The sequence below is a fragment of the Tamandua tetradactyla genome, chromosome 5, assembly GCF_023851605.1.
Source record: "Tamandua tetradactyla isolate mTamTet1 chromosome 5, mTamTet1.pri, whole genome shotgun sequence".
NCBI lineage: Eukaryota > Metazoa > Chordata > Mammalia > Pilosa > Myrmecophagidae > Tamandua > Tamandua tetradactyla.
In genome coordinates this window covers 60,343,481-60,415,569 of record NC_135331.1, presented here as the reverse complement: position 1 = coordinate 60,415,569, position 72,089 = coordinate 60,343,481, and positions in this window count along the sequence as shown.

Here is a 72,089-nt window from a genome sequence, read left to right as displayed (position 1 = left end):
CTGAATATTACTATAAATGAGCTAGACTTAACAGACATTTATAGGACATTACATACCACAACAGCAGGATACACCTTTTTTTCAAGTGTTCATGGATCATTCTCAAAGATAGACCATATGCTGGGTCACAAAGCAAGTCTCAAAAAAATTAAAAAGATTGAAATCATACACAACACTTTCTCGGAACATAAAGGAATGAAGTTGGAAATCAATAATAGGCGGAGTGCCAGAAAATTCATAAATAAATGGAGGCTCAACAACACACTCTTAAACAACAAGTGGGTCAAAGGAGACATTAGTAAATACCTAGAGGCAAATGAAAATGAAGACACAACATATCAAAACTTATGGGACGCAGCAAAGGCAGTGCTAAGAGGGAAATTTATTCCCCTAAATGCCTTTATCAGAAAAGAAGAAAAGGCAAAAATGCAGGAATTAACTGTCCACTTGGAAGAACTGGAGAAAGAACAGCAAACTAATCCCAAAGCAAGCAAAAGGAAAGAAATAACAAAGATTAGAGCAGAAATAAATGAAATTGAAAACATGAAAACAATAGAGAAAATCAATAAGACCAGAAGTTGGTTCTATGAGAAAATCAACAAGATTGATGGGCCCTTAGCAAGATTGACAAAAAGAAGAAGAGAGAGGATGCAAATAAATAAGATTAGAAATGGAAGAGGAGACATAACTACTGACCTCACAGAAATAAAGGAGGTAATAACAGGATACTATGAACAACTTTACGCTAATAAATACAACAATTTAGATGAAATGGACAGGTTCCTGGAAAGGCATGAACAACCAACTTTGACTCAAGAAGAAATAGATGACCTCAACAAACCAATCTCAAGTAAAGAGATTGAATCAGTCATTCAAAAGCTCCCTAAAAAGAAAAGTCCAGGACCAGACGGCTTCACATGTGAATTCTATCAAACATTCCAGAAAGAATTAGTACCTACTCTCCTCAAACTCTTCAACATAATCGAAGTGGAGGGAAAACTACCTAATTCATTCTATGAAGCCAACATCACCCTCATACCAAAACCAGGCAAAGATATTACAAAAAAAGAAAACTAAAGACCAATCTCTCTAATGAATATAGATGCAAAAATCCTCAATAAAATTCTAGCAAATCGTATCCAACAACACATTAAAAGAATTATACATCATGACCAAGTAGGATTCATCCCAGGTATGCAAGGATGGTTCAACATAAGAAAATCAATTAATGTAATACACCATATCAACAAATCAAAGCAGAAAAATCACATGATCATCTCAATTGATGCAGAGAATGCATTTGACAAGATTCAACATCCTTTCCTGCTGAAAACACTTCAAAAGATAGGAATACAAGGGAATTTCCTTACAATGATAGAGGGAATATATGAAAAACCCACAGCTAATATCATCCTCAATGGGGAAAAATTGAAAACTTTCCCCCTAAGATCAGGAACAAGACAAGGATGTCCACTATCACCACTATTATTCAACATTGTGTTGGAAGTTCTAGCCAGAGCAATTAGACAAGAAAAAGAAATACAAGGCATCAAAATTGGAAAGGAAGAAGTAAAACTATCACTGTTTGCAGACGATATGATACTACACATAGAAAACCCAGAAAAATCCACAACAAAATTACTAGAGCTAATAAATGAGTACAGCAAAGTAGCAGGCTACAAGATCAACATTCAAAAATCTGTAGCTTTTCTATACACTAGTAATGAACAAGCTGAGGTGGAAATCAAGAAACAAATCCCATTTACAATCGCAACTAAAAGAATAAAATACCTAGGAATAAATTTAACCAAAGAGACAAAAAACCTATATAAAGAAAACTACAAAAAACTGCTAAAAGAAATCACAGAAGACCTAAATAGATGGAAGGGCATACCGTGTTCATGGATTGGAAGACTAAATATAATTAAGATGTCAATCCTACCTAAACTCATCTACAGATTCAATGCAATACCAATCAAAATCCCAACAACTTATTTTTCAGAATTAGAAAAACCAATAAGCAAATTTATCTGGAAGGGCAGGTTGCCCCGAATTGCTAAAAACATCTTGAGGAAAAAAAACGAAGCTGGAGGTCTAGCGATGCCGGACTTTAAGGCGTATTATGAAGCCACAGTGGTCAAAACAGCATGGTATTGGCATAAAGATAGATATATCAACCAATGGAATCAAATAGAGTGCTCAGATATAGACCCTCTCATCTATGGACATTTAATCTTTGATAAGGCAGTCAAGCCAACTCACCTGGGACAGAACAGTCTCTTCAATAAATGGTGCCTAGAGAACTGGATATCCATAAGTAAAAGAATGAAAGAAGACCTGTATCGCACACCTTATACAAAAATTAACTCAAAATGGATCAAAGATCTAAACATTAGGTCTAAGACCATAAAACAGTTAGAGGAAAATGTAGGGAGATATCTTACGAATCTTACAACTGGAGGCGGTTTTATGGACTTTAAACCTAAAGCAAGAGCACTGAAGAAAGAAATAAATAAATGGGAGCTCCTCAAAATTAAACAATTTTGTGCATCAAAGAACTTCATCAAGAAAGTAGAAAGACAGCCTACACAATGGGAGACAATATTTGGAAACGACATATCAGATAAACGTCTAGTATCCAGAATTTATAAAGAGATTGTTCAACTCAACAACAAAAAGACAGCCAACCCAATTACAAAATGGGAAAAAGACTTGAACAGACACCTACCAGAAGAAGAAATACGGATGGCCAAGAGGCACATGAAGAGATGCTCAATGTCCCTGGCCATTAGAGAAATGCAAATCAAAACCACAATGAGATATCATCTCACACCCACCAGAATGGCCATTATCAACAAAACAGAAAATGACAAGTGCTGGAGAGGATGCGGAGAAAGAGGCACACTTATCCACTGTTGGTGGGAATGTCAAAGGGTGCAACCACTGTGGAAGGCAGTTTGGCGGTTCTTCAAAAAGCTGAATATAGAATTGCCATACGACCCAGCAATACCATTGCTAGGTATCTACTCAAAGGACTTAGGGGCAAAGACACAAACGGACATTTGCACACCAATGTTTATAGCAGCGTTATTTACAATTTCAAGGAGATGGAAACAGCCAAAATCTCCATCAACAGAAGAGTGGCTAAACAAACTGTGGTATATACATACGATGGAATATTATGCAGCTTTAAGACAAGATAAACTTATGAACCATGTAATAACATGGATGGACCTAGAGAATATTATGCTGAGTGAATCCAGCCAAAAACTAAAGGACAAATACTGTATGGTCCCACTGATGTGAACAGACATTCGAGAATAAACTTGAAATATGTCATTGGTTAACAGAGTTCAGCAGGAGTTAGAAACAGGGTAAGACAATGGGTAATTGAAGCTGAAGGGATAACAGACTGTGCAACAGGACTAGATACAAAAACTCAAAAATGGACAGCGCAATAATACCTAATTGTAAATTAATCGTGTTAAAACACTGAATGAAGCTGCATCTGAGCTATGGGTTTTTTTTTGTTTTTGTTTGCTTGTTTGTTTGTTTGTTGTTGTTGTTTTTTATTATTATTACTACTTTTATTTCTTTTCTTTATATTAACATTTTATATCTTTTTCTGTTGTGTTGCTAGTTCCTCTAAACCGATGCAAATGTACTAAGAAACAATGATCATGCATCTATGTGATGATGTTAAGAATTACTGAGTGCATATGTAGAACGGTATGATTTCTAAATGTTGCGTTAATTTCTTTTTTTTTTCTTTCCGTAAATAAAAAAAATAAAAAATAAAAAAAACGAAAAAAAAAAAGTGAGGGCATTGATTGGAAATTAGTGGGACCCTGAAAAATGGGATGGTGACATATGGATTGTTAATGATGTTGGTGGTAAGATTGAGACCCTAGGCCATGCTGAGTCTTCTCTAGATAACCCTGTAATAGTCTGCTCTGAGGGCATAGCCACCCCACCTCCAGCCTGCCTTGAGGAGTTGGCTACCCAAGCTCCTCCCAAAGAGATTTGCCCTAGAGTGATCAATCTTGTTTCACCAATTGAAACTGCAGATGAATGCTCTGAAGCAAATGGCTTGGAAGATATTTGTAATTCTTTTCCATGACCCACCCCAACCACCCCTCATTTCTTTCAGCCCTATACATAGACTAAAGTCCCAACAGACCCCTACAGGTGAGGTACAAAGTATCACACATGAGAAGGTACATTATACTCCAAAAGAACTGCATGAGTTTTCCAATTTATATAGACAGAAATCAGGGGAATATGTATGGCAATGGACTTTAAGGGTGTAGGAGGAATATAAGACTGGATCAGGCTCAATTTATTGATATGGGCCCACTAGGCAGAGATTATGCATTCAATGTTATAGCTTCAGTGGTTAGAAAAGGTGTTAACAGCTTGTTTGGGTGGTTGGTTGAAACGTGGATCAAAAGGTGGCAGACATTGCCTGAGGTTGAAATGCCAGAACTGCCTTGGTACAATGTAGATGAGGGGATCCAGAGGCTTAGAGAGATTGGAATGTTAGAGTTGATTTATCATGCAAAACCTGCTCTTACACCCTAGGAATATCCCAAGGATGCATCTTTTATGAAAATAGTGAGAAATAAATTTGTGAGACTAGCACCATCATCCCTGAACATCACTGTAGTTGTGCTTCTCTTTAGGTCAGATATTACTATAGGAGCTATGGTCACTGAGCTGGAATTCTTAAACACAATGGGGATGACAGGATCCCAAGTTGTCAGAAGCCAGGTGGCAGCACTTAATTGCCAATGACAGGGTAGATGTGCTCTTATAATAGACAGCAAACTCAAAGCAGGAGTCAAAATTATAGGACTTGCAGAGATTTGTGGCATTGGCTAGTAAATCACGAGGTACCTAGAAATACAATAAAAGGGAAGTCTGCTAAATTCTTGTTTGAGCCATATAAACAAATTAGGTGAACAGAAGTCTAACCCGAAATGCAAAAGCACAGAGTCATGGCTCCTTAATCAATTTCCAGATTTGAGACCGTTTACAGACCCAGAACCCCTTGAATGAAGGGGAGGCCAGGTCCCTTTGGAGGAGAACCCTGTTACACTGCCACAAATTTATACTGTAAATCTTCCTCCAAACCTTCCCCAAGGAGACTGATGACCTTTTACCAGGGTAACTGTGCATTGGAGAAAAGGAAATGATCAGATATTTCAGGGATTATCAGACACGGGTTCATAAGTGACTTTAATTCCAGGGGACCCGAAACATCACTCTGGTCCACCAGTCAGAGTGGGGGTCTATGGAGGTCAGGTGATCAATGAAGTTTTACCTCAGGTCCATCTCACAATGGGTCCAGTGGGCCCCTGGACCCATCCTTCAAGTCCTTAAAAGTAGCAGTAATCTCTGCAATTCCTCCAGGAATCCAGTAGTGCTTCTGATGTACTATTTTGTTAGATAGGAAGCCAGTTCTATTGGCTTCCACTTGGCCTTTCCCACCATAATAGCCCTCACTGCGTGAGTTAGAGAACCAATGTGGGGATTCTGCCAGTAGCTCAGTATGTCTATACAAATTATACATTCTGGAACTGGAGAAATAACTACAGAATGGTGTGGTGATTCCCACCATACCCCCATTCAACTTTCCTATTTGGCCTGTGCAGAACACAGATAGATCTTGGATACGACAGTGGATTATCATAAGCTGATAACCAGGTGGTAACTCCAACTGTAACTGCTGTTCCATGTGGCATCATTGCTTGAGCAAATCAATATATCCCCTGGTACCTGGTATGCAGCTATTGATCTGGGAAATGCTCTTTTCTCAATAGCTATTAGTAAGGACCACCAGGAACAGTTTGCATTCAGCTGGCAAGGTCAGCAATATACTTCCACTCTCCTACCTCAGGGGTTTATCAACTCTCCAGACCTATGTCATAATCTTGTCTGCAGGGACCTTGTTCATTTCTCTCTTCCACAAGACATCACACTGGTCCATTGCATTGATGATATCATGTTGATTTGACCTGGTGAGCAAGAAGTAGCAACTAATCTATACTTACTGGTAAGGCATTTGCATGTCAGAAGATGGGAGATAAATCCAAAAAAATACAAGGGCATTCCACCTCAGTGAAATTTCTAGGTGTCCAGTGGTGTGGGACGTGTTGAGATATCCCTTCTAAGATGAAGGATAAGTTGCTGCAACTGGCCCCTCCTTCAACCAAAAAAGAGGCAGAATGCCTAATTGGTCTCTTTGGATTTTGGTGACAGCATATTCCTCATTTGGGTGTGCTACTTCAGCCTATTTATCAAGTGACCAGAAAAGCTGCTGATTTTGACTGGGGACCTGAACAAGAGGAAGTTCTGCAATAGGTCCAGGCTGCTGTAGAAGCTGCTCTGCCAATTGGGCCATATGATCCAGCAGATCTAATGGTGCTGGAAGTGTCAGTGCTTTGGCAGGCCCCTGTAGGAAAATCACAACTCAAACCCTTAGAATTTTGGAGTAAAGCCTTACCATCTGCTGCTGATAACTACTCTCCTTTTGAAAAACATCTTTTGGCCTGCTACTGTGCCTTAGCAGAGACTGAACATTAACCATGGGCCACCATGTTACCATGAGACCTGAGTTGCCTATCATGAGCTGGGTATTGTCTGACCCACCAAGTCATAAAGTTGGGTGTGTGCAGCAGCACTCTATTGTAAAATGGAAATGGTATATACAAGTTAGGGCAAGAGCACGTCCTGAACGCACAAGTAAGTTACATGAAGAAGTGGTCCAAATGCCCATGGTCTGGTCTGCACTCCTACCACATTACCTTCTCTTTTTCAGACCAGAGCTATGACCTCTTGGGGACTTCCTTACAGTGAATTGACTGGGGGAGAGAAAACTCGAGTCTGGTTTATAGCACGATATGCAGGTACCACCCGAAAATGGACAGCTGCAGCACTACAATCCCTTTCTGGAGTGTCCTTGAAGGAGAGTGGTGAGGGAAAATCCTCCCAGGGGGCAGAATTTCGAGCAGTGCACCCAGTTATTCATTTTGCTTGGAAGGAGAACTGGCCAGAGGTGTGTTTGTATACTGGCTCATGGGCCGTTGCTAATGGTTTGGTTAGATGGTCAGGGACTTAGAAAGACCATAATTGGAAAATTGGTGACAAACAGGCCTGGGGAAGAAGTATGTGGATAAACATTTCTGAGTGGTCTAAAAATATGAACATATTTGAGTCTCATGTGAATGCATACCAGAGGATGACTTCAGCAGAGGAAGGTTTTAATAATCAAGTGGATAAGATGACCTGTTCTGTGGATACAAGTCAGTCTCTTTCTCCAGCAACTGCTGTCATTGCCCAATGGGCTCATGAACAAAGTGGTCATGGTGGTAGGGATGGTGGTTATGCATGGACTCAGCAACATGGACTTCCACTCACCAAGGCTGACTTGACTACAGCCACTGCTGAGTGTCCAATCTGCCAGCAGCAGAGACCCACACTCAGCCCCCAATATGGCACCATTCCCCAAGGTGACCAGCCAGCTACATGTTGACTGGTTGATTACATTGGACCACTCCCTTCATGGAAGGGGCAGCAGTTTGTTTTAACTGAAATAGACACATACTCTGGATATGGGTTTGCTTTCCCTGCACACAATGCTTCTGCCAAAACTACCATCTGTGGGCTTACAGAATGCCTTATCCATCGTCATGGTATTCCACACAGCTTTGTTTCTGATCAAGGAACACACTTCACAGCAAATGAAGTGTGGGAATGGGCACATGCTCATGGAATTCTCTGGTCTTACCATATTCCCCATCATCCAGAAGCAGCTGTATTGATAGAACAGTGGAATGGCCTTTTGAAAACTCAATTGTCATGCCAAATAGGTTGGCAATACCTTGAAAGGCTGGGTTAATGTTCTCCAGGAAGCTAAGTATGTTTCAAATCAGCATCTGCTGTATGGTGCTATTCTACCATAGGCAGGATCCATGGGTTTATGAACCAAGGGGTGGAAATGGGAGGGGCATCACTCACTATTACTCCCATTGATCCACTAGGAAAATTTTTGCTTCCTGTCCCTGTGACCCTGAGCTCTGCTGGTCTACAGGTTTTAGTTCCAAAAGGGGGAGTGCTTCCACCAGGAAAAACAACAATAATTCTATTGAACTGGATTCTAAGACTGCCACCTGGTCACTTTGAGTTTCTCATGCCCCTGGACCAACAAGCCAAGAAGCGGATTGCAATATTGACTTGGCTGATTGACCCTGACTATCAGGGGGAAATAGGACTGCAACTACACAATGGAGGTAAAGAAGAGTTTTCTTGGAATATAGGAAATCCCTACGACGTCTTTTATTACTACCATGCCTTGTGATTAAAATCAATGGAATACTGCAATGACCCAATCCAGGAAGGACCACCAATGGGTCTGAAATTCCAGGAATGAAGGTTTGGGTCACCCCACCAGGCAAAGAACCACAGCCAGCTGAAGTGCTTGCTGAGGGTAAAGGGAACATAAAATGAGTAGCGGAAGACGGTAATGATAAATATGAACTACGACCATGTGATCAGTTATAGAAATGAGGACTGTGATGCTGTTATGTTCCTGTTGTACTATTCAAGTTGTAAGATATCAAGTTTAAGAATGAATATTACCCAAGGATTGGCCCCCTGTTCTGGAGAGAGTTAACGTTTTTCCAGTTATATGCAGGATACTTGAGTATTGTTAGGTGAAAGAAAAAATGTGCATTTTAATGTTTTTTATTTAGAAATTAAGTATGGTTTAAAGTGATATATATAGCTGTCAAGTTGACAAAGGGTGGACTGTCATGGTCAAGTTCATGTGTCAACTTTGCCAAGTGGTGGTACTAGTTTTTCTGGTTGGGCAAGTGCAGTCCTGTCTGTTGCAATGAGGACATTTCATGGAATTAAATCATGATCACCTCAGCTGCATCCACAGCTGATTACATTTGTAATCAACCAAGGGGGTGTCTTCTGCAATGAGTGATGCTCAATCTAATCACTGGAAGTCTTTTATGGAGGATTCAAAAGAGACAGGCTCTCTTCCTGCTTCAGCTAGCAAGCCTCTCTTGTGGAGTTCATCCAGACCCTACATCATAATTATCAGCTTCACTGCCTGCCCTGTGAATTTTGGATTCTGCATTCCCGCAGTCATGTGAGATGCTTTTATGAATTTTATATTTGTGAGTGTTCCCTGTTGATTCTATTTCTCTAGAGAACCCTAAGTAATACAGTGTGAGATAATGGATTTTCATTCTTTTGCATGTGGATATCCAGTTCTCTAGGCACCATTTATTGAAGAGACTGTTCTGTCCCAGGTGAGTTGGCTTGACTGCCTTAACAAAGATCAATTGGCCATAGATGAAAGGGTCTATATCTGAATACTTTGTTTAATTCCATTGGTCAGTATATCTATCTTTATGCCAGTACCATGCTGTTTTGACCACTGTATCTTCATAATACACCATAAAGTCAGGTAGTGTGAGACTCTGACTTCATTTTTCTTTCTCAGGATATTTTTAGCTATTCAGGGTACCCTGCCCTTCCAGATAAATTTGGTTATTGTTTTTTCTATTTCTGAAAAGTAAGTTTTAGGATTTTTAATTGTTGTTTCATTGAATCTATACATCAATTTAGATAGAATTGATATCTTGACTATATTTAGAAACACCACAGGTTTTTGAGTGTTGATCTTGTAACCTGCCACCTTGCTATACTCATTGATTAGCTCTAATAGGTTTGCTGTGGATTTTTCAGGGTTTTCAACATACAATATCATATCATCTGCAAACAATTAGAGTTTTTCTTCCTTCTTTCCAATTTTGATGACTTGCATTTCTTTTTCTTGTCTAATTGCTCTGGTTAGAACAAGGAATTCAAACTCCAGGGTCTGGACAAATGAAGTGATTAAAGTAAGCCTACAACCTCTATGTCTTTTCATTGGGGAGTTTAATCCAGTAAAATTTAGCGTTATTACTATACGGGTAGTACTTTCTTCTGCCATTTGCCTTTTGGATTTTATATGTCATATCTATTTTTTCTTCTTTTTACCTTTACTGGTAGCCTTCATTTCTATACTCTTCTCCACACCTCTCTCTCTTGTCTTTTTCTGTTTCTAGTGCTCCCTTCTGTATTTCTTGCAGAGCCAGTCTCTTGGTCACAAATTCTCTTAGTAACTTTTGTCTGAAAATATTTTAATTTCCCCTTCACTTTTGAAGGACAATTTTGCTGGATACAGAATTCTTGGTTGACAGTTTTTTTCTCTTTTATCTTAAATAAAATACATAAATATAGCCCTTCTCCTAGGGAAGGTACAGCCTCCAAAAAAACTGTCAGACAAGCTTAATTCTGCCCTTACTTGTGGCAGTTGGAACCTGTGAAGCCCTGCAGCTGTATCCAAAGAGCAGTGGAGCTGTAGAAACACAGCCACAAAAAAGGAAAGAAGAAAAAAATCCTTCTCAGAACAAGACCCCCATACCTCGGGTTTGGCAATCAATAGCTTAAGTTGATATGTTGCTTTGTGTATGTCCAGGTCCTATGTGCCCCTCCTTTCCTTGAGGGCCCAGACCCTTTCAAGTATTTTGTGCTGTCAGATCCCAAAAACCTCTTTTTGGTTTGTTTGTATTTTCTTTTTCTGTCAGCTCTGCCCCTCTGTGCTGAGGCAAAAACAAGCAACCTCAGCTTTTACTAGAGGTTCAGCTGAGCTGGAGGCCTATTTTTAGTAGTCTGAATTTGTTAATTAAATACACAATAGGAGCTTGGTTGCTCTCATCCCCTGCTGCTAGTAAGGTCTCTTTCCTTTCCTCTCTGGGAAGCAACCTGTTGGGGAGTGGCACTGGCCGCTGTGACTTGGCGACTCACATTTCTGGGTGGGCTCACAGCTGGCCCAGCTTGTTGAGATTGGGATATGTTGTGTCCAGTCACTGATGTGGCCCCAGCAGTTGTTCTCTACTGTTCTGGAGGATGAACTAAATCCCACACCTCACTAAGCCACGATCTTGGCTCCCTAAACTCTTCCATGCTTTTTTGAAAAGCACTATCAAATTCACAGATTGAGAGATAATATTTGCAATATATATATGTATAATTATGGATTCACATCCAGAAAAAAAGAACTCAGAAACCTCAATTCTAAAAAAACAAATTAATGATTAACACATTTTGAAAAGCTGATTCACCAGTGAAAAATATATATATATATAAAGTAAGCAGAAGAAATTAATCAGCTTTGTTAGTCATCATGGAAATTCAAATTAAAACCACAATTAAATGCCACTGCATAATTTTTAGAATGGCTAAAATTGAAAAAGACCGACCCTATCAAATTCTGGCATGGATGTGGAGGGACTGGAACTCTCATATAGTACTCGTGGAAATATAAAAGAATACAACCACTTTGGGAAACAGTCTTGCAGTTTCTTAAAAAGTTAAACATACACATCTGCCATATGGTCCAGCTATTCTATTCCTTCACATTTATCCAAGAGACATGGATGCGCATATCCATGCTAAGATTCATATACAAATGTTCATATAAGTTTTATTTGTAAGCTGAAAACTGGAAATGGCCCAAATGTCCATCCGCAGGTTAATCCAGGTGACTGGATTAACTAACTCTGCTGTATCCACACAATGCACGATTAGTCACAAATCAAAATGCTGATTAATATAATACCATGGATAAATCTCAAAATAACTTTGACTAGTGAAAGAAGCAAGACAAATAATAAAAGAAGTACATATAATAATCATATGATTTTAAGAAATGAAATCAGTTCTATAGAAAAATAGCTATAGCAAGCATATCAGTGGTTGCACAGGGCTGGCAAGGATTAGAAGAGGTTAGAAAGGAATATGAAGAAACCTTTGAAGGTGACAAGTACATTCAGTATGCTGTTTGTGATGACAGCATCATGGATATGAGTACATGCAAAACTTACCAAATTGTACTCTTTAAACATGTGTGGTTTAAATTACATAGGTAAATATGTCAATTATACACCATAAAGGTCTTTAAAAAAATAGACAAAAATAAACTAGCCGTAAATCATTGAATCTTTTTGTTTTCTCAGGACCTATATGTATGGTGTAAAGAGGCAAATAATTAAAGATATTTTGTTGTTGTCATCATTATTTGCATTGTTAAAAAAAAGAAAACATCTTTCACACATATTGAATACAATTTGGACCCATATACAGAAAAGTGCCTCCATCTCTTTTCTGGTTTATACTTTAGTCTGAGGCACAGAACAAACAGAACAGAGAGAACATGAAAATGGTTAAAATCATTCAAGAGGAAACATAATCTAACAGCAAGAGAGTGAGAAAACTTAATCTTGGTTGTCTGTGCCCCTTAGCAAGAAAGTAATCCATGTGACCATGTGTGCAGGGTTACCTGCCGGCCAGATGCCAGTTTCTTTTGTACATGTGTAACTCTGGAGAGATTACTTGCTACTAATACTCTCCATCAATGCTATTAATAAAAAGTACATTGTCATTACCATACAATATCTACTACCTGGGGCTGCTGAGAGGCTAATTAAGTAATTTGTGCAAATTACTTTTAGATGTCTCAAGGAATAGAATTTTATGGATGTCAATTATTGTTTTGAGGTATTTGTTTCTAATTGTTGTCTTTGAATCAATGAGTACTTCCATCTGAATGTAATATGTTGACTGTTTTCCCTAAGTTTATAATGTGTTGATAATTTTCCCCATTTACATTCTCAGAGATGTAAAAATTTGTTCAAATTAATTATGCACATAGAATTTTTTCAAGCAAGTAAATGAAAATTGCATTAATATAAATTTAAAAATAATTCAATATGAAAACAAATCCTGACATGATTCTACTTCAAAATAATTATAGAACGTAAGTACATTTTAATGAAAATAGTAAGGATACACAGAATTTTTGCATGCCATTAATTATGAAATAAACTGTTCTTCAAAAATCAAAATAATTTTAGCAATAATCTTATTTTGAAACTTTTTTTGAGAAGGCATACCAATGATGCAACAGCTAGACAAAGAATAAATATATGCATGATTGATACAAAGATTCACAGATGTAGGATTTAACTTAGAAGCTGGTCATTCAATATAATAAGCTGAGTTTTTTTAGCATTTACGAAACAAAGATGTAGTATGAACTGCATAAAGGGGTTTCAGAACTATCTTTTTATTATGGCTGGGAAAATTATGGAAATTTCCTCATACTTTAATGAAATTAGAAAATGAAAATGACTAAGGCAGACCAATTATGAGTCAATAAATGTCTGAACATAGCTTTAAAATAATAATTTCTGCTTTTAATTTAGAAAATGGTAGAGGATATATTCCTTGAAACAATCAATAAATTAGTTTTCCACTGTAATTACATTTTAGATTTGGGTATGTTTAAAGATAAATTCCAAGTATTTCAATGTTGGGTTTGTAATTCATATAGGGATTTATATCTGACTTGTGGACAGAAAAGATATATCAACATATTTAATAAGCATATTTATCCATAGGTATAGCTTTCATGTTATATTACTTTATATTATCATATATTATATTAATTTATTCTTCTCCTTTTCTACTTATATATCTTAATTTTTTACCTAGGTTTATATAGATTTATAGTAACAGCTTCAAGCTGAATATATTTAAAACTATAAGTGTGCTATGCATTTCCCATAAACCAGAATACATAAAAGTTTAAACATTTATATTAATTATATTTCACACTGTATTTTAAATATATAACAAACTAAAAAGCAAGAACATGCATTAATGACTTACGAATGATTGTAATAGTTTACCTTCTATGGATAAATATGAATGAACATTGATTAAAATATTTAGTTTACATCCTAAATCCAACTAACTGTCACTCTTAGAAGATATCTTTTTTTGTGTGAGATTATAAAAACTGTGTGAGAGAACAAATTTATATATATCCTAAAGTTCCTATAATAAGCATTCAAATAATACTAGTAACAAAAAATAATAGAAGAATACTGGATTATAAATCTCAAATATCCTTAATTACAGCCATGTAAATTGACTGATATATCTACAGACTTACATTTTGTGACTTTAATTTGCAAAAGAAGCAATGTAAATAGTAGAAAAACATCGGGTAAATGTTAGGCTCTCTCTCTGAGTTTAATAGCAACTGGCAAGTGACTTGGCAAATCGCTTAATCTCTCTAAAGTCAATTCCTTCAACTGTAAAATGAATGACTGTACTAAATGAACTTTACACTTCCATCTCTGTGATTTTCTGTGTCTCTGAAAAATACTTCTAAACAGTAGGATGTAAAAAGCTATAATGAACTGCTAAACCTGAGTTTCCTATTTATTTGGTAATATATTAATTTCCCAGAAAATTGCAAATTCATTGGTACATTCTACTATGCTTATTAACAGGATTTCCAGGGTTAAAATATCCTAAAATGATATATGTAGCATATGTATCTCTCTGTAGCTTGAAATGTTTCTCTCAGCCTCACCATCTGACTCACTGTTGCAAATAATTAAATGTCTCAACTTGTCAAAGGTAATTTGTGCATAGTAAGATGTGGCTTAGTGTTCAGGGTCCTGAAGAGGGAAGTCTAAACGGGTTGGAAATTGGATTGCACTGTTAAAAATATGAGGAAACTATAGTCTTAGACTGTATACATTTAAAGCTTTCTCAATAAAAGGAATCTATCTCTCGTTTGAATTTTACTATACTATGCTATAGCTATGAGGATGCACAAGTTATTATCCTGTTCTCTTAGGAAAATAATGTGTACTGTTTTCACATTTTCTGTTACAATATTGATCTTTCATGTTATTTGATTGAAAACATTATTGATCTTTCATGTTATATGATTAAAAGCAAGGTTTAGAGAATGTTTTAATTAAGGGTTCAGCCAGTTTAATTTCTTAGAATTAAAATTCTACAGTTCACACTAAACAACAAGTTTGATTAATAATTAGCATTATATTACATGCTGAGATGCAAATATAGTATATACAAAAAATTTAAACACTTTTAGATATAAACATGCCCGAATGTAAATATGGGGATATTGCCATTAAAAAATTGATAGCGTTGGTTTGCAATAGGTCAAATAAGTGAATTATTGAAAATTGGAAACATTCTATATTATTTTCAATTTTCAAATCTTCCATGTAAATTTAGAAAATCTTACTATCTCATTTATTAATTGAGTTATATTGTGCTTTTCATTTTTTTCTTACTGTAAATAATAAAACTTTATTATTTTGTGCACATGCTAAAATTATACAATTATTGCTTCAGATTAGTGAAAAAATAGATTTTATTAAAATAGCTTAATCATATTAATATGAGCATTCTATTGCATTTCACCAAAGGAGAATATCATTAATTTTCCCTGAAAATCAAAACACCAATACAAAATCGATTTTAGGAGAACAGAATTTTTAAGGGAAATGATTTTATATTTGACCACTCTGAGCATAGAAACTTGGCATTTTAGAATCCAAGAGTTTTCATTCATTTCAGCTTTCAAAAAATGGGTGTTCTATGACTCATGGCTTCAGTAATGTTACAAATGATTGATGATTAAGAATTAAACTACACATTGAGATCTAGGACTGTGAATAGATCCACTTCTTATCTTCTGCATCCCTGGCAATATGTTAATCATATTATGGATATAATTTGTAATCTTCCCAACCTTCCAATTAGGTATTTTTCTTCATTTCGTTTGAAAGTAATTAAATAACCTATCTTAAATTGCGCAATTAATGGTCGACCCATGAATTGTACAATTTGGATAATTATATGGTATGTGAATGTATATATGTATAATGTGTATAATATAGCTCAATAAAATTGCATTAAAAAGCAATATTACCTACAATTACAAAAACTCTTCTTTTTACCTTACTATATGTACCAATATAAAATAACTAAAAATAAATTATCATCTTACTAGGACAGTTTTGCTTTTCTCCTGCTGTCTTAGGGAAATATCAATAGATCCTACTTATAATATCCAAAATATTCTGGATGATAAAATTGTATGGTCAATCTAAATATAAATGAGTTTCTACTTTAACAACTAGTCCTTCTTCAAAAGAAAGTTGTGAAAAATGTACATTAGTTTTTTATAGTCTCTATTCTGGTAATGTTCGGTTTCTTTTCTGTGGTTCCTTGTCTGTTCTTTTCGCATTATATCTGTCAAAGAATGCCAGTCCATTTTATCAGGAAACATTACTGAACTCATAGTTGTTTATTATCCTGTTCAATGCATAGTTCTTTAAGTACCAAATTGTCCTTTAATTTCTAGGAAAGTCCTGGCAAATTGCAAGCTGCCTACTTTGTTTTTTGAAGAGTTAGGATAAAATTTAGCTCTTTTTCATCATGCAGCCCCTTTTATGATTGCTATGGTTATTTAGTTATAGCTTCTTGATTATGCTCTCTCATGGATCTGGCTGGGTCACTATTCAACACGTTGAGGGGATGGGAGGTCTTAAATTTTTTCTTACAGTGGCATTTGAAAAATGGATCTTTCATTTCAGAGTGCCATAACAGTTCCTGAAAAAGACCATGAACCATTGCCAGTCTCAGCAGCAAAGAAGTAATACTGATTAATCACTCGGTGACCTGCACGGAGCAGGTTATTACACGTAAACATCCATTTCTTGGAAGGAGCACTGTGGAGGTGAGTTTTCTAGACTTCTGGCCTTGAACAAAATTTATTTCTCCACATTTTTTCTTAAAATGCTTAAGACTCACTATTCCTCTACCTAAAGGGATACGGAAAATATAGAGCTTGAAGAATAGATTGTGAGAAAGACCGATGTTGATATTACTCCACTTATTAGGAATGTGAACTTGAGTATGTCACTTAACCACCTTATGTTTCTTAGTTCTTACCTCTGTGTAAAGATTTTAATACATGATGTATAGTGTTTCCTTAGGGAAGATATGAATTGAGGGCAATAGACTTTTAAGTCTAAAATCAAGGTCATAGTCCTTTCTCAAAAAGTTTAACTACTATGGTACGATTATTAAAGCATCCAGTTTTGAACTTCAAGTTTGCAACTCACCAGGACTGCAAACTTGAATAAATCACAACATGATATCAATAAACCCCCCAAATAGTCTCTAATGCAGGGTGTAAATAAAAGCTAATTCATTTTGTTACATGTGAAAACATTTTTAACATTTAAATTTGTCTTTAGTATTATATTTGAGAGGTTTCCAGTACATACATATTTTCCCCTTTTCCTTGAAAATAGATTATCAAATAAGTCTCAGATAAAGTAATGGCATAAACAAAACTCAAACACATTATCCTTCTTGTTATTGGACTGGTAGAATGCATTATATGGAAAAAATAAAGTTTTAAAGATTTATTCATAAAGAACAAATATATATAATACTTTGCCCACAATGGTTAAGATAAGATTTCTGTAACTATTTAGAAAGATTTGTGGTTTCTAAATTTCTAGGTTCCTCAGGTGGAAAAATATTTACAACTTTCAGCATCCCTTATGAATACATATTTGGTCATTAAAAAGAATAAGGTGAAATGTTCAAAACATAAAATCAATGACATTTCAAACCTACTATTTTAGGACTAACATATTATTGTGGAAAAGTTTTGTTTATCATAGTTAATGCTTTAGAAATTTTTAGATACTTCAATAAGTTAATGTAAATGTTTTTGCTCTAAAGTACATTGTTTTATGGCAATTACTACTCTGATCGTAGTAGTTAAAATTTATGATCCCCTTATCAATATTACCATTATGTTTCCAAATACACAGAATTGTTTACATGTTTGGAAGGTAATCAAAAAATTTCTTTAAAGATGTTGGTCTGAGTAAAAAGTTTTCACCCTTTGTATTCATTATGTAATCTTCACCCACCCATGACATTCACAAAGAGGTCCATATCTTTATTCTAAGTACAATTAAGCCTCCATCCTTTTTAACATATTAAGAACAAATACGTCTATTCAGTTTTCATTTTAATGCACATTTTAATTTCCCCTTCCTTTTTCTTTTCTAATTTTGCCAAACGGACATTCTCTTTATATGTAAGAGAAGAAAAGTTCCTGTTGGCTCAGGGAAAAACATAGTTATTTTGATGTTTTATTTCCACAGAATATGTTTTTTTTGTAAAAACTTAAATTCTTTTGGACTCACAAGTTGGTTCACTATACTCTCTACAGCTCTTCAGTGTATTTCAGACAGTCCAGCTTCTTATTGTTTGGTAACATTCAAGGATAATTAACATTATGAGAAACATATCAGGTAATTTGCATGAAAACTGTATTTCTATTGGAAATAGAAACAAGAACCTACTTCACGGTGATATTCCATCATTCACTGACATGACTGAATAATTATAGGTGAGTTCAAGGAAATAAATAATGGTGAACTTGTCTTTGCAGAATAAGATGAAAATTAGTAGAGGAGCCTAGATTTCACAGTTAGACATTGCTTGAGCAGCTACAAACCTTACACTGGATTTCATTGCTTGTGCTCTTTGATGAAGAAAGGGATAAAGTTGAAATAATGAACCACTCTCCTAAGAAAGCCAGAGTACTACTTTGGAAACTTAGCAACTCTTATGGAAGTGTTTATAAGAAGGCATCCAGATGAACAGAGAAGAATAACTGAAGGAGTGGACAGAGGCAAATAGCAGCAGTATTGTCAGAAAAATAATAGTATTTTCAGTGTAGCAGAATACCCTTCCACATACCATCATCCCAGTCCCTGTTCTCTGAAGTTTATAGTTAAAATCCCTATGGCAGAAAAGAATGAATTCCAATGATTAAAAAAAAAGAAAAGAAAACCATAGAGCATTGATATTTTGAGAAGTGGTCTCTATTGGTACAATTCTACCCACCAGCAGGTGAAATTTGGGTCATACCAATCTAATGTATTAGCCATCTCTATTGATGAATTAAGGAACCTCACATTTATTGAGTTCTTAGAATCTGTGCCATGGACTCTTTGAAGAATTTATCACTAAATTTTTATGATTTTATCCTCATCCAAACTAAAGGCAAGTAAAACTGCTATCACTTTTCAGATGAAGAGCTGTCTTTTCTTGTGTCACACAATTCATGATATGTAGAACCAGTGGATGTAAAACTAAAGTACAAAATTCCCCAATATTTTACATATTCTCATGACATACTTTATCATGAAACAATTCCTTATCAAGTGTAAAAATGCATTACTTAAATACCAGAAGAAAAATACAAGGTTTGTTTCCAAGCATAAAGTATTATTCTGAGGAGCTTTGGGCCAGAAGCCAAGTACAAGAGGAAATAATGTTAAAAGTGGTAGAGAAAGAGAGTATCTACTGTATTTTAACATTCATCTTTATTAATTTAATCCTGAATATGCACTCATAGTATTTATGGACCAGAGATGTGTTTCTTATTAAGTACCCCACAATAAATAATAAGCATATCCTCCCTCTCACATGCCAGTGTACATACTCCTAGGACAATCCAATGAGAGCCAGATTAATTATCCTATGTGAGTAACTGGTCACACCACAGGTAAGGATGAGTTAAAAATGACCCGTTTCTGCTTATAAGGAGAAGGAAACAACTGTACCCCTCATTCCTGAAAGGATCTCTTTCGAAATGCAATGGGCATAAATCCTAATTCCACCCTTTTGTTTATATAAGTAAATCTCTCTGGGAGTCGGCTGGCCCTGCAAACTTGGGTTTAATCACCTAGAGCTGTCTCCAAGTTGTGGGACTCATTCCTCCTTGAAATGTAAAGACCTGAGGTATATATATATATATATATATATACACATATTATATGTATATATAATTCCTGAACAAACCTGGGTGCCTATCCTGGGATGTAAGCATTTGGTAAGCATTTGGGGAGATAAGAGAAGTTTTAGACAAGTGAATATACGTGTAATTCCTGTGGTACTTGAAAATGTAGAAGTGAAAAATATTTTTTAACTTCATGGCATACATATTTCTAGGGCTCAGGAACCTAGAAATCTTGCAGAAACACTGAGAAATACAGGGAAATTTTGTTTCCCTAGTATCATAACTAGTTTCAGAAAAGAGCAAGGAACAAACATATGGCAAAGCACTGTTGACTATAAGATGTAGGGAAACTTTAATTAGCATGACATTTTCTGCTCCTCTTAACAATTACTGCAAATTATATTCTTATCTGCTAGACTGGATTTTGTCCGGATTAACTTCGGCAGGTAAAAAATATGTACTTCCCCTTATTCAATATACAATGAGCACAAAACTAGAGGGACCATTCCCTTTACTCCTCAGTTTAGAGATACAAATAAATTGCCCCAGTTTATCTTCTGTTTATACATACTCAATGTAACTAGTTCAAGGTAACTAGAGCAATCATCTAAAATGTACAGTGTGTGAAGTTCCAGTTCTTGGAGGGATCTCAGTAATTCAGGAATGCCATTCCTATAAAAAACCATAAAGTGAAATGTGTTGAGAAGGTGGCAGATTACCTGAGTAAATCGAACCAGAATGAAGTATGAAAATTACTGCCATGATACCCTCTTCTGTGGGTCATATTCACTGCCAGGTCTGGATCTCCGGATCATCTAAATGTATTGGTTCAGGCATCTCCCACATCACAGGTCCAGAGTTCTGTGCCCTTGCTCTTATGTGCCACCTTTTAGGAGTACGATGGCTTCTTTTCTAGAGCTTTGTACATTGTAAAAATACCACCATGGAACCTAGGTGTAAGATAAATGAGTCGACTGTATTTCATTCAAATCAAATCTGATTCAGTACATGCATATCAGAGTCTAGAAAAAATCCAATATGAGGTATTTTCTGCGAGAATCATAACCTAGGGTTTTGACAAAAGTAATTTCTTTGTGCCTCCTGGATCTCACAAAATTGTTCAAATTATAAAATGAATTTACATTATGAATTGGAACTTTAACTTCATTTCCTTTAAAATGGGGAAAATACTGATTTTATCAGGAAGCTCTTTTAGAGCTTTTTTAAAAAACTTCATCACTGTCCCCTTCTTCTCCTAGCCAAAAGCTGCCTACATTCAATTTGCCTTTGAACTGTAAGAAATTCTTCAGGATCTTTTCTAATTCTTCATAAACTAGCAGTACGCCCCAAATTAACACTGACTTTTAGGAATTGCTCATCTCTCTGTGGCAGTTAGCTAAACTAGAAATGATTAGTCATATCAATTGAGTTTATGTGCAGGGATTGAAATTAATCATTCATAAGTGAAATTCTGTATGAGTATATCTAACATTACTGGTTTTGTTTTCATAATTTAACTAGTGAAAATTGCTGCTCAATTCTCCAGAAGCCGACAATGCTATAAAGATTATTGTGGTAAATGGATGTAACTTTGCTCAATCCAGGCCCCTCTAGTATAAGAGTAAATTTAATTACAGTAAAAATCCTTTACCCATCCTTTCCCTACCCAAATGATAATCAAAATCTTGATGCTTTCCCAAACTGGGAATATTAATGTAGGGTATCTGATATTTATTGCATCATTTAATATGATGGAATCCATTCAAATAAAGATTGTTCCTGTTTTGACTTCTACTTTCTATCTAAAAAACACAAAATATTTGGAAATTTAATAACATACCTCTAAATAATCCATAAATCAAATGGGGAATCAATAAAGAAAGAAATTTTTCATTTGGAATGATGGTGAAAATACAGCATTTCAAAATATGTGGGATATAGCTGCAGGAGCATTTCCAGGGCAAGTTATATAGTATTATATGATCAATTAGAGAAAAAATATGTTCCAAAATGAATGGTTTGGGTCCTCCCCTTAAAAACTTAAAAAAAAAGGGAACACATTAAACACACAGTAGGCAGAAGAAGAAAAATAATAAAGAAAAAGCAGAAATCAGTGAAATAGAAAACAGGAAAGCAATAGAGTAAATTAATAAAACCTAAAGAAGAGTATCTGAATATATATATATAATATATATATATTATATATATATAATAAGTTTTTCACTAATCTGTTAAAGAAAATAAGGGAGAAGACAAAAATTAACTGTATCAAAAGTGAAGGAAGAAATATCACTACCATATTACAGACATTTAAATGATGCTGTTGTAATTGTATGCCAGATATTTCAACAACTTAGATGAAATATGAAAACTATTTAAATGATTGTATCAACAAATAATAAATAGAAAATTCCCGAAGCCCTATTTTCTGGGGAAAAATATTTTTATTTCATAAGAAGCAACTTCACAACAAAGGAAATCTTAACATCTAAAAAAAAGATGAATTCCAGTCTTTAAACTCATAAATTAGAAGAACGCACACTTCCCAGCACATTTTATGAGACTCCTATAATTCTGATACTAAAAGTATATAGTCTATCACATAAAAGAAAATAAGAAAAAAGAAAAGAAAACTTCAGAAAAATAATGATTTATCAGGAGATATGCAAATGACCCAAATTCCTCGAGAGACAGAGACTCCCAAAACTCATACAAGGGGAAATAGATAATATGAATAGGTCTATATTCATTAAAGATATTTAACCAAATATTAGTGAATTTCCAAAGTAGAGTACACCAGGCGCAGATGGTTTCACTGGAATTTTGCCAATCATTTAAAGAATACATAATATAAATTCCTGAAAATCTCTTTCAGAATATAGAAGCAGATCGAAAATTCCTAACTCTTTCTATGGGGCCAGAATTACCATACTACCAAGAACTGGTAAAGACATTAAAAGAAAGGAACATACACAGACCAATCTCTCTCAAGAACATGCATGCAAATATTCTCAGCAAATATAGAAAATTAAATCCAACAATATATAAAACCATTATATCCCATGACTAAGCTGGATTCATTCCATCTATGCTGTTTCAACATTTCATCATTTCAACATTTGCGTTGTTCCAACATTCAAAGATCAATTAATGTAATTCAGCAGAACAATTAATGTAATTCAGCAGAACAAAAATAAAATCACATGAACATATCAATTGATGGAAAAAAGTGTATCACAAATCCAGCACCCATTCATGATACAAACTCTCAGCCATCTAAGATTAAAGAGGAACGTCTTTGATTTTATAGAAAATATCCCTAACACCTAGAGCTAACATCATGCTTACTAGTGAGAAAATGCTGCATTGTAAGTGCAAAAACTTACATGGCTTAAATGCTAAAATTAAGTATATATTAAAACCAACTATATCTACCTTCTAGGATTAATGCCAATAAAATAATTCAGTTTAAATAAGATAATGTATAGCCACTTTATTTTCTAATTGCTTTTAATTGGATTTAAATATATATATATATTAGACCATATTTCAGTTTACAGAAAAATTGTGAGGTTAGACAGGGAGCTCCCATGCAACCATACCTAGTTTACTCAATTATTAGTGAGATATATTTCTCAAAATTAATGAACAAATGTTGATACATTATTATTAACTAAATTCTATTCTTTACTCAGACTTCCTTCTTTTTTACTTAATGTTCTTTTTCCACACTGCAATTAATTTTCATGTTTTCTTAGGCTAATCTTGGCTGTGATGGTTTCTCAGACACTTTGTTTTTCTTGGCCTTGATGGTTTTAGGGAACACTGATAAAAAATGATTACTACTGATATTTAGCTCTTTGTTTTCTATGTTTTATGTGCTTTCTTCGCCTGCATTATTCCATCCCTACCATCTTTTCTTTCAAGTAGATAATTTCTGCTGTAACATTTTAATTCCCTTGTTGTTTATTTTCCAACATATTTAATTATTTTCTTAGTGATCGGTCTAGGGATTACAAGTCATGTGTTATTATATAATAATATAGTTTGGATTATTACAAAACTAATGTCAAAAATATTCATCAACTTTGCTCCTATATAGCTCTGCTCATCCAACTTTCTTCTGTTATTGTCACAAATTATATTTGCATATCTTGTGTGTCTATGAAATTACATTGGTAATTATTGTGTTATGAAGCTGTCTTATAAATCAGATAGGAAAAAATCTACAAACAAAATAAATGTATTTATACAATCATTTGTATTTATGTATTTTTCTTACCAGTGTTCTTTATTTCTTCATGTGGAGTCATGCAACCGTCTCGTGTCCTCACGTCTCAGCCTATACAGCTGAGTTTAATCTTTATTTTAGAATAAATATGAGAGTGACTAACTCTTTCTGTTTGGTTTAGATGAGAATAACTTGCTAGATATAGAATTCTTGATTGAAAGTGCTTTACCCCTGCCCCTTTTAGCACTTCGAATATGTCATTTCAGTGCTACTGACTTCCATAGTTTTTGATGATAAACCAGTTACTTATCTTTTTGAATAGCTTTAGTAGGTGATGAGTTGCTTCTCTCTTGCTGTTTCAAGATTCTCTCTGTCTTTGTCTTTTGACAGTTTGATTATAATATCTCTCAAATAGTGTAGATCTATTTGAGTTGATAATTTTTGGAGTTCTTTGAGCCTCTTGGTTATGTGGATTAATGTTTTTCATCAAATTTAGGAAGATTTTGCTCAGTAGTTCTTCAAATACCTTTTTTTTTTTAATTTTCTCTTTCTCCCTTCTAGGCTCTCCTTAGATATGTGCTGGAATGCTTGATGGTGTTAATATATGCACTTAATGCTATCATTTTCACTTTAAGTACTATGCCTGCTGTTGCAAAAATTTTGATAATGTTATTTCATTTAATTTAGTTCATACGTTTTCAATTTCTATTGAGACTTCTTTGAACCAGGTGTTATTTAGAAGTATATTGCTTCAATTCCAAGTGCTGGGGCTTTTCCACCTCTCTTACTGTTATTGATTTTTTATTTAATCCTATTGCACTATGAGAACATACTTCATATTATTTCTATTATTTTAAATGTGTTAAATTTTGTTTTATGCTTGATCATGTGGTCTATTTAGTGAATGTTCCAAGTAAGTTTGAGAAAAAAAAGTGTATTGTGTTATCATTTGACAGAGTATATTATCAATGTTAATTATATGATATTGATTGATTCAGATAATGCATATACTAATTGATTTTCTGGGTACATGAATTATCAATTTCTGAGTTGAATAGTGGATATGTCTATTTCTTCTTTACTTCTATTGTTTTTTTCTCTGTATTGTTATGACCTGTTGTTAGGTGCAAACACATAGAATGTAGTTTGTTTGCACAATTCCCTAATAGTTACATAATGGCCCTTTTATCCCTGATATTCTTCTTTATTCTGAAATCAACTTTGCTTCTTCTTGCATTTCATGTTATGAACTTTATATTGAAATATCTTCAAGCTCACAAGTTCTTTCTTCAGATGTTTCCAGTTTACTTATGAACACTTCAAAAGTATTTTTCATTTCTGTTATTTTTTATTATGAACGTTCTTCTGATTCTTTCTTAGAGTTGTACTTCTATCCTTACATTGCCCATTGTTCTTACGTTGTATACTTTTTCTGCTAGAGTTCTTCACACATTTATTTTTAAATTTCCTCTTTAATAATACCAATGTTATGTGTCATATCTCAGTCTTGCTCTAATGCCTGCTTTGCCTCTGATTTCCTTCCTTTTAGCATATCTTTTAATTTGTGTGGTTGAAACCTAGATGTATCCAGTTATAGGAAAAAGGTAAATAGGATTTCGGTATGAAGGCTTTATGTAATTCTGGGTAGCAATTGGGTTGTGCTAATATTTCCTGCAGTTTTAAATTCCAGAAGCTTCTTAGTTATCTAAAGTCTTTGGTTTGTCTTTCTTCTGATTTTGATCTTCTCTAAATTCTTTGCAGAGAGAATTAGCATTGTGAAACTCTTTCAGCTATATCCACTATTATTATACTGGAACCCTATTGGTGTCTTGTTAAAGTATGGGGGAAGGGAGGATTTTTCTAATCTTATGATTAAATTTCAATCTTTTAATGGATCTCTATTTGTGTTGTGGTCTTCACCAGTATCTTAACTCTCTCCCCTTGTTTAAATGAGGAAGGCTAGAAGGAGATATGCCCTTCCCACACACTGAAAAAGGCTATAGAAAAGTCTATAAGCCTATGTTGTGGAGAGCACTCTTGGAATATTTCACAATGATTACTCTTCTTTTTTCTTTGCCAGACCAACAAGGCAACGTTTCTTGGATTTTCACAGTGAGAATTTGATTTGATTTCTACTGTTAAACCCATAAAAGTGTGATGGCCCCTCTTAGACTGATGTCCTCAGGAGTTTTTCATTTATCCCAGTCCACAAGCAGGATCTTAAAATTCATAAAAAGTACGATTTAAGGTTTCCTACCTGTTTATGGCTCCAGGAGCTTCTGTTCCAGTTCAGCAGATCTTAACTGTGACTTCCCAGATTCACCTTGTTCTCCAGATTTGAGGTAACATCTGTGCAACCTGAGTTCTCAGATGTGTCCAAAACAATCAATAATTTTCAATTTGTTTAGTTCTTATTCTTGCAATAACATGAATGGTGAACTCTCAGTCTTTACATGTTGGAACTGAAATTGAAAATCTCAATTATGTTCAAATTTAATTTTCTACAATAGTATACATTTAGAAATTTTAATACACTGCTGAATGGATTCTTGGCGTGGAATAAAAATGGCCAATATACAATTCTAGGAGATTGACTCTAGAGACATCAGAAGGCAAGCAAAATATATATATATATATATATATATATATATATATATATATATCAAGTAAGATGGTTACATTCAAAGTGAATAAACCATGGGGAAAATGTCATCTAAGCAAAGTTAAAAAATAATTCAGTTTTGAAAGTAGTAGAGATGATGATTATGCCAAATTACTTCTTGAAATATTCACATGATTAAAAATAATTATTATTAGATTGATTCCAAAAGATAATTTGAAACCAATATATAATTGAATTATACTGAAATATTTAGATTAAACTATTACTGTGGTGGTAAAGGAGAAAAAAAATAGAGAACAGTGGAAAACCAATACGAACAAAAGCTTGGTTCAAATAAGGCTGAACAAGATGCCAACAAGTAGAAAAAAATAACCAAAATATATCATTTGCAAAGATTAACCTATTTTTGTATATTAATGCTTTCTCCCCTACATAAATCTTTAGTTTCTAGCAAAGGAGCTTACACAGATGTCTTATGCTTAGCGTTAAATCAATTAATTAGTTAACTATTCATTCATTAATTTAATTAATAGTAATAAAGTATTATAGGCTAGTATTATGTGATCAAGCACTATGAAATTCAGATCTACATTCTAGAAAGGATAGGTAAGATATTAAGTAGAGAATTTTAAATAGATAAATTCTTGGAGTCCTGCCTTGACTATTTAAAACACGATGTGCATGTAAATATGACATTGAGGTATGTGGATGGTCTAATATATTTTATAATTTGTTGGATATTTGGGGTAAAACAAGAGAAACAATAATTATGATGATAGAATTTGAGTACCTGGAGGAGCATTATCCTCCAGAAGTACATCTCATAATGAAAGCAGTGGGGAAGAACTGAAGATGTATAAACAAGAGATTTACATGAATAAATTCATGTTTAAATAAACATTTTACCTAGCAGTGTGAAAAACATAGTGGTTGGATGGTAGCAAGGCACAAACAGTTCTGGTTTAAAACTGTTGTAATAAATAAGATGATATACTTTGGGGGTGCATAATGACTCTTAGTGATTGAAGTAGATGTGGAGAATTGTGCCTAAATAGAAAAGACATTTTCTTTAGTCAAATATGTGGTATGCAATATTGTGGCTTGTCATGGTCAGGTTCATGTGTCAACTTGGCCAAGTGCTGGGACCTGTTTGTCTGGTTGGGCAAGTGCTGGCCTGTCTGTTGCAATGAGGACATTTCATAGAATTAAATCATGATCACGTCAGCTGCATCCACAGCTGATTCCATTTGTAATCAGCCAAAGGGGAGTGTCTTAATCTAATCACTGGAATGAGTGCTGCTTAATCTAATCACTGGAAGCCCTTTGAGGAGGATTCAGAAGAGACAGGCTCTCTTCCTGTTTCAGCTGACGAGCGTCTCCTGTGGAGTTCATCCAGACCCTCCATCGGAATCATAGGCTTCACAGCCTGCCCTGTGGATTTTGGACTCTGGGTTCCTGCAGTCATGTGAGACACTTTTATAAATTTTATATTTGTGAGTGTTCCCTGTTGATTCTGTTTCTCCAGAGAACCCCAATTAATACATGGCTGATACCTATATTTCTGTTATAATTGACCACTTCCAGATAAAGAATATAAAAAGAGGAACAGAGTTTTGAAGAGATTGTAGAGTCATCCTTTTACATAATTTATTTTCCCTGATTTCCACTCTTCTTCCGAAGCACTGAAACCCATCTTGTAATGTTGATTTGTCTGGGGAATGAAAAACATCTCAATGTTCTGTAATTGGTCTGAAGTGTAGGCACTAATGCATAACACCTGCCTTTCTGGGAGAAGAAACCTGATGAGCGAAGGACCTAGAACTTGAATGTTGAATCTTTCCTATGAAAATACTCTGGCTGGTATCCTTATCAGGTTTCAAACATGTCTGCACATATAGGAATCTACAGTTTGGGTTCAATCAAAGAGATGTTTCTCAAGTGTGAAATATTTATCACTTTTAGAAAACTTGAAATTTTTGGCATCAATTGAAAGTAAAGTCAAAGCTATTGTTTGATCCAGTCACGACTCTGATTATAGCTGCAGTGTATTGAGGAAAGCCCTCAGAATGTTTAGACTGAGATTACATATGTAGTACTTCATGCATAATGGCTTCACGAAATAATTTTATATCACTCTATTAAAACAGAATGAAAATTTGATCTTAAATGGTTTGACTTTTTAATGATAAAACACTGTAAATCAAATATCTTTTAGATTTTTTTATAGACTATGTACACAGTTAAGCCTTTATTAATCTGTCTTGGAATAATTACAAACACTCAGAAAAAGAAAAACCATTAAGTAAGGATTTGGACTGTTGTGTAATCCCTGATTTTCATTACCAGAATTTAGTTGTTGATATTTTCTTTGTAGCATGAAACTGTTTTGTTTAAGAAGCTTAATATCATTTTTTTTTGTATTCTCTATGGTGCAGTCACATTTCATTCTTTTTCCATGTGAATATCCCATTATTGCAGAACACTTTGTTGAATTTTTGTTTGGTTGGTTTATTGTTTGTTTGTTTGAATGATTGATTGTTTTGGGGGAAGTGCATGGGCCAGGAACTCAGCCTGGTCTCCCGCATGGTAGGTGAGAATTCTACCACAGAACTACCCCTGCATGCCCCTGTATAATGTGTTTTTAATTTTTTAAACAGCATTTATGCTGTAGGAAGGAGTTGTTGGCAAAATCATTAAAAAGTTGTTTATTAACTTGCCTCATCTTTTTGAAAATGCCCCAATATTCTCCACTTTCAGTGTTCTCAGAACTGTTGGCAAGCTGCAAGCCTTCTGTTAGAATTCTTAAAAACCTGTCCTGACTTTCTTAAAAGAATCCTACTAATTGAGAGCATCTTGATTTTATTTTCTATTTAGAAGAGTTTGGTTTTTCCAAAGCTTATAAATGTGCATACTTTGTATTCTCATTTTCGATATATGTTTGTAATTACATGGTACCTGATGCCACGTGTTTTGAAACTGGTAGGAAGGAAAACATGATGTTCACGATTCATTAACTCAGTTGTTATGATTGAGTCAGTTTTAGTGGTGAGAAACACCTTATAGCAATTAACTATACTAAACACAGGAAATAATAAAAAGTCTCACATGTACTGCAAAATCTCAATTGGGACAAGTGCCCTGAAATTCAAGGAACTTATATTTAAGGACTTATGTGACTTAAAATGAATTTCTCAAAAGAATTCTTAATGAAATAAAAATTAATCTGAGCAAAAAGGTAATGAGTGGAGAAGTGAAAGAAAAGATCTCTAAACAGAGGATGCTGGATTTGCAAAATCCTATGGAAGGAAGGAGCATCTAACAGCCCTGAAAGAAAGTCAATATGTCTTGAGTTCATTAGTAAGGGAGAGTAAAGTACAAGATGAGACAAGAGGGTAGGAAAAGTCAAAATTTTAACATGTTTGACAGTCATGATTGTTTTCTTAATCATATGAATAATGACTACATCAAACAAAGAAAAATAAAAATTTCTAGGAAGAGATCATTTTTACCCCATTACTGCAAATATATAAATATATCTGTATTAATAACATGGGAATCTATATGTATATCTAAGGAAAATTAATTTATAAATACTCCTGTTCCCTCCAGCTCAGACATTACAAATCTTTAGCAGTTTTATTAGTGGTTTTATCACTTTTACGTATCCTTAGGATAGAGTAAAACATCCAAATACTTATTTTGATAATAACAATTTTGGGTAGAAACAAGAGGAAACCGAAGAGAGTTTATGCTTCTAGTTTAGGAAATTAGTGAATATCTAAAATTATAAACATCATTTCACAGAAAGCCAGAGGAGTGATTATTTGTTTTCATTTCAAGGTAATAGAGTTGACTTTGAGAGACTGAAATACCTAAAGTTCAAAATAAATGACAGCATGATAATTGAAATAGGTAGATGTCTAATCAATGAACTACTTTGATCAAACTGGAGGGGGTGGTTTTGTATTGAGTAAAATTATCTGACTAGTCTAAAGAGAAGGAAAAATGTTTTTCTAATATTTGCAATGTAAGTAAAGTAGCAGTATTATTAACAGTTACCTGTTCAAGTAACAAGCATATGAATACATGACTTATGCGGCCTCTGTCACTTAATTCATTGTCAATTAGTGTTTTTGTAACATGCATTATGATAATAGATGCATTTTTCTGTCAAATAGCTCATTAAAATGAGAGCTATACTATATAAGAATAGATTACATAATGAAAAATATTGGACTACCCTTTCAAGGAGAAAAATCCATTTCCCTTATGTAAGTTTTCAAATATAAGAATCTGCTTCATGCCTGGAAAATCATGTCTTATTAAACATAAAGCTAGTTCTCAAAATCTGATGTAATTACAAGTCAGCAAGCAATTTAAATTTTTTTTCAAATAGTGATCCACTAAGAAAAATTTAATAATTCTATTGTGTGAATACTTAATTAATTTAGGTAAAAAAAATGCATGTATTTTTCAATTTTGAAGTTAATACAATTTACAGACTCTTCCTTAGTGGTTTTCACCTGAAGCCGGAATGATTTCTTTTCTCAATACTATTTATCACCTCTCTATAATGTACCATCAATCACCTTTACTCCTTATTCCAAGGTCAGTGTTTTCCTTTCCCTGACTTCTTCCCCTTAGCAGATAAGCAAAGTTAAAATTAACCTATGCTAAATCATCTCCCCAATTTCTCACCCAATGATTACATGATTTAAGATCTTTAAATGCCCTTTCTAAAGAACCTTTGTTTCCACTACCTTCCATCATATGTGCTGTATGTCTGCCAGATTGGCCAAGACGGGCTAGACTCTAGATGTATCCTAATATCTTTTTTTTTCCCTCTGACTTCATTGTCCTTTCCTTGGGGCCTATGATGCTTTTCCCCTTCTCTCCATCTTGGTTCATTACAATTTTTTTATTAATCAAATACCTCGCCAAATAGAAAATCATCAGTTAGGAATCACCACATATTTTCAGCAAGTATTAGTATCTGGCCTTCTTTAATCTCATATTTTGTCTCCTTGCTGCAAGGCATGGTCTTCATATTCTGTCTAGGGTTACAGTCATTTGTGTTTGATACACTAAATGGAAGAAATTCTGCTTTAATGATCTTTATGTGAACCTCACTGCCAAGTCAGAACCTTTCCTGTAATTGCTGTCTAGCAAGAACCTGACACTTGTAATTGTGTCAGTCGCGGGCCAGTTATGAGAGAACATTCAAGGATGATTCATTATGCTTTTCTGTAGCCAACTGTTCTTGGAACTTGTCTTAAGCCAAATGTTCTTGGATTCTAATATTAAAATGAAAGATAGAGTCTTGTTTTCAATCTGAGAAACCAAGAAACTGACTTTCCGATGTCAACAGTCTTAGTAGGTCATTTACTTTAAAATATGCACGTGTTATTTAATTGAACAAAGTTAAAAATACTAATATTTTCTATTTATAGTCATTGCTATATTGACATATGTATTGACATGAAATAATTGTTTATGACACCTCAATGTATTTTCTTTCCTGTTGAGTTTCCAATGGTTCATTTGCTTCTTTTGAAAATATCTCTGACCATTAATATAGGATATGTAAAAGAAAACTTATATGGATTTCCGTGTAAATATCTGTGTTATCTGAGTACAAATGCTCATGAGGTATGTTTCTGGACTAAAAATATTTGTGGACCAGCCTCATTTTTCAAGAACATTGCAAATTACTACTTGGCATATTATTTAAGGACCCGTTATGTTTTTTCTATTTTCCTTAACTGGTTTTTGTATATTTGGTTTATGTAGCTTAAGATAATTTATTTTGAATTTTATTCCTAATTAAATCTTAATTTATGAGTAACATATGATCTCATATTCATAAACTCAAGCAAACACCTTGTATCAAAAATATCATAATTTGATCAGAACACTTTGTTTTTTTTATTGTACAATTTGTTTTTCTTGAGTAACAGATAGAGACAACTTAGCATGGCAGATGGCGAGTGGGCGGACACCTAGTAGGCATAAACTGTTGTACAAAGCTTGAAGCCATGGAGAATGAGTCTGAATAAATTGGCAAGTCACTGGATAATCTGTATGCAAAGAAGCTAGTATGGAATCGAGTGCTTGAATTCAATAATAAAAAGATATTATTTCTTAACACAGGATGGTTTTTTGTTTAAGCAAAATGATCGGATCTGCACACTTTGCTATATAGATTGATATCAATTTATAATGAATAGTCAAAGAAATAAATATTCATCGTCAATTTTTCATGCATCCTCTTGTTAACAAGAGAAGCTTTATAAAAGGAAATGTTTATACAGAAAAGCTTTCAGAATGTCAAATGCTTTGCTATAACAGGAAAAATGCAGTCAGCAAAATTCATAAAGCAAATGTGTATATAGTTTTACGGATAATTTAATTAAAAGTAAAATAATTAAAAGTAAAAAATTAAAAGTAAAATAATCTAGCAATGTTGTTAAAATCTTGGTCTTTGGAAAAATTCTTCAGATTCATTAATTTTAATATTGATTTAATTAATTATTTTACTGTCTTGCCTTTAATACAGAACACAAAAAATTTATTTTAGTTATGCAGCTCAATTTGAAGTTACAATATTTTAATATTAATTCCAAGCACATGTTAAATGTTACCATAATATAAAATAGCACAATAAAATTTCAGATATTAAAATCTCTTCAAGCCAAGTAGGTACAGAAATGTATGATTATTAAGAGTACAGACTCTGTAAACCTAGGACCTTTGCTCTGATTTCTGTTTTATCACTACTTAATAATGCTGCAATGTTGGAAAAATTATTTAGCCTTTACAGTTGGTCTCAGATTCCTCATCTATAAAGTGAAGATGCTATCAGTACTTCACAAAATTATTGTGAGGATCATACACGCAAGTATGTGTAAAACATGTCCTGACAAAGGGTAATCATATAATATGCTAGTAACCATTTATCAATATTATTTTTAAACATTACTGAAAGATAAATATAGTGGTGCAAAATATAAATATAATGGTGTATATATGTGTATAAATAAATAAAAAATGATGAATAGGTGATATTACATGTTTAGATGATAAATAGTAATATCTAGGTTAGCATAGCTATGGATGTAAATGATTTCTGTATTTTTCTATATCTTGCTCAATATAGAAGAAATTCTAAATGGATATTGAGCCTATGAAGGGCCTATTTGCAAACAGAGTCATTGTAAAAGTGATGACTTGGCATTTAGAAAACATTCACATTACTTTTTTTTTTATTTTACAAAAGTAGTTTTTATTAAGATATATGCATATACCATACAATCCATCCAAAGTGACCAATCAATGTCTTTTACCAGCTTCAGAGTTTTGCATTCATCACCACACTCAATCTTAGAATGTTTTCATTACTCTAAAAAGAAAAAAAAAAAAAATACAACTTAACAGTCACCTCTCAAACCCTCTAAACTTTTCCAATCCTACATAACCATTGACCTATTTCTGTTTCTTTGGATTTGTTTGTATTTACATTTTATATAAATGAAATCCTACAAAATATGTAGTGTTTTTTGTCTGATTTCTTTCGCTTATAATAATGTTTTGACTTATCATATTGTTTTTTTTTAATTAGAGAAGTTTACAGGTTTACAGATAAGCAATGTAAAAAATACAGTGAGCCCATATACCAATGATTCTATTGCTGACAATTTGAATCAGTGTGGTACATTTGTTATGACTGAAGAAAGAATATTAAAATGGCATTATTAACTTCCATTCATAGTTTACATTATGTGCACTTTTCCCATATACCACTCTATTATAAAACCTCGTGTTAGTGGTGTACATTTGTTATAATTAATGACAAAACATTCTTATGCTTGTACTATTAATCCTGGTCCATCGTCCACAACAGGATTTACCGTGTTATTCAGTCCCATGTTTTATCTTCTAAATTTCATTCTAATAGCTGAGGAAGGTTAGAGGGATTGAGAGGTAACTGCAAAAGAGTAAACGGTTTTCTTTTTGAAGTAATGAAAACATTCTAAAATTGATTTTGGCAATGAATACACAACTCTGTGAATATAGTAAAGGCCATTAATCATACACATTGGATGGATTGCTTGGCATGTGCATATATCTCAGCAACCCTAAACTTCTACTTAACTCCACAATCATGGACAAAATACGGTGCAGTTAAACTACACTCACTAATGTGCTACAATTACCACCACCCATTTTCAAACCCTTATAATCCAATAGAAATTCTGTACAAAGTAAGCATCAACTGTCCTTTCTCTATCCCTTGGTAACCTATGTATGCTCTAGGTTCTAAATTTATTAATTTACTTTGATAATTAGTTCATATCTGTGAAATCCAACAATATTTATTCTTTTGTGTCTCAGCATAAAATCCTCAGGCTTCATGGTGTCACATGTATGAGGACATCATTCCCTTTTACAACTAAATAATATTCTGTCATATGTCTACACCACATTTTGTTCATCCATTCATCGGTTGATGGACACTTGGTTTGTTTCCCTCTTTTGGAAATTGTGAATAATGCTGGCCTGCAAATATCTGTTGGAGTCCCTTATTTCAATTTTTCTGGGTATATACCTAATAGCAGGATTGCTGTGTCATATGGTAACTCTCTGTATGTCTTCTTGAGGAATTGCCGAACTGTCTTCCACAGTGGCTGAATCATTTTATATTCCCACCAGCAATGAATGAGTGTTCCTGTTTTTCTCTTCATCCTCTCAACACTTATAATTTTCTGCTTTTTTTAAAGCAGTATTATTCTAGTGGGTTTGAAATTATATCTCAATACATTATTTGTATTTCCCTAATAGCTAGTGACATTGAACATTTTTCCATGTGCTCTTTAGCCATTTCTATATCTTCTTTGGAGAAATGTCTACTCAAGTCTTTAGCCTATTTTTAAATTGGAATGTTGGTATTTTTATTGTTGAGTTGTAGGTTTTCTTTATATTAAACTCTTATCAGATATGTGGTTTCCAAGTATTTTCACCCATTGAGTAGGTTTTATTTTCACTTTTCTGACAAAGTCTTTTGATGCACAAGAGGTTTTCAATTGAGAGGTACCATTTATCTATTTTTTTCTTTTTTTGCCTGTACTTTGGGTTTAAAGTCTAAGAAACCGTTGCTTAACACAAAATCCTAAAGATGCTGCCCGATATTTTCCTCTAGGAGTTTTGTTATCGTGGCTATTTTATTTAGGTCTTTGAGCCATATTGAAATAAATTTTTGTATATGATATAAGATGGGGGTCCTCTTTCATTCTTTTGCATATAGTATATCCAGTTCTCCCAGCATCATTTGTTGAAGAGAGAATTGAAGAGAAAACAAGAAAGACTTGGCAGCCTTGCCAAAAATCAATTTCCCATAGATATAAGTGTCTATTTGTGAACTCTTACATTGCTATCTTAATGATGTCATACAGAAGCATTAAGGTTTGAAATCAACTTAATAAAAGTAGTTTAAGCCAAACAAAAATTTGAAATTGAAATTCAAGAGAAAACTTCTATGAGAATATTTGGGTAGAGGAATTCCATAGTTAATAAGTCAGCTTGTAGAAATACCAAAAAATGCATTGATTTTATATATGATATCTAAAGTAAATGTCATAGACTCAAAAGATATGCATTGAAAGTTATCTACTTGTTTCTATTATGGGCAATACAAAAGACTATATTCCTAGAAATAAAGCATGAGACAAATTTACCTAAAGTTGTTTCATATTTCCTCAAGGAAATGCAAGAAGACTAGTAGGTCTCAAACTAGAATACAATTCAATATAGAAATCTGTTGAATATTTATTTTTTTATGTCTAGTTTCTGTGTCCTGATAACATAGGCATAGCCTGAGAGTTAAATTTAAAAAGTGAGATAGAACAAATGGCAATATATATCAAGATTCCAAATGAAAGAATCATAGAGCAGGGAATTACTCAGGAAGGATGGTGAAGATGGTTGAAGATGATTGCCTCAAAATGAAATAGAGTAGGTAAAAAAAAAAAAAAAAAAAAAAAAAGCTATGTGTTTTGGTTTGCTAAACCTGCCAGAATGCAGTATACCAGAAATGGATCAGCTTTTATAGAGGGCATTTATTAAGTTACAAGTTTACAGTTCTAAGATCTTAAAAGCTTCAAGCTAAAGCATCCAGAGAAAGATACCTTGACTCTGAAGAAAGGCTGATGTCTGTCATATAAGAAGACATAGGGCTGGCATGAACTGGTCCTTGTTCCTGGTTCCATTGTCTTTAGCTTCTGATTCCAGTGGCTTTCCCTTTATGCATCTGTGGGTTAAGACTTACCTTCTCTGGGGCAAAACTCTGGGTTTCATCTCTTAACCTAGAATCTCATGGAATGACACATAGTGATGTCTGCTGGGCTCTGTCTCTTACCTAGGTTCTGTCAACCCTCTCATCTTCTGGCATCTCTTGCTACTTCTGCACTTCCAAACATCTGCATCTAAACTTTTTCTTAAATGTTTTCTTGTGTTGGCTGTTTTAAGGATTCCAATAAACCAATCAAGACCCAACTTGAGTGGGCAGTATCACATCTCCACCTAATCAAAAGGTCAAGCCCACAATTGGGTGTGTCACATCTTCCAGAAGTGACCTATCAAAAGGTCCCAAATGTGATATTGAATCAGGATTAGAAGAACAGTTTCTAACCAGAACACTGAAAAATATGTAAAGTTTCAGTTTTAGAATCACTGCACTGCCTCTTATGACTGTTGAACAATCCATGAAATTGATATATTTGTTCCTATCTTTACGTCAAGAAATTTGACATATAAAAAGTTCAAAGAATTTATCAAAGTATATACAGAAAATTCAAATGAAGACAGAATTGCTACCAAACTCTGTGTGCTTGCTATACTACTTGTATTAGTTAGGTACAAGTGTCAATTTGACAAGGTGGTGATGGTTTCCAGTTGTTCTGCTGCTGTGTGCTTTAATTCACAGCAAATGTGAATTGAATTGCATCTAAGGTTTGATTACATCTGCGTTTGGCTAAGGGAAATACCTTCCTCAGTAAGTGAGACTTAAAAGAAGTCAGAAGAGAGGAGCTCAGAGCCAGCTCACACACAGACATTTGGAGATGCAGATGGGAATCACCTGGGGAAAGTTGTCTGAACCCAGATGCCAAGAGAGAAGGCCAGCAGATGTCACTGTGTGCCTTGACATGTGACAGAAGAAGCCACAGGAAATCCAGTTCCATCTGAAGAACTGTATTTTTGGAACTGAATAAATTCCTTTTTTAAATGTCAGTCCATTTCTGGGGCATTGCATTCTGGCAGTCTTGGCAAACTAAAACACTACTTAAATAAATAGAAATTAATACCTGTGGATATGTCTGGGTATTGGTAAAATCCTCAGAAATAATGGATAAATTCCTTGAAGACCTATTAGTAACTCTCAACAACTGTATAATTATGTCCTAAAAACAAATGATGTGTTTTTCCTGTTTTAACTTAGTTATCTCTTCATTCACTAATAAAAGTATATATATATATACGTATATATGCTTAGTATTTGAAGCCATTTTTGAATGTTTTAGTGAAACTACTTTTAAGTGTTTAAGAAAATTTTATTGAAGAGAGAAAGCAAGAGGAAAAGGACAAAAATATTCAGTGATTTATAAAATTTATTGAAATCCTGATGAGCCAGGCATTTAAAATTTATCAACTAGAAGATACAACAACCTGATAAAGTAAATCTCTAATTTATTATATTAAATATATTAAACTAAAGCTTAGGATGCTAGGCATCCTATGAAAACATGTACAAAATGAAGAAGGCAGATTTAAGTGTCAAATTTAAATTACTTTTATTTTATAGTCTTTGGACATTCCACTGAAGGTCACCCATGAAAAATGTCATTCCACCAAAGTTGCATATTATAATAAAATATTTCTATACAAGAAAGGAGCATTACTTGACTGTATAACTCCTGCGTCCTTAATCTCAAGCAGTAATCAGTGTGGTTAGAATAAGCAATTGGAAGGAATAACCCAACAAATGATGATCACATGGGTGAAAGAGGAAGCAAGGAATGAAATGTGATTATGAGTGGTAATGGAAATAAAATTTATATATTCAGCAGATTTGAACCTCTAGACGTGCTGGGAAACAGGATAAGTTGAGTAGGCATTTGTATTCAACGTGGGAGAATCACTACTTCTATGATGCATGAAAGTACATTACACTCATCTTAGCTTTCAATACTCCAAAGTTATCAAGGATTAGAAAATAATCTTGTCTTGAACTCAACAACAATATTTAACCTAATAACCCACAAAGTTTTTTAGATATTGTATATGAATATTTCCTTTATAAGGCTATCAAAGTAATGGAATTCCTCTTTCCTTTGCAGTATTACCTTCTGTGATAACCAGCTAATTTTCACTATAATTGTCACAAATTTTAGTGCTTTCCTATGAGATTTCCCTTAGATTTTTATTCTTTTGTTTTGTACTATATATTGGATTGGATTGGATTGGATTGTCCTGCCCATATGAAAACTTTAATGTCCTTTTAATGGAAGATGTACTTATTTTTAAAATACACTGCTATTTATTTTATTTATTTTTATTATTTTATTATATTTTATATTATTATTTATTATTATTTATCTCTCACAAAGTTGAGATAGTACTTGCCTTTTAAAATTATGAATAATTTACAATATAAAGTCCAAAATTTGATAGAAATTTATATAACCATATTCCAATTATCCACAGTCAATCAGCAAATTTAAATTATTGAAGTATGTATTTTAGATATTTTTAAAATAGGCAGATATATCTAAAACCACATCTGCCCATTAAATTCTCTCAAGCCTAAGATGCAACTTTTCTTCTGAGGTATATTTCCATTTTTTTTTAATACTTCCACCATTAATTATAGAAATATTATAAAGTATGATTCTGATTCTCTGTGTTTTCCACACTTATATAAATCATATGGTTTGTCTATATATTTTTGGAGAACTTCCTTTAAATCTATGTATATGTTATACATTTTGTGAACCTATATCAATATCTTTATTTCTACCTATAACAATATTTAAAGGCCTAACTCTATATATTTTAATTAATTCTTACTGTCTTTAAAATGAAGTGAATAAACTGCAATAAATCTTAGTTAAAAATTCTAAGTTTTCCAACTGATGATAAGCATTCAAAAGTTTCCTTTTTTACTCTGTCAATTAGAATTAGAAATTGTTAGATACTTTATATAATTATGTATAATTACATATTGTTAGATTTGTATTCACATTTTAACAATATTTTTGTTCACTTTTATCTTTCACATTCTATGTTTTATTTCTGTCTCGAACTTCCTCCATTTTTAAAGGACATCCTGTAAAATTTTATTCAACAAGGACCTGTAATCAATGTTAATACTTTAGGTACTTTTGTCTGAAAATACATTATTTTAATATTCACTCAAGAAAGAATAATTTTGCTTGGTTTGGAATTAATTCCTTTAGAAAATATTTAATGAATATCAATCTGCAGCAGACATTTATTTAGATGTTCTGTTATATCAGCAATAAAACAGATCAAAATCTTTGTCCTTGCCATGCTATGTGCTAGTGGGAAGAGGATAAGAATAAAACAAATTGAGTTTTATATAATAGACAGAAAGATAGATATATAGATAACAGATGATAGATAGATGATAAAGATATTTAATAAAATGGTGAAAATGAAATAGCAAAAAGTAAAATGAAGAAAGGAGTATTTAAATTTAGGTGGTCAAATAATGAGGGAAAATCTCATTTAAAAAGGCTTGAATAAATGCTTGACAGATATGATGGACTAAACCAAGTAGCAAGAAGCATTGCTTGTGGAAACAATTTGATGGAATAGGTTGGATGACATTTGTGCCGATCTGAATCTGTGGTGGACCCCAGAAAAGCCATGCCCTTTGATCATCATTCAGTATTGCTGGGTGGGAGCATTTTGATTATTTCTATGAAGATGTGACCCACCCAATTGCGGGTGGTAACTTTTGATTAGATGATTTCCATGCAGGTGTGTCTCCACCCACTGAAGGTGGAGTTGCTTGCTGGAATCCTTTAAAAGAGGAAACATTTAGGAGACAGTCCTTTTTGGTAGAGCCACGTGAAAGCCAGCAGACACTGCCATGTTTGCCATGTGCCCTTCCAGCTGAGAGAGAAATGTTGAAAGTCATCGGCCTTCTTGAACGAAAGTATCTTTCCCCGATGCCTTAAATTGGACATTTCTATAGACTTGCTTTGATTGGGACATTTTCTTGGCCTTAGAACTGCAAACTAGCGACTTATTAAATTCCCCTTGTTAAAAGCCACTCCATTTCTGGTATATTGCATCCCGGAAGTTAGCAAACTAGAAAAATGTTGAATCAATAGGAAGTATGACTATGTAAATTAAGCACAGATTCAGAAGTGAAGGTGTTAGGAAACAAAATCATAGGAGTAATGGTGAGGCTAGATCATGTCAGGCCTTGTAAGCCATTAAAAACCATTAGGTTTTATCCCATGTGTGATAGTAAAGGACTAAAGTGTTTTGTGCAGAGCAGCAACATGTTTGGATAAACTTCAATAGAACCAATCTGCTATTGTTTTTAGAAGATACTAAAGCCAAAAAAGGAGGAAGAAAGATATACATTATCTAGTGTGAGATACAGGAATAGAACAGATTGATAATTGTGAAAGAGGAGAAAATTAATTATTGAAAATGAAGATAATTTTACCTTCTTTCTTATCTAAAAATAAGGAGGAAAGACAATTTAGCTCTATAAAGTTCTATTTTATTAGTTACTTCTATTTAGGTTTTATTTTATTTTGTCTTCTGAATCTGAAAAAAATGATGTTGCCATCACCTGTGTGTGTGGGTTTGAATCTGTTGTGGACCACAGAAAAGCCATATCCTTTAATTCTCATTCAGTATTGTTGGGTGGGATCCTTTTATTGTTTCTATGGAGACGTAACCCACCCAATTGTGGGTGGTAACTTTTGATTAGTTGGTTTCCATGTAGACACGTTTCTACCCATTCAAGGTGGGGTTGTTTACTGGAGCCCTTTCAGAGGGAACCTTTTGGGAACAAGCTTCAGAGCAGCCAGAGCACCAGAACCAACAGAGCCAACAGAATAGACAGAGCCCTGGGGAAGCCATTGAAGAGAAAGCTAGCAAATTTTGCCATGTGCCTTTCCAGCTGAGAAAGAGAGACCTTGAATGTCATCGGCCTTCTTGAACCAAGGAGTCTTTCCCTGGAAGCCTTAGATTGGATATTTTTTGTAGCCTTGCTTTAGTTTGAACATTTTCATGGCCTTAGAACTATAAACTTGCAATGTAATAACTTCCTCTTTTTTTTTTTAACTATTGCTTTTTTATTTATTTGATTTGTATGTATTTTTTTTTTTTTTTTAACGTGGGCAGGCACAGGGAATTGAACCCGGGTCCTCTAGCATGGCAGGCAAGCATCCTTGCCTGCTGAGCCACCATGGCCCGCCCAAATCAAGTACTTTTTTTTTTTTTTTTTTACATGGGCAGGCACCGGGAATCAAACCCCGGTCCTCAGGCATGGCAGGCAAGCACTCTTACCTGCTGAGCCACTGTGGCCCAAATTCCTCTTTTTAAAAGGTGTTCCAGTTCTGGTATATCACATTCCGGCAGCTTGCAAACCAGGACACTGTGATAGGGAAAGCTGTGGTTGAAACAGTACATGAAGAAAGATGTTAAGAAAAAATTAAGATGCTTTCAAGATATTAATCTGTGTCTTGTGGTCCTCAGTTTGTATAAAACATTTCCACATCGAAATTAATGCTTCCATATCCTATCACAAACTCTATGTTATGAGAAATCAGAAAGAGCAAATGTAAAACTAATTACAGATATTGAATAAAAATGAAGGTTGCTTGAAAATTGTAGTGTCCATTGCTAGACTCTATGTATTATAAAAATAAAATCATATATGTTCTAAGATCTTTATATTTCCCTTAATATATTTGTTTAAGAAAAAATTCAATCTGCAATTTCCCTAAAATATTCTAAATATAGTTTATATTCAGATTATTATTTATTTAGTTCTAAAGATCTAAAACCCATTAAAATAATAAAGCCTCAGAGAGGAAAAAATATATATAATACCATTCAAAAATGTGTCTGAAAAAAATTTAGCCACTAGATGAGTGCAGCAAATATTTTCTCAGATTCTCTTCTGTGACTCTCTATATAGATTTATTTTACCTGCCATACTAAACAAAAGATTTCAAGGTATATTCAACTCTGTGAAAATAACGAATATGGAAATGTTAGTCTGTGAGTCTACATGAGTTTTGAACTTGGATCTCTACAAATAAAATCCAAATTTGGGGGACTGTAAAGCTAATTATAGGCATACCTCAGAAATAGTGCATATTTGCTTCCAGTCCCCCACAACAAAGTGAATAGTGCAATATAGTGAATCACAAGATTTGTTTTTATTTCCCAGTGCATATAAAAGCTATGTTTACGCTATACTGTAGACTATTTGGTGCACAATATCATTACATCAGAGCTCCCGGGTGAACAAGAGCTATTCACTGTCAATGAGTAGTAATATTTCCAAATGAATCTTTTTTTTTTTCTGAGCAGTGGTTCTCTGCATAGGGCTTAAAATATTCAGTAGACCATGTTGTATACAGATAGATATACTGCCATCTAAGATTTATTGTTCCTCTTGTAAAGCACAACCATAGTAGATTCAGCGTAATTCTTAAGGTCCATAGGATTTTCAGACTGGCAAATGAGCATTTGCATCAACTTAAAGTCACCAGCTGCATTAACCCTTAATGAGTAGTGTCATTCTGTCCTCTGAAGCTTTGAAACCAGGCATTGACTTCTTCTCTATAGCTATGAAAGAAGATGGCATATTCTTCCAATAAAAAACTGTTTCATCTACAGTGAGAATCTGATGTTTAGGGTGGCCACCATCCTCCCCGAAATTCCTTAAATGACCTGAATAACTTCTTTCTGCTTCTAGATTGGCACTTTTGTGTCTTCTTGTACTTTGATGTTATGGAGCTGGCTTTTTTCCCTAAATCTCAGGTTTATGGTAAACTATAACTACTTACTGAAAGGTTTAGGAGGCAAAAGGGTGAGAAAGAAGAATGGCAGACTGGAAAATTTAAAGCCAGAGGGTTTATTTCTACGCTCCCAGGATGAGCTCACCAAATCCAAGACGGAGGGAGGTGAGTCAGTGCCTGGGTGATGGCCCTGGGCGGTTTTTAAGTAAGGAGGTCAAGTGAGGTCCGGAAGGGGCGGTTCTTTGGAAGTCAGGTGGTTGGGGAGGGCGGTTCATCAGTTCCAGAAGTCAGGTGTCCGGAAGGGGCAGTTCCAGAAGCCATATTGGGAGGAGCGACACAGCCTCCGCTGCTGCAGTTACAGTGCCCTTCCCCATTACCCCGACCTAACACTTACCTGAAAACTTTTCTTCTGCAGCTTCCTCAGTTCTCAATGACTTCACAGAATTTAAGAGAGTTAAGGGCTTGCTTTAGTTTAGGTCTTTGTTTAAGAGAATGTTGTGGCTGGTTTGACCTTCTTTTGAGACCACTAAAGCTTTCTCTATATGAGCAAGAAGTCTGGTCTGTTTTGCTTTCTTACTATTTGTGTGTGCCCTGCAGTTAAAACTTTTAATTTCTATCAGTAAAAGTTACTGCATTCCCAACTTGGCTAACTGTTTGGCACAAAATGTCCAGCGTTCCAGCTGTCTCAGCTTTTGATATGCCTTCCCCACTAAGTTTCATCATTTCTTGCTTTTGACTTAAGATAGATAACTGTAACACTTTCCTTTCATTTGTACAGTTGTTAATGGACAAATTTCAAGTTGTTGTGTCTCAAGAAATAGGGAAGCCCAAGGAGAGGAATACACCTGGGAGAATGGTTGGTTGGTGGAGCAGTCAGGACGCAGAGTATTCATCAATTAAGTTTGCCATCTTATATGGGCATGGTTCCCGGCTCCCCCAAGCAATTACAGTATTGACATAAAAAATCACATAGGTCGCAAATCACTATAGTAGATGTAATAATTATGAAAAAGTTTGAAATATAAGAATTAGAAAAAGTGACAAGAGCCACAAAGTGAGCACGTCATTGGAAAAACGGTACCAACAGACTTGCATTATGCAGAATTGCAACAAACTTTTGATTTGTAAAAAACACAACATCTATGAAACATAATAAAATAAATGCTACAAAATGTTCAGAGTGGCTGAGGCTTTTGTTTTTACTGGTCAAGACAATAAGTTAATGGGTACTCAAGGAGTGTGACAGTGTTGCTGAGAAGAAGCTGTGGGTGGGGAAGAAATTATGGGCAGCTCCATTGTAAATTATAAGCAATACAATATAACCATATAAAATAATCAGAAAATAATTTATTGTTTGGCATAAAAATATCCCTCATGTAATGTTATTTTCAGAAGTAGTATTTGTTATTAACTATTGTGTTTTATTTACTTAGTTTTGAATGTTTCCTGACTTATACTAGAACCCTGTTTAACAATGACATAAAAAATGCCATCTGGAGTCATGAATATTACAAATAATACTGCAGAAAAGTTGATTTATAATGTTGCTGAAAAATGAGAGCTAAAATCTTCAGCCATTTTTGAGTTAAATCAAGTGTAAAATAATTATAAGGTCTCCAAGTTCTTGTAGGAGTTTTTGCTATGAAATAACTTGAAGTGCAAAAGGTCTAAATTTGCAGACATTGCATGCACTTATTCCTCTCCAAGGAATTGTGTAAATTTAGAGCTAGAAAGTATAGCAATGTTGAACCAAATATTGATTTTCATAAATGTAAGAATAACAAAAGTCTAGTTTATAAATAATACTTTCAGATCTGATAGAATACTAACATGAAAATTATAAGTCTATCTTCTCCCTTTTGTAGTATTATAAACATTGAATTAAAGTCACTATTCTTAAAAAAATACTTCAGAAAGTTCTGATAAAATATGAACATACAACATGTTAGCTTTCATTATTGTTTGCAATTCCATTATACCATCACACCAAATTGTTAAAGTGCCTCTAAGTTTATCTGAATTATAAATTTTGAATTTTACCTTTAAAAAGACACAGATAATACTGATATATTGTGTAATGATTTTGTTAAGCTGCCTTTTCATTAGTTTTCAGTTTAACTTGTATTTGCAGAATACATATTTAATTAATGTGAACTTTATATTCAGTTTCGTATCTATTACCAACAGAAAACTTACTCTCACAATTGTACCCTCCATTTTTGGCATTATTAGAGTCTCCTTTTTCATTTAATTCTTCCTTTCTGCCTTCTAGTATTCATTGTTCTCAAATTATAATAGAATAGTAAAATGCAAATTATTCCATCTGATATATCTACATACTTCAAACATTCTTTTTTAGTTAACTGGTTTCTTTGACTTATAATCTCGGTTCAGTACCCTTCAAAAAAAAAGATGAATTAATTTAGGTTCAGATTTAATTCATTATTCAGATATCAAATACATTTATTTAGTACCTACTTTCACACTTACTGGGTAGAATATTTTCCTTGATGTCTGTATCAGGATTTTATTGCTCATTCATCTAATAAACAAATCTGCAAACATCTTCGGAAATTTGAAAGGATTTTGGCCCAGCAGAGTTGCACATTTAATTTCAAATTTTGAGGCATGTTAGCAAGGGTCTAGCTGTGAGGCAGAAGTCACAGAATAATTTGAACAGAGAAATAGTAACACAAACAATTAGTATCCATCTGGTGATTTAAGTTAATGAGAGATTGTAAGACAAAAGATCTCTAGAAATATGGGAAAAGTGCTATAGAGAGCAGTCACAGCCATTACAACTGAAATTTAGCACCTGTGGAAGAATGCCCCTGGCGCTGAGAGTCAGACTTGGTTGGATGAGGCGTTCCCTGCCTCAGGTGATGATAAGTGAAGACACTGTGGTACCATGTTGGTGGAATTGTTGGAAATCCTCCCTCTTAAAATTGATAGAATCCTTACTCTAGATGCCTGGGAAAGCTGTTCATGGAATGGTGTTTCATAAGATACAATGCACCACAATCATGCAACTCAGGGGTGGGACATTGAAGAAGCAATGAGACCTTTGAGAGCCTGGTGCTGGAGAAGTTGCAAACTCCTAGAAACAAGAGGTGCTCTTCTACAAAAATTCTTCTGTTGGCATGGTGTGGAAGCTGCTGGCCTCTAGATGATGCTGGCCACAGGGGACCGCAAAATCCAAACACTGGGGAAGCTGTGAGCACTGCTGGAGCCTTGTGCTGGAGAAAGCTTTAGCAAGTTGTGCAACTTGAATTTTAATTCTAATGTTACTTAACACCAGAGCGCATAGTAAAATCACTTTTTTTCTAAATTAAACAAACAGGAGATGATGTTCTTAGATTGTCTAAATCCATTTTTAATATATTTAGCCTGATGAAAGAAAAACACTTTGGCAACCAACTACAAGTACACAAAACTATTTTAAATATTTTGTATAAGTTAACATAAAAGAAATTTGGTAATGTATCAATAGTTGTCATCCCCATAAATTAAAAGCAAAAATTAAAACTTACTTTGTGAGCAAACTCACAACAAAGGCAGGACTAATAGAATGCTAAAGTAAGGAGAAACCAGCAATTACCAAAGACATTGCTAATGGTGGTTACATTGGTGTGAGGCTGTATGACTCCAGAAAAACCTGTTCTTAAGCCTAATCAAGCCTAATGTATCAACTATTGATACATTACCAAATTTCTTTTATGTTAACTTATACAAAATATTTCAAAATAGTTTTGTGTACTTGTAGTTGGTTGCCAAAGTGTTTTGCTTTCATAATAATGAAAGCTAACCCATTATAACTATGACTGATAAGGCTGTTTCAGTTAAGGTATGACCCACCTCGCTCAGAATGGGTCTTAATCCTCTTACTGGAGTCCTTTATAATTGGAGTGAATACAGAGAGAGAGTCTGAGAGGCAAAGAGACAATGAGATAGACAGAGAGAACAATGGAAGAAAGATGCTGAACTCATTACTGAATCCATTTCTGTGACCTATGATTCCTTGATTAATAGAATAACTATCGTCCAGCACACACAAGTACTCATGCACATGCACACACTAAAAAGATTGGCTTTTAAATACCTGGATAGAAAGCTGTTTCTTCATCATATGCAAAAGACTCCCTATTTTTAAATAGTGCAGATTATTGTGAGCACCTGCTATGATGAAAATCTACTCCATAAAGCACACTCTAATAAAAGAGAAACTGATAAAAGGGTGATTTTTTTACACAGAATATAATAAAAAGTACTGAAAAAAGACCAACGATAAATGAGGAATTTTATATTTATTCAATGGAATATTTTTGAATGTGTGAGAGTAATGGAGATATTTTATTAAAGAAAGGTCAATTTAAGTATTTGTGATTTCTCATCACTTTTTTTAATGCAGTATATTACAGAATAGATACAGCGATAATCTAGAAGAAAAAAATAAATCAAACACAGAGCAAGGACATGATGGGGAATTATCTTATTTGAAAGTAGATGAAATGGCATGCATATTTCCTCTCTATTCTCAAAAAGATACTTGAAAATAATAGAAAATCTCAATAGCAGTGGGGCACAAAAGATGTTGTCTTCAATGAACCAGAATTTTGAGGAATTTCTGGAAGACATGAAACAGATGGGAACAGATGGAGGGCAAAGCAGATCAGTGCAGAAATGCCAGTGATTCAAAGTATGCAAAAGGGGAAAACCTGGAGGAATAAAAGAGCAGGTTTTCTAAACTGAGCCCTGAAAACAATCAAAGCTCAGAACAGAAGGGGCTGGGAACAAGGCAAGTTGGATAAGAAGGCAGAAAATGAAGAGATTTAGATTCTGGGCTAGTGAGTCCCACATGAGGTGGCTGGTACAATCCCAGTTGCCAAATACTGTTTAAAAATTAACTGAGAAATATGGCATGGAAATCTGTCAATGCAAGCAGCAGAGACAAAGAGAAGAAGAGATTTACTAGAGCAGACATTTTGGTGGCATTAATAAAACTTGGAAGGAAACTAATGGGTTGGCATATTTGGAAAATATGCTAAATCATTCTGATATTTTCTTTCCTTTTGGGCTATGGAAACTAATATTCTAACTGGACACAAAATCCTAACAAATTCTCGAGTTTGGGAGATTGGGCAGTTTGGGGAACAGTCTGCGGGATCAAGTTCAGGATATCTGGAATCTCTTCCAATAACCAGTACTAAACAGCTGGCCATAGACTATACACACAGGCTTAATTTAATGTGAAAAGCAACTTAAAAAGAATCATGTCACCTAGGTAACTCCATAGCTAAGTTCCTGATTGAAAGTGCCCATCATCTGAGGGAAGGCAAGATCCAGTTAGACCAAAATCTTCATATCGAACCATCTCCCAATTAATCAACACATGTATTAAAATGCCCCTTCTGACAAAACCCTTGAATTTTGCTAGTTTGAGATTTGTGAACAGAACTGATAAATAAATGCTCTTTTTATAAATTTTTACTTGGGGGGTTGATGAAATATTTAAAACTTTGCGGTTTACTTATTTTCATTCTGGGAAGATTTGTTAATACGCTTTTAAAAAAAGCCAATGTAAAATCTTCATATATAGAATAACCCTGATAATGAGAATTAACTTATTCTTGCTACATAATATAAATCTGTTAGGTCTGCATTTCTGAGTTGACACTAAGAGTGATTAGAGGAAAAGAAAGCAAAATATTGACTCAAGGACCAGTTAAGGGTAGAATTGGTTTACTGAACATTCTGGTTATTTTGACATTATCCTCAAGAGTCTATGATTCACTTTTGTTTTCTGACTATAAATAGTTTTACAAAGATTAAAATAATGTCAGAATAGGTTCAGAATATGCATTAACCTTCCACTTGTTGATGCCACAAACATCCCAGAGAAACTTGCCAGGAAAATGAGAGGAGCCTGCATTAAAAACAAGGGTGGAGTATTAGCATACTAGATGTTTACTCTAACAGCCTCCTGTAGAACCACCATTCTTCCCTCCAGAGGGGCTGCCCCATCTACTTCCCTACGACAGTGAGTAGTTATGTTTCTCTCTCCACATTTTCCCTGGCAATTGTATCTTCCTGTTTATTTTTAAACAGATCTATTCACACACCATTCAATACACCATGCGTTTATAATCAATTGCTCCTAATATAATTTGTACATTCACCACTACTATTTATATGTGAGCACTTCCATTTCTTCTGCAAAGAAAGAAGAGGGAAATAAAAGGAGAAAGAACAATAAAAAGACTATCATACCCTTCCCTTATACCCCCCTCTTATTGGCACTTAGCTTTGGTAAATTGCCTTTGTTACAATTCATGAAAGAATATTACAATGTTACTGTTGACTGTAGACCCTAGTTTGCATTAATGGCATTTTTCCATATACCATCCCATTTTTAGCACCTTACAATGGAGACATACATTTGTTTTTCCTCATTAAAAACTTTCTTATATACGTACATTAATCATCATCATTGTCCACTCAATTTTTCACTGCTGCACAGTCCCAGTTTTTATCCCCTATCTTTCCTTCTGATGTCATATATTCCCCTAGCCTTCCACTTTCAACTGTACTAACACTCAAGTTTGTTCATTATACTTAGAATATTGTGCTACCATCGCACAGTATTGTGTAGTCATTACTGAATCTTTATAATCAATCCTGATGAACATTGTACACCCCTTCAGCATCAAATGTCCATTGTCTATCATATATCTGTCTTCTGTTAACCTTCATTCTCAATATGAACTATCAGATTTTACTCATTATACTTAGTTCACCACTAGTAGCGGGATTTCTAGATCATTTGGCAATTCTATACTTAGCTTCATGAAGAATCATGAAAATGCTTTCCAGAGCAGCTTCACCACTCCATATTCCCACCAATAGTACACAAGTATACTTGTTTCTACACATCCTTTCCAGCATTTGTAGCTATCTTCTTTTTATAATACCCATTAGAGTAGGTGTGAGTTGATGTCTCATTGTGGTTTTGATTTGCATTTCCCTAACAGCTAGTGAAGTTGAGCATATTTTCATATGCTTTTGAGACATTTGTATTTCCATTTTGGAAAAAGTATCTATCCAGGTCTTTTGCCCATCTTCACTAAGGTTGTTTACTTTTTTGCTGTTGAGTTATAGGATCTCTTTATATGTTCTGGATATTAAGTCCTTATCTGACCTATGGTTTCCAAATATTGTCTCCCATTGTGTAGGCTGCATTTGTACTTTCCTGACAGAGTTGTTAGATGCACAAAAGCATTCAATTTTGAGGATATCCCATTTATCTATTTCTTCTTTCATTGCCTGTGCTTTGGGTTTAAGGTATGGGGAACCACCTCCTACCACAAGATATTTAAGATATTTCCTTAAATTCTTTTTTAAAAGTTGCGTGGTCTTAGCTCTAATGTTTAGGCCTTTGATCTATTTTGAGTTAATTTTTATATAAAGTGTGTGTGCTGTTTTAAATGGATGTATGTCCCTTAGAAAAGCCATGTTTTAATCAAAATCCCATTTCATAACGGTAGAATAATCCCTATTCAATACTGTATGTTTGAAACTGTAATCAGATCATCTCCCTGGAGATGTGATTTAATCAAGACTGGTTGTTAAACTGGATTAGGTGATAACATGTCTCCACCCATTTGGGTGGGTCTTGATAAGTTTCTGGAGTCCTATGAAAGAGGAAACATTTTGGAGAATGAAGGAGACTCAGAGAGAGTAGAGCAGAACGGCTTAGCCATGAGAAGCAGAGTTCACCAGCCAACGACCTTTGGAGATGAAGAAGGAAAATCCCTCCCAGGGAACTTCATGAAACAGGAAGCCAGGAGAAGAAGCTAGCAGATGATGCCGTGTTTGCCATGTGCCCTTTCAGGTGAGAGAGGAACCCTGACTGTGTTCACCATGTGCCCTTCCACTTGAGAGAGAAACCGTGAACTTCATTTGCTTTCTTGAACCAAGGTATCTTTCCCTGGATGGCCTTTGATTGGACATTTCCACAGACTTGTTTTAATTGGGACATTTTCTCAGCCTTAGAACTGTAAACTAGAAACTTATTAAATTTCCCCTTTTAAAAGCCATTCTGTTTCTGGTATGTTGCATTCCAGGAGCTAGCAAACTAGAACAGTGTGAGATAGTTGTCATTTTTCTTTCTTTTAGATATAGATAACCAGTTCTTCAATCACCATTTGTTGAAGAGGCTTCTCTGTCCAGCTGAGTTAACCTGATCATCTTATCAAAAATCAATTGTCTATAGGTGAGATGGTCCATTTCTGTACAATCAATTCCATTCCATTGGTCAGTATATCTATACCATACTATTTTGAAAACTGTAGCTTTGTAATATGCTTTAAAGTCAGGAAGTGTGAGACAATCACACTTCATTTTTCTTTAACAAGACATTTTTAGCTATTTGAGGTAACTTGCCATTGATTATTGGTTTTCTATTTCTGAAAAGTAGTTGTGATTTTAGTTAATATTGCATTGAATCTACAAATTATTTGGGCAGAATTGGCATCTTAACTACATTTAGTCTTCCAATCCATAAACACAGTATGTCTTTCCACTTATTTAGGTCTTCCTTGATTTCTATTAGTAATGTTTTGTAGTTGTTCATAGGTATTTTATGTCTTTGATTAATTTATTCCTAAATATTTTATTCTTTCAGTTGCTATTATAAATTGAATTTTTTCCTTACTTTCCTCCTCAGATTTGTATGTCAAGCTTGCATCCTGCCACTTTGCTATACTCATTCATTAGCTCTATTAGCTTTGCTGTAGATTATTTAGGACTTTTCTGAATACAGAATCATGTCATCTGCAAACAGTGAAAGTTTTACTTTTTCTGTTTCAATTTGGATGCCTTTTTTTCTATTTCTTGCCTAATTGCTTTAGCAAGATATTCTGGCACAGTATTGAATAACAATGGTGACTGAGGGCATCCTTGTCTTGTTCTTGATCTTAGAGGCAGAGTTTTCAATCTTTCCTCTTTTGAGGATAATGTTAGCTGTAGGTTTTTCATATATTCCCTTTGTCATGTTAAGGGAGTTTCCTTCTATTTCTACTCTATGAAATGTTTCATCAAGAGAGGATGGTTGATTTACTCAAATGAATTCCCTGTATCAGTTGAGATGACCATGTACTTCTTCTCCTCTGATTTAGCGCTGTGGTATATTGCGTTAGTTGATTTTCTTGTGTTGAACCAGACTTGTATGTCTGGAATAAAACCAACTTGGTCATGGTGTTAATCCTTTCAATGTGCTGCTGGATTGGTCTGTAGTTTTCTTTACTTGTAGTATCTTTGTCTGACTTTGATACTGGGTGATGTTGGCTTTATTCAAAGTGTCAGGTAGCTTTCCCTCTGTTCCAGTTTGCTAAAGCTGCCGGAATGCGATATACCAGAAATGGATTGGTTTTAACTAAAGGGATTTCTTAAATTACAAAGTACAAGGCTAAGACTGTGGAAAATGTTCAAATTAAGGCACCAGCAAGAAGATAACTTCTTGGAGGAAATGCAACAAGCATCCAGGTTCTTCTGTCACAAGGGGTGCCAGTTTGAAATTATTATGAACCCCAGAAAAGCCATGTTTTAATCTCAATCCAATCTTGCGGGGTCAGACCTATTGTTTACAGTAGAAACATTTGATTGGATTTTTTTTCATGGGGATTTAACAACCAATTGCGGGCATGAATTTTTGATTAGATTATTCCATGAAGATGTGATACCCAGTTGTGGGTGTGACCTTTTTGTAAGGTGGAGATATGATTCTACCTATTTAAGGTGTGTCTTGATTATTTTACTGGAAACCTTTAAATAGGGAAACATTTTGGAGAAACCTCAGATGCAGACCCTTGAAGAACAGTTTCTTTAGAGCCAACAGAGATGTTTGGAGATGATTTGAGTGCTGACAGAATACAGATGCCTAGACAGGGATGTTTGGAACTAAGCAGATGCCACCATCTTGATCCATTGGTTGTTTACAAATGGGCTGTTTAACCTCCATATATTTGTGAATTTACCAGCCTTCCACTTATCGTTGATTTCCAACTTCATTCCATTGTGAGGCAAGAAAGTATTTTGAATAATTCCTATCTTCATTCCTAAGTAATTCCTAAAATTTATTGAGATTTGCTTTGTGACCCAAAATTTGATCTATACTGAAGAATGATCCATGAGCATTTGAGAAAAAATACATATCCTGCCCTTGTGTTGTGAAGTGTTCTATATACGCTTAAGTCTAGTTTATCATATTATTCAAGATGTCTGTACTTAGGATTCTCTCTATATATGTTCCTTCTATTGTATTTGTGCATTGAAGATTCCAACTGTTATTATAGAGGTATCTACTTCTCCCTTCAGTTTTGTCAGTGCTTGCCTCATGAATTTTGGGGCTCTCTGGTTTGGTGCATAAATATTATATTTATCCATGCATTTTGATTGGGAGGTTTAATCCATTAACATTAATGTTATTACTGTAAAGGCAATAGTTCCTTCTTGTCTTTTGGAATTCATATGCCAAATCTTATTTTTTCTCTCTTTTAACCCCTAATGATAATCTTCATTTCTACATGTTTTCCAAGTCTCTCCTGTCTTTTCCTATCTGTCTTCAGCACTCCCTTTAGAATTTCTTGTAAAACAGGTCTTTTGCAATAAACTCCCTCAGAGTCTATCTGTAAATATTTTAAACTCTCCTTTATTTTTGAAGGTCAGTTTTGCTGGGTATATAATTATTGGTTTGAAGATTTCCTCTTTCAGATTCTTACTTGTATCATACCACTGCCTCTTGCCTCCATGGTTTCTGCTGAGAAATCCACACTTCGTCTTAGTGAGCTTCCCTGGTATGTGATGTGGTGCTCTTCTGTTGCTACTTTCAGAATTTTCTCTGTCTTTGACATTTGACAATCTGATTAATAAGTGTCTTGAAGTAGGCCTACTTGGATTTATTTTGTTTGGTGTTATTTCCTGGTCCAATAATTTTATGTTTTTCATAAGAGTTGGGAAAATTTCAGTGATTATTTCCTCATTATCCTTTCCACCTCTTTTCCCTTCTCTTTTTCTTCTGGGACACCCACAAAATGTACATTTTTGTGCTTCACCTTGTTGTTCAATTTATTTAGACCCTGCTCATGGTTTCCATTCTTTTCCTTATTTGTTCTTTTGTGTGTAGGATTTCATATGTCTTATCCTCTAGTTTATTAATTCTTTCCTCTGCCTCTTCAAATCTGTTTTTGTATGTCTCCATTGTGTTTTTTTAAATCTCTTCTATTATGTTTTTCTTTTCCATAAATTCTGCCATTTGTTTTTGTAAGCTTGCAAGTTCTTCTGTATGATCACCCAGTTTCTTCTTTATATCCTTCATCTCTTTTGCTACATTTTCCTTCAACTCATTGAATTGATTAAAAGATGTTTGAAAACCTTTGATTAGTTGTTTCAACTTATGTTTTTTGTATTAGTTAGGGTTCTCTAGAGAAACAGAATCAACAGGGAACACTTGCAAATATAAAATTATAAAAGTGTCTCACGTGATCGCAGGAACACAGAGTCCAAAATCCACAGGGCAGGCTGTGAAGCTGACGACCCCAATGGAAGGTCTGGATGAACTCCCCAGGAGAGGCTCACCAGCCGAAGCAGGAATGGAACTTGTCTCTTCTGAGTCCTCCTTAAAAGGCTCCCTGTGATTAGATTAAGCATCACTCATTGTAGAAGACACTCCCCTTTAGCTGATTATAAATGGAATCTGCTGTGGATGCAGATGACGTGATCATGATCTAATTCTATGAAATGTCCTCATTGCAACAGACAGGCCAGCACTTGCCCAACCAGGTAAACAGGTACCACAACTTGGCCAAGTTGATACATGTCCCTGACCATGACATTTCTCATTTGAAGGGTTAGTTTGTTTCTTTGACTGAGCTATATTTCATGCTTCCTAATATTTTTCAATATTTTTTTGGTGTCTAGACATCTGATTTTCGTGATTAGTGTTTCCTGAAGATTGTTGTCTCTTTTTTGCTTAGGGTTTCTATGCTGGCAAGTTTGTTCTCTATCTGTCCTTTGATGTTTGGTTCAACTTATTCTAGACCTCCAGAATAGCATCTCAGAATTTTTCAGCTCTGATTTTACTGGTTCTTGTCCTGACTACTTGCAATTTTTTCTGAGATTGCCCTTTTACTGCGTGTGCAGTTATTTCACGCCCAGGAGCAAGTTCTCTTCTCTCTTCCTCAAGGAATGTTGATATGCTGTATTTTTTTTTTTTTTTTTGCCTCTTTATCTTTTTAACACTTCTTTTGTTATCTCTAGCAACTTTTATGTGTAGGTCAGGCTCTGGGAGCTGGTCTCACCAGATAAGATTGACTCCAATTAGATTTTTCCCCCACAAGGCATACACAGGCTCATGACAAGGATATAATTAGTATCAAGGTTTCTTTGGGATGAAACCCCATAGAGAACTACACTTACTTGTGAAACATGTTAATTCTGTGCTTTTGCTGTCCTGCCCAGCAGATGGCACTTGTCAGACCTTTGCCTCCCAGTGGTGTAAAGTGGTACTGTGACTTTAATTTTCAGCAAGCCTTGTCCCTGACAGGGGCCTGATTGAGCTAGAGGCTGAAGCTGAAGGCATCCTTAAACTGCTTCTGTTTCCCAGTTCCTGGGGTCTGAATTCTCTAAGTAACTGCCAATGCTTATGCTGGGCTTTTTCCTCCTCTTTATTTTTGTGAGGAGCACCCTGCTCCCTGCAGACTGGAAGAGTTACAGATCTCTCCAGCAGCCCCTTTACCCCCCTGTCAGGAATGTGTTTGAGACAGGCTGGCCTCTGCATTTTGTACATTGAAACTGCTGCTGATACCAGCCACGGGGGTCTAAATTCTCTGAATGAGAACAACGATTTTGTGCTGGACCTTATCTCCTCCACTTTTCTTGGGAAAATTAAGCCCTTTATGGACCTATCTCCTTCATGTGATAGGTTGTCTCTCTCTCTCTCTTTTTTTTTTTTTTTTGCCAAATCTTCTATCACTTTATAATATGAATCACTCTCCTTATATTGATTTGTAAGATGAAAGAAAGCAATATAATGGAAACAGAATGGCTTTTAAAAAGAGTAATTTAATAAGTTACAGCTTTATAGTTCTAAGTGTATAAACATGTCCAAACTATGACGTCCAGAGAAGGATACCTTAATTCAAGGAAGGTTCATAGGGCAGAAGCATCTGCCAGCTGAGTAGTCACATGACTGGCATCTACTGGTCCATCTGTTGGTCCAAAGGTTGGCTTTCATCTCTTTGTTTTTCCCTTGGCTCTCTGCAGACTCTGCTGCTGAGCATCTCATGGTGGCACCTCCTGGGCTCCAAGCATCTCCAAACACCTGTGTCTTTGTTCTTCAAGTGTCCGCATCTGTGTCAGTTCTGGGCTTTGTCTGCTTTGTCATTTCTTGACTCTATCCAAAATGTTTGCTCTTTTAAAGGATTCCAGTAAGCTAATCAAAATCTAAGTGGATTGGTTGGAGTCGCATCTCCATTTAATCAAAGATCACACCCACATTTGCGTGTGCCACATCTCCATACAGATAATCGAATCATAATTTCCCAACCTACAAGATTTAAACATGGCTTTCTGGGGTACATAATACTTTCAAACTGGCACACTTCTAATTATTCAGTAAGGATTAGAGTTAATATTTCTTCCAATTACTTAAACCACTTAACCCTTTGAGTTAATGTAATTTAGTTTTGCATTTTGTTTTTGCTACATTAGAACTTACTTCAAGGATTTTTCTTTTTTTAATTCTGTCTTGCTGCAATAACAAAGATGCCCAAATAGTTTATCATAGCAAATGTTTCATTCCAAATCAAGTTCCATATCAGGGAGTCTCTGCTCATCTTAATTGATGAGTTCATTAGCAGAATAACCTCCTTCTAGACACATACTCAGAGTCTCTAAAGAAGGTGGTGTGACATGCTTGCTTGCAAAGCTTTGGCGAGACAAACATCCCCTATGCCACTGACCCAAATAAATCTGTTGGTTTGACTAACTTAAAAAATAGTAGAGAATTCCATTCTACTATGTGGCAGAAACTAGAAAAGTATCTGGGTATAAGGGAGTAAACTAATCAAAAACCAAATCTTAACTTATTTGAGGCTTTATCTTTTATTAAAATGAAGGTATGCTGAGTTAAATTTTGTTTTATTAATGAAATGTACTTTAAACATTTTTTTCAAAATTATACTTGCCAACATTTTGTTTTCTTTATTTGAAACTTCTTTTTTTCCTCTGCTTTTATTATGCCATAGCAGAGAATGCAGTTGTACATTATCTGATTTAGGACTTGCATTAGTTCTCTATATGTACATAATAAATTGCCACATGCTCTCCAGATTAAAACAACATGCATTTATTATCTTACAGTTTCTGTGAGTCAAGAGATTGGTGTTCTCTACTCATAGACTCACAGGGCTACATAAGGTAATGCCTGGGGCTGCAGAACCATCAGAGGCTCAGGGGAGAAAAGTCTGTCCAAGCTCCCTTACATTGTGGTTGGCAGGATTTCTCTTCTTGCTACTGTAAGGCTGAGATTATTGTTTAACTCCTTTGAGAGTATTGTGGATAGGATTTCTTTGTTCCCCGTCAGCTCTTAGAAGCTGCTTGTGGTTTCATGCCATGTGGACCATTCCATAGGTTCTCTTACAACATGGAGACTCTGTTCTCACAGATGGCCTATTTCCAATTTAAGGATTTTCAAGTAACTGAATTAAACCTAACCCAGATCAACTCCTTTTGGTTACCTTAAAATCAATTGATTTTAATTACCTCTGCAAAATCACTTCACAATATCCTCTTGCATAGTAAAGAGTCACAGACACTTCCCACCTGTCAGGGAGGAGATTCTACATGACACCTTGGGATGGGAATCATGAGAAGCCATCTTAGGGTGTTGACTGTCACAGAAATGCAATTCTGTACCCTTGATGTCCAATGATATAACCTAATGTTATCACATTGGAGGGAAAATATGCTATCTATTAATAGCATTTATACATAACATTTTGCCCTTCTTTAACCTGAGATATCTTTTTTGTCAAAGATTTCCTAATAAATGTGTTCTATTTGTTCTTTTATTTCTAAGCATTTGTATTTCATATACTGCTACATATTCTTTACATCATAAAACATTTAATATCATTGTATTAAATTTGAATTAAAATTGTATTTTAATTCTCAATTATTGATTTACTGTAAAATTTTATCAGACACTTTGTGGATCACTTAAAGGTTTATCACATTAATTCCTTCCAATATCCTCATTTGCATATGACAATAAAGGTTTTCTAAAAATACTCAGAGTGTAAAAGATAAGTCACAGTGACCAATTTATTTCGATCATGCAACGATGATTGTATATGCTATATTTACTAGATCAACTAAATTAGCAATAGCTTCAGTATCTCATTAAAAACATAATGAAAAGTGATTTTCACTTATTCACATACAGTATTTCCTGAGTTGATTGTACTTTGATACTAAACTTTCATTTTGCATTTCCTATAGTAGTTTTCTTCCAAATGCTTTTTGCTATTTTTGAAAAAATTGTATAAATGTATTTTGTAACATAACTGAATCTGTGACTGATGTGACTTAAATTGTGTGGAACAGGTTGTACATGCTCTGGGTTTTAGTCAGCAGTCTGGTGGGTATGCAACCATTGTAAATGAGATCTCGTCAAGATCTTATTTCAGTTCAGGTGTAGCCCACCTGAAGCAAGTTGTGTTTTACTCTGGATTACTAAAGCCCTCATAATCAGAGTGAAAATCAGTTGGAAAAAGAAACCACAGGAAAAGGGAGAAGCTGGAAGTTAACAGAAACTGAGTGAGAAAGGAGAAGATGCCATATGCATTGTCATGTGACAGAAAAGCCAAGAAACCCCTAGGATTGCTAACCAACCAGAAGATTCCAACCCCTGGAAACATATAAGCCTTCTAGCTTCTGAAACCCTGAGCCAATAAATTCTGTTGTAAAGCCAGCGCATTGTAGGGCATTCATTTTGGCAACTATGAAACTAAAACAGGTTCTTCTCCTTTAAAAAAAAATAAGTGCATCATTTAAATTTTTACTACTCTTCTGCTAGTTTAAATTCTGACAGACTGTTACTTTTTTATTTGTTACCTTTCTGTCTCCTCAACATAATTTATTTTCTTTCAAGAATTGGCCTTTTCTCTGATTTTCGTCTAGATTTAATAAATGTATATAACATTTTTTATTCTAAATCTTTTTCCCTTTCCTTACTTCAAATTTATTTGGGCATATACCTCTTTAAATATTAGAGACAGAAATTAAAGTGTATTTTTTCAACCACTGTTTAAAGAAAGTAAAAAATCTTGGTATATTGCCTTTTGTGTTTCTTTGTTATCCCCTCATTGTGCGCATAGGCTCTAGTGATTTGCTTCACACAAACAGAACATTTTGTTTGGGATGCCACTTTTAAGAGCAGGTTACAAAAGAAGTGACTTCAATCTTGATTACACTCTCTCAGGTTATCACTAGCTTATTTTGGTGAAGCCAGCTGCCTTGCTGTGAGCTGCCTCAAGAGAGGCACAGGTGTCAAGTAAATGGGTAGCTTTTAGCCAACAGCCAGTGATGATATAATATTCTGAATTCAAGAGCTCCTCAGCCTGAGAATCTGCAAGGAATTGAATCTTGTCAAAGTGGCAAGTGTGAGAATGAGAGTGAAGCCTCCTTCAGCTTACCCGTGATATGACTATAGCTGACAACTTAAGTCAAGCCTTGTCTTAAGGCACATGGAGACAGAGGACTCAGGTTAGCTGCACCCAGATTTATGATGCCTAGAAACAAAAGAGATAGTAAATATTTATTTTTTAATCCATTACATCATTGGGTAATATGTTACACAGTGATAGATAAGCAAGCAATAAAATATTTCACATAACTTTTCTTTCAAATATGTAAAAAACATATTTTCCTTTATTAGGTTGTTCTCAATCTTTTATGGTGCAATCTCCAAAATTAATTTTAGAAAGAGAATCAAACTGATACAATAAATGCTTCACTGAAAAAGTATCATGTTTTTCAAAAGAAAAAGCACGTACATACATTAAATAAATTTGAATAATCCTATGCAGACTGCAAATTGTTTAATCTTTACATTTTTATTAAAAAAAACTATATACATGTTATCTATGAAATATTTTTTACTTCTGAATAAATTATAACGAAATGATTAAAACTGATATAGGAAGACAAAATTTTAATATGTAAAAATCATTATTAATCTGAACTGTATAATTCAGTTTAGTTCCTTGATTTTAATGGATACTATTCAAAAATCATGTAAATTATTCTAACCCAAGGAGACATGTATTTTCTTTGAAATACAGAGTACTCTGTATATTATAACAAGTAATTACTTAATTTGCTGTTATGAAACTCATTTTTTCTTCTCACGTAACAGAAATATGCATTTAAAATTCACCCTAGATTCGCTTATTGGAACTGGGCTACTAATATCAAGAATTCCCTCAGCTCTAGTTAGGTTTATTTCATGCTATTAAACACTTGAGCTGATTTCATCTGACATTTAATTCTGTGCAAGCTCTAACAGCTCAGGAACTCGCATGAAAAGTGCAATAGCAAACATCCAAGAAGTGGAATTTGCCATGATTCATAAGAGCAAATATCGCGTGCCACTAAAAATATAGGAGCATTGCCAAGACAACACAGCTGATGACTATGCGATTATGTTCTGTCTTCTATCAATGACATACTATAAAGATTACCAGCAACATTCACATTTTTACCTCTTTTGATGAATGTTGTGTGTTCAATATAGCAACCTGGTATAAATATTATAAAACGCTGCTTGTAAAATTATGTGCAGTGTTTCTCATCTGATCAAGTTCAGAAAGAAAACTATAGTCAACTATTCTGTACTTAATATCAATCCATATTGAAAAATATATCTGGCATGTTTACACAAATATTCTGCATATTTATTTAGCAATAAAGAAAATAAGTGTCAGCAAGGTTGTGTATTTGAGAAGAAATGGGAAAGAAACTGGAATTCCCTTATTTAATTTGGGAATTGAGTAGAACAAGAGCCCTCTTCCCCATAATGCTGTTTATTAATAATATGCCTGAAACCCAACAAACAGAAAAGCTCAGATCAAAGACCTTCAAAAAAAAAGTCCTTCAAATATCAATCTAAAAAATATACAGAAAACATTGGGTTGGTGTGATAGTTAAGATAAAACTGAAACTGTTATTAACAAAGAAAACGCAGATTCATTGGTTTAAATAGGTTAGAAGTTTGTCTAACCTATAAGAGCTTAGTGTGTAGGCAGTCTCTATTTCATAAAATAATCCATGAAAGTTGGACAACTACCATCCTTAAACCTCAACAAGATATCTCCACATCATCCTACATATCTATGTTTCTCATTAGTGGAAAGAAAGGTAGAGGTGAAAGTCCAGGGACTGGTTATTGTAGAAAATGATCGGAATATTTTGCACATTGCTACCACTTACATCCTACTTGTGAACTTAATTGTATGATAATGCAAGCTCAGGAAGTTGAAATATGTTATCCAGCCCATAGGACAACAGATTTTCATGGGTCTGTACAGTCTTTTGACATGGATAGATATGTTAGAAATGAAATATTAAATTCTAAGACAAACGTATAATTAACACTAAATAATCCAATATGCCAGGAGTATGCGACTATTTTAAATTATTATGCATCTATCATCAGAAATAACTGTTAAGATAGAAAAGAGGAAGTATTGATAATGTACCATCAAAATGCAGATTAGTAAAGCCTCTCTGCTTTATTGAATAATACAGACAATTTGAACAACAAAAAAGATAAGCTTGATTTTGAGGCAGTGGGACATTGAATATAGAGAAAAACAAATAAAATATAGACTGTGGTCTCAAAAATGGAAGATATTCCAAAATTGACCATAAATAGCTCATAAAAAATGAATCAGAAGATTTCAAAGAATCTGAATCAAACATACATATAAGAAAATTTTACAAATCTTGAAAAGTACAAGGGATATACTAAAAGATAGCTTTTATGAATTGTAGGTGAAATGTTCAAATAATCTTTTGGAAAAATAATCTGGCATCATTAATATTTGCATATTTTTCATTCCAGCCATTCATTCAATGTTTTGGATTGACTCAAGAGAATTTCTTGTACGTGAGTATCAAGAGATTTTTAAAAGCTAATAATATACAAAAATTAATACTGATTTCTAATAAAAGGATAATGGAAATAAAAATAATGTTTTGTGAATATTATATAATACTGAATTATTCTAGAAACATTGATTGTTAATGCAAAAAAAGTAAAAAGGTACAGTGTCACACTTTTATGCAACATTCAAGGATATATTAAGCAATATAGTTCTAAGAATATATATTTCTGTGTTTTAAACAAGAACAGAGTTTTGTTTTGTTTTTAAAGCATAGAAATTTAGGACAGTATTTACCCTAAAAAGGAAGCAGCAGAATGAATGGATGGGTGTACTACAAGCAGATAAAACAGTATGGTTTGCAGCACTTTGTTGATATACATTTCTGGTGGTTTCTTTATAATGTAGATATATGTGTTGCATGCATTCTAATTTAACAGTTTTTAATGAAATGAAAAAAAAAAACACTCAAGGTTAGCTACGGAAAAGGAATGGTTAAATCGTTCACACACTAACTAATGGAGTATGACACTAATTCTAGCTGGCCTTTAATACAGATAGTCCTAGTTTCAGAGGCTTTAGTGAGCACTTTGCAACCAGTAGTTTACCATTTTACACAGACTACGATATGAAAAATAATCCCCCAAATTGAGAAATATAGTGGCCTAGTAGTTTCTGTTGCATGTGAGCCCCCAAACTAACTAATTCAGGAGAAATTAACTAGTCTAGAAGAAATATGACAAAATAATTTGACAAAAATTCCTAATGACATAATTCATGGGATTAAAAGAGCCAGACTGTAATTGGTTTTAAAATGGTAGTGTCACAGGAAAAATTTAACCTATATTAGATAATAGCTTATATTAAACAAATTCATCTTTTAGGCATTGTGTTGATTTGAATCTATTATGTACCCCAGAAAAGTCTGTGTTCTTTTAATCCATCCCTGTGGGTGCGGATATATTGTAAGCAGGAACTTTTGCTTAAGTTGTTTCCATGAAATTGTGACCCAATTCATTCAAGGTAGGACTTAGTCCCCTTGCTGGTGTCCTTTATGAGATGATAAAAGAAAGAGATATTTTGGAGAGAACTGAGAAAAAGAAAACTTCCCAGGAGAAATAAGAGGGACCCACAGGAGCTGAGAGAGCCATTTTGAAACTTGAATCCAGGAGAGAAGGATGAGCAAATATTGCCATGTGCCTTCCCATGTGGCAAAGTAATCCTGGATTCTAGCAGCATTTCCTCAGAGGAGGTATCTTCTTGATACCATAATTCAGGCATTTTCATGAGTTTAGAACTATAAATTTGTAACCTAATAAATCCCCCTTTTAAATGCCCATCCATTTCAGGTACATTGCATTCTGGCAGCTTTAACTACCTGAATCAGATTTTGTAGGGTGCTGTGATTTGCAGATACTGAAATTACTGAAATATCTTCATAAAGGGATAAGGGGAAGAACCGTGAAATGCATGATAGCAAAGGCCTAGACTGCTTTGAAAAGACTGCTGGTAGATATGCGGACTCTAACTTTACTTCTAATGAGGGCTTATAAAGGAATAATGAATATATCATTGCAAACTGGAAGAAAGGAAATCTTATTTTAGAGGGGCAGAGTATTTGGCAAAATTGAGTCCCGGTATTGGATGGAAGGAAGAATTTGAAAGCAAAAGGCTGAAATACTTAGCTGAAAAGATTTCCAAATTAAATTTGGAAAATATAACCTGGCTTCTCCTTGCAGCTTATAATAAAATGAAGAAGAAAGGGCTGATAGCTGAGCTCCTCCATACAAAAAATAAAAAATAAAATAAAGCAGAAATTGATGGAGAGGAAAAACCTGAGTTTCTGGAAAGTGAGTCCCCAGGGATTAGAGCCCCATGTGAAGATTTAACCAATCAGTCATATTAGTGTGAGTCAGGACTGGAAGTGTAATTATCCAGAAATGATTCGTGGGAAGTCCTATTATCTGGTGGTTGGGAACCCTGTATTCTGCAAGCTAAACTGACAGGTTTATTATGGAATTTATATAAAATAACAACTGCCAGTTTGTACTAAAAGGGAGAGAAAAGCAAAAGATTGAAGAACAAAGAACTTCAAAGGCAGAAACATGGAAACCAAGGTCTGGAGCAAAGAAACATCTGACCAGGAGTGCAGACACACTCATGCAGAGGGAAAGGGCAAGTTTGCCCTGGAGTTTTCAAAGGGTGGACCTTCCTCCCCATTGTTTTGGAAGAGTGCTGGCACCTCAGGGCTCTCAGATGCCTAGGGAATTGAGGGGAGCTTGGTTACTCCATTTTTCAGAAATAATACTGCCACCCCAGGCCTCAAAGTAGGTGGACAGCATTCCCTGGGGGTGTGGAGAGCCTGGAATAGCACACTGTTCTGAAGGGTTTGAGCATGTGCCCTGGAGATGGCAGAGGATCCAGGTTCTCCCAGTTGCTTGAGGAGGGTGGGTCTGCTGCTCTCTCATGCCCCAAGGATAAAACATCTTAATGTAGATGAGTTTCAGACTTTGTATTGGAGTTTGCACTGCAGTGTTTTAGAACTGTTTGGGATATTTGATGTCTGTTTTCTTTCCAATTTTTCCCTATGGAAATGGAAACAATTATCCTATGACTGTCTCTCCTTTGTATATTAGAAGGAAAGAACTTGTTCTAAGTTTCACAGGTCCACAGCCAAAGGAGAATCTTGCCTTAGTACAAATCATGCCTACAATTGATTTTGATAAGACTTTGTGCTTATCAATACTGTTACCAAAATGATTTAAGGCTTTTGTGATATTGTGATGGAATTAATACATTTTGTATATGGAAAGAACATATCTTTTTGGGGTCCAGAGGGTAGAGTGTGCTGGTTTGAATCAGTTGTGTACTCCAGAAAAGCCTGTCATTTTAATCCATCCCTATGGGGGCAGACATATTCTTGGTGGGACCTACTGATTACATTGTTTCCATTGAGATGTGACCCACTCAGTTCAAGATGGGTCCTAATCCCTTTGCTGGAGTCCTTTTTAAGAGGATAAAAGGCAGAGATATTTTGGAGAGAGCACGAATGAATAAAACGTACTAGGAAAAACAAGAAGGACCCACAGGTTCTGAGAGAGCTATTTTCAAATCAGAATCCATGAGAGAAGGACCAGCAAGTATTGCCATGTGCCTTCCCATGTGTCAAAGAAACTCTAGATGCCAGCAGACCTTCCTCAGAAAAGGGTATCTCCCTCTTGATGCCTTCATTCAAATATCTTCATGACCTTAGAACTGCAAATTTGTAACTAAAAGATCCCCTTTGTAAAAGCCAATTCACTTCTGGTATATGGTATTCCATCAACTTTAGCAAACTGAAACAGGCACTCAGAAAAAGTGAGGGACATGAAAAGATTTTTTGTGTGTGTAAACAAAGAATTCCCAAACTACTTCTTAGCAACAAGTAACAAAAAGTCTTAAGGAAATCAATGTGTGTCTCAAGACATCATACCCAGCCCAGTTTGTTAGCTTCTCCTTCTAAATTTTTAAATATTTTCTCTTTGTAAATGCTAATTTTGTTTATACGTTGGTCATTATTTGTATTAAAAACAGAAAAGTTTAGGCAAAGGCTACTGTATAAATGGTGATTTACTTTGCATGTTGGCATCAGATAACTTTTTTTGAGATTCACAGGTCCACAGCCAGGAGAGAATTTTTTTGCACCTGTTTAAGGTAATGCGCAGTTGCCAAGAGCTGGACATGTGGTAGTTAGAGTCAGTTGTCAACTTGGCCAGGTGAACATGCCTAGTTCTATTGCTGTGGACATGAGCCAATAGTACATGAACCTCATCTGTTGCTCATTACATCTGCAGTCGACTAAGAGGCTTGCCTGCTGTAATGAATGATGTTTGAGTTAATTGGCTGGTGCTTAAATGAGAGAGCACAATGTAGCACAGCCCAAGCAGCTCAGCATACCTCATCTCAGCACTCACAGCTCAGCCCAGGCCTTTGGTGATGCAGAAAGAAATCACCCTGGGGAAAGTTGTTGGAACCCAGAGGCCTGGAGAGAAGACCAGCAGAGATCACCCTGTGCCTTACCACGTAAGAAAGGACCTCAGTTGAAAGTTAGCTGCCTTTCCTCTGAAGAACTAACAAAATAAATTCGCTTTTATTAAACACCAATCCATCTCTGGTGTGTTGTATTCTGGCAGCTAGCAAACTAGAACAGGATAATATCATCTCCATAAAAATTTCAAGATATATACATATTTATGAAAACTTTAATAAAATCATTACCCAACTACAGAGGGAATAGAATAGTTGCTTCAGAAATGTCAAGGATAAAATTAGTGTGAACATGCTCTCTGGAATCCATCTATTTGACTATAATTCTTAAATATCCTACTTATCAAAATATATGAGGACCACTTTATGAATGTCTTGGATTCAATCGTGTCTCCCTCAGAGATATATTGAAGTCCTAACCCCAGGCTCTATGGATTTGTAAAGAGAGTCTTTGTAGGTACTATTAGTTGAGAAAATACCAAAGTGAATCAAGCTGATCTCGATTCTAATTGACTGGAGTCATTATAAGAAAAGGATATTTGGACATTGAAAAAGACAGGAAGGCACAGATGGTCATGTGACAGAGGTAGTAGATATTGATTGTGAATTGTGAGAAAACCACCAGCTGCAGACTTGAGAAGAATATTATCCTACCAACCCCTTACCTTAATTTTGGAGGCCTAGGCTACAAAACTTTAGAACAATACATTTCTGTTGTTTAAACCCAATAGTCTGTGGTATTTTTCAAAGCAGCACTGGGAAACTTTTTGATTCATGTCCATTTTTCTCTGGAGGTGGGCTGGCAATTTAATTAAGATCATGCTTTGCTAAGGCTTCACAGTTTTACATGGCAATTGAATTGCTTGTATGATGATAAAAACATCAAAAACTTTATTAAATTTACAATATTATATAATAGCACTCTGCTGAGAGAGGCTTTAAAAGAAATATTCATGAAAGATTGGTGGAAATACATGCAATACATATATTCTTTTGAATATTACTAATAATATCAATGGTTAAAATTAGGCTATCAGACATTTCCAAACAGCCAGTTTATTTTACAAAATAACAAATTTAATTGTGAACAAAGGAGATACTGAAAAATTTTGTATAATTGTTGCGTGATAGTAAAATGCAATTCAAATATGCAAAATTAAATTAAATTAAATTAAATGCTGAATCACTATAGAGAAGTAAAGGCCATAGTAAAAGTCATGTTTTAAAGAAATAGTCAAAGAAAATCTGTCATTATGATAAAAAGAGAAATGCAGTCTAGGTTACCCTCTATTATAACATAGACTAACCCATTTATATATTAAAAAAAAAACACAGAGAGAAAAAGTTTTAATACTTAGTAGGAGTAAGAAATTGTTTTTCTCAAGTAGCTAGTTTTTAAATGTGTCGTGACCATTGTGCATCTTATTGTTACAGTTAACCTTTAAAAGTTTTCATTGCTACCTTTGTTCATAATTAAATAAAAAAGCTTTAACAGACACTGACTGTGGTCCAATCTAGTGTAAAATAATATACCATAATTCCCTTATATTCCTTATTGCCCACAATTTTCCCTATTTTTAAAGACTTGTATTATTGCAGAAACTTTTTTATAATGGATAAAAAAAACTAATTGTAATTATACTATTAAATATAGCCCATAGCCACATTAAGGATAACTGTTTGTATTGTACAATCACACGTGTTTTTAAATAATTTTATTCTAGTAGCACATACACAAACTAAAATTCCCTCTATTAATCACATTCACATATATAACTCAGTGGTGTCCGTTATGTACTCAATATTTTGCAATCACCGTTATTCAATCACAAAACTTTTCTATCATTCAAAAAAGAAACTTTGGAGCAATTAAGCATTAACCTCCCATTCCCTAACATGGCCTCTGGTAAGCTTTATTCTAGTTCCTGAATCCATAAATTTACTTCTTCTAATTATTTCATATTGGTAAAATCATGCAATTGTTGTCCTTTGACTTATTTCACATAACATGATGACTTCAAAGTTAATCCATGTCACATGAATCAGAAATTCATTCCCTTTAAATTGTGAATAATATTCCATTGTATATATATATATATATACCATATTTTGTTTATTCACTCATTAGTTAATGGACACTTGGCTTTCTTCCATCTTTTGGCAATTGTGAATAATGCCACTCTGAACATCAGTGTGAAAATATTTGTTTGAATTCCTATTTTCAATTATTTTGTGTATTGATCTAGTAAATGGATTGCCAGTTCCTGTGGATATTCTATATTTACCTATCTGAGGTACTGCCAAACTGTTTTCCATAGCAGCTGCACCATTCATTTTACATTCCCATCAGCAATGAATGATTATTCCTATTTCTCTTCCTCTCCAACACATGAAATTTTCTGTTTTTGTAATAATAGTCATTCTAGTGTGTGCAAAATGGTACTACATTGTGGTTATGATTTGCATTTTCCTAGTACCTAATAATGTTGGCCATATTTTCATATATTTTTGGTGATTTATATATCCCTGGGGAAATATCTATCCAAGTGTATTGTCCACTTTTAAATTGGGTTTCTTGTCTTTTAGCTATCCAATGATGGGATTTCTTCAGACATGGATATTAGATCCTTCTCAGATATGTGGTTTCCAAATATTTTCTTCCGTTGGGTAGGATACATTTTCACTTTTACAATAAAATTCCTTCAGGTACAAAAGTTTTTTTTTTTTTTCATTTTGATAAAGTCCTATCTACTTATCTTTTCTTTTGTTGCTTCTGCTTTGGATGTAAGTCTGAGAAACCATTGCTTAACACAAGAACATACTTTCCCTATGTTTTCTTCTAGAAATTTTATAGTGATAGTTCTTATATTTTGGTCTTTGACTGATTTTGAATTAATTTTTGTATATGCTGTAAGATAGGAGTCCTCTTTCATTATTTTTCCTTTGGACATCCACTCCTCCTAGCACCATTTGTTGAAGAGACTATTCCATCCCAATTGAGAGGATTTGGAAGTTTAGTCAGAAAGCATTTGGCCATAGATGTGGGGATCCATTTCTGAATGCTCAATTTTTGTTCTAATGGTCTATATGTCTATGCTTGTGCTTGTGTCAGGAAGTATAAGCCCTCCAACGTCACCCTTCTCTTTCAAGATGGCTTTGACTTCATGGGCCCTTACTTTTCCAAAATAAATTGGATGTTTGTCTTTTCCATTCTTTCAGAGTAAATTGTTGGAATTTTTGTGGGAACTGCACAGAATCTGTAAATTATTTCGTGAAAAATTGACATCCTGACAATATTTAGCCTTCCAAACCATGAGTGTGTAATGTCCTTCCATTTATTTAGATCATCATTGATTTCTTTTAGCAAGGTTTTGAAGTTTTCTGCATAGAAATTCTTTACATCCTTGGTTAAATTTACTCCTAACCTGTTTATTTATTTTAGTTACTCTTGTACATGGAATTTTGTCATTATTTCCTCTTCAGATTGCTCATTACTAGTACATTATATACCACATTATAGTATGTTATATATTACTATATTATGTATAGTACTTTTACAAATAAGATCATTTCATCTGCAAATAGTGAGAACTTTACATTTTCTTTTCCAGTTCGGATGCTTTTTATTTCTTTTTCTTGCTTAATTGCCCTGGCTAGAACTTCCAGTACACTGTTGAATAACAGTGATGACAGTGGGCATCCTTGTCACATTCTAGATCTTAGAAGGAATGTTCAATTTTTAAGAATTGAGTCTGACAGTTTTCATATATGCACTTTATCATATTGCTACTGTTTCCTTCTATTTTTATTTTTCTAAGTGTTTTATCAGGAATGAATGTTGGATTTTGTCAAAATTATTCCTATGCATCAATTGTGGTTATTTCCCTTCATTTTGTTCATGTGCTGTATTATTTTAATTGCTTTCCTTATGATCGAACCATGCTTGCATACCTGGCATAAATCCCACTTGATCATGGAGTATAAATATTTTAATATGATGTCAGATTCAATTTGCTAGAATTTGTTGAGGGTTTTTGCATCAGTATTGATAGGATATAGTCACAGAATAAAGTGGTCTGAAGTTTTCTTATACCATCTTTATCTGGCTTTGGTATTAGGGTGATGTTATTCTAATAACAAATTATGTTGGGAAATTAGTAAAGTTGGAGCCAGCAAGAAAACTCTGTGGTTCTCCTACTGCTTTTAGAGCTGCATTTCCTTGATTCAGTACTTGCCCTCTTACTATAACCCTTTAACTAATTTCTGGAATTTTGAATAAAATGTCTCTGCCATATTTTTCTAGTTGCTTAAAGATTCTGTTGGGAAACCACACACTGGATGTTCTGCCATGGTAGATAACATGCTGCCATGTTAGTTGACCAGAAGTAGTTTATATATGCATACTTTTCATGAAATGTACTCTTAAGCTACTTTTCTCACTTTTAAACGTGTTGAAATCCAATAGAAGGTCACAGAATAAACATCATAGAACAAAATGAAAATGAAATAATTTTCATGGCGTATGGCAACATTTCTCACAAGTATATGGTGTTTTAACATTTATTCTGTTGCCTTAGAAATGGTACAGGAAGGAAGAGAAAACAAATATAGAGAACAAAAGGAAGAAAGCTGGTTATTTTTATTTTTGCTTGAACTCATAATTTTATTTCTCATCCACAAAATGCTTACTTAAGGAGCTTTCTGTCTTTGCCCACCATTATGATGACTCAGGCATTCTTACAATTGCCATTTCTTAAAAGTTTGATGATGAGAACCAAAACATGATAGTATTCATATAACAGTAATTTAAAATGGAAATTGAGAAAAACGATCTGTTCTAGTTTGCTAGTTGCCAGAATTCAATATACCAGAAATGGAATGGCTTTTTTAAAGGGGGAATTTAAAAAGTTGCTAGTTCACAGTTCTAAGGCTGAGAAAATGTACCAATTAAAACAAGTCTATAGAAATATCCACTCAAAGACATCCGGAGAAAGAAATCTTGGTTCAATAAGGCCAATGAAGTTCACAGTTTCTCTCTCTCAAGTGAGAACGCACATGGTGAACATGGTCAGGGCTTCTCTCTCATCTGGAAGGGCACATGGCGTACACGGCATCATCTGCTAGCTTCTTCTCC